The sequence below is a fragment of the Magnolia sinica genome, chromosome 3 (genome assembly GCF_029962835.1).
Source record: "Magnolia sinica isolate HGM2019 chromosome 3, MsV1, whole genome shotgun sequence".
Lineage (NCBI taxonomy): Eukaryota > Viridiplantae > Streptophyta > Magnoliopsida > Magnoliales > Magnoliaceae > Magnolia > Magnolia sinica.
Genome location: NC_080575.1, coordinates 86,686,384 through 86,758,472, shown reverse-complemented (window position 1 = coordinate 86,758,472; position 72,089 = coordinate 86,686,384). Strand labels below are relative to the sequence as shown.

General features: G+C 37.5%; 2 protein-coding genes across 4 annotated transcripts in view; one reads left to right on the top strand and one right to left on the bottom strand.

Moving 5' to 3' along the window:
- The window catches only part of LOC131240134 (uncharacterized), a 9,677-nt gene extending 6,792 nt beyond the window's left edge, over positions 1-2,885 (top strand). For both annotated transcript variants that reach the window (XM_058238200.1, XM_058238199.1), the window contains 3 exons: positions 1-33; positions 1,455-1,544; positions 2,587-2,885. The exon at positions 1-33 is cut by the window's left edge and continues 51 nt beyond it. In XM_058238200.1, the coding sequence (XP_058094183.1) occupies positions 1-33; positions 1,455-1,544; positions 2,587-2,592 (129 nt within the window). In that variant the 3' untranslated portion in view covers positions 2,593-2,885. The remainder of the gene's footprint in view (positions 34-1,454; positions 1,545-2,586) is intronic.
- A 16,044-nt stretch (positions 2,886-18,929) lies between these two features.
- Positions 18,930-52,391, bottom strand: LOC131240133 (cysteine-rich receptor-like protein kinase 10). Of its 2 annotated transcripts, XM_058238198.1 has the most exons (8): positions 51,984-52,114; positions 51,538-51,739; positions 22,569-22,691; positions 21,755-21,948; positions 21,052-21,262; positions 19,722-19,959; positions 19,319-19,469; positions 18,930-19,241 (listed from the first exon to the last, which is right to left on the bottom strand). In XM_058238198.1, the coding sequence occupies exons 1-8, from the start codon at positions 51,984-51,986 to the stop codon at positions 18,930-18,932; spliced, it is 1,434 nt and encodes a 477-aa protein (XP_058094181.1). In that variant the 5' UTR covers positions 51,987-52,114. The 2 variants fall into 2 exon arrangements, with proteins under 2 accessions (XP_058094181.1, XP_058094180.1); XM_058238197.1 differs by having other exon boundaries at positions 51,538-52,391.
- Positions 52,392-72,089: the final 19,698 nt, after the last annotated feature.

Sequence of the window (72,089 nt, the reverse complement as noted above, 5' to 3'; positions counted from 1 at the left end):
GGGCTGGTGCAGGATGTGTCGACGTTCTTCAATGTAAGTTTTCTTTCTCATCTGCATACATTCTTTTTCATCATAAGAAATACGCATAACATACATCACACATACATGCGTAGTTGCATACATGTCTTTGGATATATTTGTCCAGACCACACACATTTGGATTAGACGTGTATATATAGAGCTTTGCTAAGCCACACGTGTGTGCAGTAAAGATCATGTAGATGCCACACATGTGACAGCATGGCACAATAGGTCCGAGATCCAATCCATCCATCAGAATGGCACCACTATATTGATGCCCTAGCCCAAAATCAGATTGATCCGCTGGTCAGGTGTGCCACTGTTGTAAAATGAATGTACAGCTCTGAAAAACTTGGCTGAAGTTTTCTAACCCATCCACCTGTTCCCAGTATCGAGGCCCACATCTGATTGGACTGGATTTTATTTTTGGGAAAATATGTACAAGTTTGGACTGACCTGTCTGATGGATGGATTAGATCTTGCATGTATGTGCCATGTACACCAGCTTTATTGCATATGCATGTGTACTTAGCAAAGCTTTGCACACACACACAAAACATGAGCTACATGCAAGTTCTACTGTAATACGAGGAATTGTATGATATTCGACAGAGGATATGGATAATTTCCCCCCCGAAGAAAAAAAGAAGAAGAAGAAGAAAAAGAAGCCTTCCAAAGAAAATAAAAATATAATTGCACTCCATATACTTTGTTCTAGTCCGAATATTTTTCAATCCTTTAGATTCTAAAGTACCCCTTTTTAAATTTGTGAATCTAGCTTTGTGTTTACTCCCACAATTCATCTTGTAATTGGGAACTCATTTGTCTCTCCACTATTGGTGTGGTCAACACATTTGTTACCCCTTCATACACATTGTGGGATTGAACTTTTGAGCCGTAGTATGAAACTTTGTGAAAGAGTGATGGAGCAAAGGCAAGGCATTGAGATGAATGTATCAAAAAATCAGTTTGGTTTCATGTTAGGGATGTTTACTACTGAAGCTATCTTCTTACTTAGGCAATTGATGGAGAAATAGAAGGAGAGGAGGATCTCCACATGGTCTTTATTGACGTAGAGAAAGCTTACAATAGAGTCCCCAGAGAGTTTAATATGGTGGGTGTTGAGAAAAAAAATGGAATTTCAAGGGGATATGTTGACATGATTAACAAATTGATTTATGATCTATCTAAATTGGGAACCATGATTTGAACTGTCTAATTAATCTGCCTTTCTACCATAACACTGCTAAAGTATCAAAGTTTCTCTTATTTTTGTTGAGGAGCATCTAATTCCTCTTGTAATGTAGTGCTAATGAGCTGCACCGGGTTATTTACTCACATACACAGCTGATTACTCATCCATACCCATCCACAAGCTATTTTAGAAAGGAAGGGCCAAAGTAAAACTTTAACTGAATAAATATTATTTTCAGGTTTCCCTTCTTCAGTTTGCTGGCTTTCTTCTGCCCTGCTATGTGATGGCCCGTGCACTCTATATTTTACAGAGCCGGAGGAGGAGACAGGTATTATTTATTTATTTTTTTGATTTCATGTCCCTGATTTCTTGTCCCTGATTCCCTGATTTCATGAATGGGCAAAACTGTTTAATTTCCAAAAAAGTAAAAAAGAAAATGAAAAAAGAAAATGCAAATGAAACAATGAGGTCAATTAAGGTTGCAAGATCCAACCCAAGATCAGGTCGGGTTGTGAGGAAACTCCAACCTGATCAGGTTGGGCTCGGGCTGAGCATATTCCGGTCGGATTAGGTCTGGTTGCGAATGATCATATCTATCTAGGTTGGGGTGGGTTGTTTTAGGGTCGAGTATAGAGGAATTCGGCTTGGGTTTGGGTCAGATACCTTGTTGGAATTTGAGTTGGTTTGGGTTGCGAATTGAGTTGTCTCAAGGTCTGGTCAGGCTTGGATCCATACTCTTGCTCTGGTGGTAGACTCTCAGGAGTTTCAATACCCGGTCAAGCGTTCGAGTATCCATAGGTGGTGAAATCCCACTAGAGCGTGAGTGTGTGGGGGTAAATTAAAAAAAAAGAAAAAAGAAAAAAAAAGGCTTGGCTAACCAACCAAACCCAACCCAACCCAGCCCAGCCTGCCGAAGTTGCACCCCTACCATCAATGAAGAAAATGCCCCTCTTAAAAATGTACTTCTTTTGAGGATGCAAGGGGCGAACCTGCAGGAACAAGTGTTGACATATTCATTCGTTATACTAATATGTTGCAATGGAAAATATAAGTGTTAGATTCAAGCCACTCTTCAGGTGGGCCCTTCAATGTAAACTCCACTCGCCTGCATAAGTTGCGCAAGTACACCAGAGATGGATGGTGAAAGGACTTTCTCCAATAGTTCATCTGTACATGTTGTCCATGGATCATCTGGACCATGTATTGTCACCTGAGTCCACCTGACAGGCAGCTTGGACCTCTCGCATGCATGTCATGTTGGCACATGCGAGCTTGTCGGCCCTTGACAACCCTTGCGCGTCATTAGCAAAATCCTTCTTTTTTGGAATTGATACTATATTGAATTGTTTTTAATTTTTAATTTTTGACAGGGCTAAAAACCATTGAATCTCTACGGTTCTGCTCTTCCATATCACAGGCGAGCTTTATGCGATTAACAAACGCAGGCTTTGAATATCATGTTTTTCTGTAAGTTGTATTTAAAATCAATGCGCCAAAACCGTCTTGGAGCTTCTCATGTGATTAAATTGGCGTGTAGATTCCTCTCAAGCTTTTTACCCGAAAAGCCAAAAAGAAAGAAAAATGTAAATGTGGGAATAGATGAAATGGTTATTGCTGTAATTTCTCTAAATCGTGGAAGTGGGCCAGGAAAATCTTGCCTTTTAAATTCGCCTTGTGTTTGTGTTGATACTTTCGCCCATTTTCTTAGTTCTGTTACAAAAAATGCCAGCGATCTGTATCTGTTTGGTTGTCACTCAAAAGAGGATTTTATCTCATTTTAGTCAACAGTGATTATGGATTAGAGTTAGAGATGATAATTTATCTAAAGATATTGGGTTATGAAGATAATTTTTAATCAGTGCTGAAATCTCAAATACATAATTACTGTTAACTAAAATGAGATGAACTCATTTTTTAGCGGCACAACTAAAATTTTAAGCTGCAGATTCCACTGTTTTGTTTTCAATTAAATGCTTTTTAATGATGAATAGGTTGCAGTTGATGTGGTTTTCTCGGCTTAGCGGGCTCATTTTTGATGGGGTGGAGCTTTTGGTGCAGGCTCATTGCCTCATCAGACCATCTTAGCTGGACCCTCAGAAATTTTGGCTCTGGAATTCAATCCATTGAAATTTGGGTTGGGTCTAAGTCAACAAAGCTGACCCATTTATTTGATGGGCGGGTTCTTGGTGTGTAGGGTCTTTAGTCAAAAAAGCTGACCCATTTATTTGTTGGGTCGGGTCTGGGCATGGGGAGCGGATTAGGTGAGACTCCCGGTCCACCGAGGTGGATGGTGGGATACCTGTGGGGCCCACTGTAATAGATGTGACTACATCCACTCCATCCATCGGTATTAAAAGCTCATTTTAGAATATGGTCCAAAAAATGCAGTTCCAAATGGACTCATGGTACAGGAAACAGAGGTGATTGACCATTAAAAACTTCTTGTGGACCACAAAAACTTTGGATCAAGATGATATTTGTGTGGTCTCTTCATCTAGGTATTTGTGGCCTTATCAACAGGTTGGATGGCAAATAAACATTCCGGTGGAATCCCTCAAGTTTTTTATGGTGGGGATTTAATCATGACCGTTTGTTTCTTGTAAAATTTGGGTTGGGCTCCAAAAAAGAAAAACTGATCCATTTATCAAATGGGTCATGTCTGAGGGTAGGATGATCTGCTCCAACCCATTTCTCATGTTTCGGGTCTGGGCAAGTGGGTTTTCACTCAAATAATGTCCCCATGGAAAGACTCTAAACACAAAATACCTACTCGAAGTTCAAAATTACTTTTACATCCAATCCGTTAAAATTAAACTTTGATGTGGGATGTGGGTTTGGTCCAAGTCATATTTTTAGTGGGGTGGGGCTGGGTTTAGGACCCTGATCAGACCCATTTTTCTCATGGGTTGGGTCTGGGCAAGTTGGTTCTCACGCAAATAATGTTCCAGTGAAATTATTGTAGACCAAAACACTTAATTAAAGTTCGAATTTTGGTATGTTAAAATTCAAGTTGGACATGGGTCACGTCCAAGTAAAAAAAAAAAGAAGAAGAAGAAGAAGAAAAAAAGCTGTTCCATTTATTAAACGAATTAATGAGGCCTTTGTAGGAAGAGATCCCATAATGTATTTTATCTAAAACTGATATAATTTTGATTGGTAATTCAATGAAAATTATTTGAACTAAAATAGAGAACATGGAGTGCAATTTTAATAACAATAGGAGTAGAAACAAGAAATTAGTAAATATTGTTGACTAAGAAATTTTCTAAAATGGCAATTTTTTTATATCTTTGGTTGACAATTCATGAGAGTGCAGAGATTAAGAAGAATTTTTCCATGAGATTTAAGGTGGGAAGGAGAAAAGGAGATGCCGTGATGGAGTTCTATGTGATTGTTGTGTACCAGTCAAACTAAAATAAAAATTTATATAAAACTAGCCATGCTTTACAGAATGATGGTGGGCAGTTGAAGAATAATGTTCATACCATGGGTACAGCTTAAATGAAGATATTGAGATGGATGGATAGTAAAACAAGTAAGGATAAAGTTATAAATGAATGTATTTGAGGGAATTTATAAGTATCACCGTTAAGTAACAAACCACCATGGGCCCACACACATTGATTTATAAAGATCCTTAAAAACATTCTTGGGTGGATCCAACATTTGTAGAAGAAGATTAAACTCCAATGCGATGTGCGCCCACCTTGATTTTTTCATGACATCCAAACCGACCATTCCCTAATGATTTCATCAGCACCGACACCCAGATGGACCACGCTACATGAAGCAGTTAGGATGGGGACACTAACAATTAAAAACATTCCAGGTTGTGTATATGCCATCTAATCCATTCAGAACATGTGCTCAATCAGGCCAAAAATCAACCCATTCCAAAGCTCAGGTGATAGCCACGTCACATGATTTTATAGGTGTTGGGCATGATTTCACATGATGTGGCCCACCTGAGTTTTGGACCGTTTTGATTGTTGTCGCGGATAGCTTCTTGCATATTCCCATTTCTTATAGTGATTGATGGGGGTCCACCTTACCTGAAGTGGGCCCCATCAATCGATAGAAGGATTTCATAGGAGTTGAGAGGCTAAGTGGGCCATGTTCATTGAACGGGAAATGATCAGAGGCAGGTGCAGCCTTGTAAGTATTCAAGCATCAGATGCATCTGTAATCAATCACTTATCTGAGCCCTTCATCTTCATCTCTTGCACATTTATTCCTTCACATGAGACATTCTTTCGTATTACATTTCCACATAAACCAAAGGCTAAGATGAGTTGGTACACATCACCTGCTTGGGGACGTTTGATCTGGAACGTTGAGGCTGCCTACGAAACCTTTGGGAAGTTAGGATGGAAATCCCGGGTTTCTCTTCTTCTTGGATTCTTGATGGACGGAAATCAGTTAGGCCCCACAAAGATGTTTATGCAAAATCCACTCCAACCACCAAGTGAATCACCCCTTTTTAGGCGCAGAGTCCAAAACTCAGATACATCAATGATTCATGTGGACCACACGTTTGAAAATAGTGTCTACTGACTCTCACACTCCTCACAGTTTTATGGCCCATATGAATCACGAATGGATCTGATTTTTATGCCTTATGACTAAATTTTGTTTTGGAATCTAATGGTTGGAGTGAATTTTATATAATCATCAAGCTGGGCCATGCAAGAATCAAGAGTGCAAGTCTCTCCCAACCGTTTCCTTTGGTGTCACCCGCCTAAATCACAGGTCGGCCTGATTTTTTGACCATCAACCTAATATTGGATTACACGTCTAATGGACGGGGTGGATTTCACATACACATCGTAGGGGCCCGTCAAAAATCAAATGGACATTTTTTGGACGATTAATAATTCAAATAATCCAATGCTTCCAACCCAACCACTCATCCCAACCACACATCCAAGTCCAAATTGGACAGAGTAAGGAGAGGATTTGAGATACTCGAATATCTTCACCAACATTGTTGGGTCTCTCTTTTCCTCTCTTACATCTTGACAGCACACAGTCAACTCACATGGTTCTACTAGGACATCCTTCTTTTTATTTCCAGATACGCCATTTCCCTTCTCATATACTCTCTGCCTATCTTTTCTTTACTTTCATTAGTCTTCCTGATGTATGCTTTGTTACATTAGTTACACTTTGGTGAGTTAGCTTGACATTGAGCATAAAACCCCTACAAGCTGACTTGGATGCTGTCTTTCTAGAGCTTATTTAAATTCCTCTAAAATTTTGTAATTTCTATCTCTTTGAATTGGAGAATGGTACCATCGTAGTTAAAGCAGAAGTCACCGATGTGCCATTGTATCAGGTAGTAGATTAATGATCCATTTGCGTTCCATTCTCTTTTATTGAAATGGAGTAAATATCCGAATTGATTCTTCTAAACATCTCCCTCCTTAGGGCATTTGTTGCGTTCATGCTTTAGAGTAGTTAGAAATTCTACTAAGTATTTGGCAGTGACCTTTACATCTAAGTATCCTAAATAAGGACCAGGCCTTTTTGCATCTAAAGAGGATTTTATAATGCGTGGAACATAATGAATTAGATTTAAGTGTAATTATACCAATTCATCTAGAGAAAGTATCTATAATTTATTAAATGTGATATGAGCTATGGATCGCCAACATGAGCTATGGATCGCCGATATGAATTATAGATTGTAGATAGAAGTTGTGTATTGGCAATCCAAAATTAATATTGACGATCTAATGTTAATATTAAAATGATCCTAATACTTGTTTACGGCTGTCCAATTAAAGTAAACTGATTAGATCGGTTGAAGGATGGCCTTAATACTTGTTCACCGCTTTTCAATTAAAGTAAATTGATCAAATTGTTTGAGGGATGACCCCAATCATTGATTTAGTGAGGCCCACGTTGCCATTTTTAAAAGGCATTCTCGACTTCCACGAAAAGTGGCCGTACAAAGGTGCACTGTTAAATGAGTATTTTTCTCTTCCAAAAATACAAAGAAGCACATAGATGACTAAAAAATAATGAATTCTAGGTACTGGTTGGTGCTCCATTCATCCATTTTTTGAGATCATATCAGGGGATTATCCCATGTGCGTGTGTGTGTGTATATATATATCTCAGGTGGACCACACCATCGGAACAATTGTGCTTGAACTCCCATCATTGAAACTTCCATAAAAGGTTTGGATCAAGCTGATATTTGTGTTTTCCCTTGACCTAGGTCTACATGATCTAATCAAGGGTTGGATGGCAAGCAAACATTTCAGCAGGACTTGGAAACTTTTTAATTGTGAGTCTTCAATCACTACTTTTTTGTGGCGTGGTCCACCCGAGTGTTAGAACTATCTCAATTTTGGGCTCATTTCTAAAATAATGAGTCAAAATGGATAGATGGCGGGGATGAAACACATAAAAAAATAATTTCAAAAAATAGAAATTCATTACTGGAGGGTGACTACCAAATCCGAATCCCTCAATCCTACCGTGAGGCCCATCTCAGTACTGGAGGTTTGAATCAATCTGATATTTGTGTTTTCCCTTCATCCATGTCTTGTGATCTTACGAAGAGGTTGGATGACAAATAAACATTACTGTGGGCCCTAGGAATGTTTCAACGGTGGAAATCATTATTCCCACTGTTTCCAGTGGTGCTGTCCACTTGAGCTTTAGATATACTTCAATTTTGGGATCAATACTAAAATGACATGGAAAAATGGATGGACGGCGTGGATAAACCTCACACATTCACGGTGGGTCTAATAGAGTTTACTCAGAGTGATAAAAGCGTACTGAGTGTGGATCTTTACTCTTGCTCCGGTGGTAGAATCTCAGGATTTTCAACTCCCGGTCAAGGGTTCTAGTATCCATATGTGGTGAAATCCCACCACCGATTTCATCCTACCGACCTACCACACCATACTAATTAGTAGGTGTAACCCTTGACAAGTGGGGCCCATCTTAACAAATAAACTGTATATCCACGCCGTCAATCCTTGTTCACAGCTAATTTTACGGTGTTAACCCAAAAATTAAGAAGTTCCAAATCTCCCATGCAATACACCACTAGAAAAAGTAGTGAATGAGCATTAAAAACTTTTTGTAGGCCACAAAAGCTTTCGATCAAGATGATTTTTGAAAATTTCCCTTAATCCAGGTCTGGTTAACCTAATTATCAATGGGTTGGATGGAAAATAAACAGTATGTATCTACTTACAGTGGGTGTGGGGATGTTTCTAATGGTGGGCTTTCAATCAACACTGTTTTTTGTGGTGTGGTCCATCTGACACTTAGATCTGTTAAATTTTTGAGACCACATCCGAAAATGAGCTCCAAAAATAGATGGACGACATGGATATACAACACGTTATCAAGGTGGGCCCCACATAATGTAATACCCACTAAGGTGTAATCCACTTCAACTACGTGCCCAAGTTACAGACTTACAACCCCAATCCAGAATCGTCGACTTAGGTTTGCACAGCATATGCATGGTTTTCAGTTTTTACAAATAGGCATGAGATATTGAGAACTTTAATCCATTGAATTGAATATTAGATGTGAATGGACCTACTGTGTGTGTAGAGTAATGGTCTCCTGCGCATTGTATGGAGACCTTTTATGCACATTTTATCACCGGTCTCGCAACTTTTCTAAGTGTGTATGAGGTAAGCCTTACTATGACACGTCCTTCAAGTTCACATCCTTCAATAAATTTTGGTAGATTTATGAGTTGGGTAGGCCACGGAAAGGGAAACAATGGGAGAGGAGGGCGCCTACCTTTAAATTTTTACAGGGCTCATCATGATGTTTATGTAAAATCAACTCCAACCATTGGCTGCCTTGTGAAAATTAATTTATGGAGAACAATCATTAGGCGCATGTGTGTTGTAAGTCGGCCACACCAAGTAAAAAAGTTTGGATGGTGGGCATCCGGTCATTGTTTTTGCTCATGTGGCCCACCAGAATTATGGATGTGGCTATGTTGGATTTATATGTCTAAATTATCTTCGTTACATTTATGATCGGAGTAGATTTTACATGCACATCAAGGTGGGGCCACTGTGTGTTGGTTGGGATGTTCTTGTTACATGTTGAGACCTTTGGCAGCCACTTGGTTGTTGGTCGCCCAACAATGATGTATTTATTTAATCTTTACAAATTCTTTGTATAACATGATCCCAACAATGAGACAGATTCAAGTAACAAGTGGACCATGGCACAAGAATAAGTATAGGCAGGCCCCACCATTAAAACTTTCTTTGGGGCCACCAAAGTTTTGAAAGAAATTGATATGGTTGTTTTCCCTTAATCCAGCCCTGTATGACCTAACCAATAGGTAGGATGACAAATAAACATTACCGTGAACCTTAGGAAGTTTTTAATGGTGGGAGTTCAATTCACTATTTTCTTACATTGTTGTCCACCTAAGATTTGGATTAGGCTTATTTTTTAGCTCATGCCATAAATTGAGTTAGAAAAATGGATGAACAACTTAGATTAAATAAATACTTAATTATTGAGTCCGCGAGCACCTAACTAGAAGTAAGGTGGCTATTGAACGTTTCAGCGTGTAATCCGCTAGCAACCCCACCAATACAGGGACGACGGGAGGTGGGACCACCTTGATGTTTTTGTAAAATTCACTCCTACAATGAGGGGCATGATGCTAATTTAGGCATATGAGTTAAACATCAGCCTCATTCAGCCTCATCCGGTTGGCCACATGAGTAAAAATAGTGCAATAGACTCCCACTATCCAAAATGTTTCACTTGGTGGGGTGCACCTAAATCACAAATGTTCATATTTTTTTTTTTCTTTATGCTTAATTATCATCTTGGACTTAATAGACGGAGTGAATTTCATAGACACATTACGGTGAAGCCCATCTCAAATATTGCATATCAGACCCAGTTATTGCCTGGATTTATGAACATGGTACCGTTTAATAGCCCATTTTAATCATATTTGTGTTGCAGGGCGTATTTACGAGCCTGGACTGGGAAAAGGTACTGAGAGCATGGATTTAACATTCAGAATGCACCAAGGCAAGGGACGGACTCCAAGGGACCAAGATCGACGGAATTACACGCCAGGGATCTGCGAAAATCGAGAAATTGAAGCTCAAGTGGCCTGAAAAGTGTCCAGAATGCAAGATCATAGGGTTCCCACCATCCGATCAGTTCGAAACTTTATATATGGCCTGAAGACCTTAAATAAGCCGTACAAATCAAAAATCAGCTATTGGACCGCTGTGAAAATGGCCCAACGGTTAGATCAGCCCCTTAAAACCTTAAGTGGGTCCCACCTGATATCTGGATATTCTCCATTTTTGGTCTCAACTGTTTAAATGAGCTGACAAAACGGATAGACGGAGCGGATCTCTCAAAAACATCATAATGGACCCCACTGGAGTATGCGTGTGCATAGTGCATAAGTGCACTGGCCGTGCACAGGAACGAGAAGTCGGTCAATCCGACTTTTGACCGGCTTCTTCTTCCAATTTCAACCAAAACGCAACAGCGTTTTACGCCGTGCATCACGGTTTCGAGTTGTGGGCCCCACACATCATCCAAATGGATGATCAGTGCCGTCTATTGCGTCCATAGGGGGGCGAAAACCCTCTCCTAGGTGTCCGTTTGTCCTCATGCAAGTTACGGGGAGATTCTAACTATAAATCGCAGGTTGGACGGCAGCGAGCAAAGTTCAGTGGACCACACCAACTACACTCCAAAACCGTCCATCCCAGACGGTTTTTCGTCATGAAAACAATGGACGGAGTGGATTCTACATCGGAATTCTAGCGTGGGCCCACAGTCACCACCGACTCAAACGGCGTCCGCGGCTCTGTTCCTGTCTGCGAAACAGAGGCTGCGGATGATCTTAGTGGGCCATCATCACGGACCAAATCATCAATCCGAGCCATCCATAATGCAGAGGGGTACGATCTGGTCAAACCCATGTTGATTTTTGTGAACTCATGCACACACACGGGCTAGTTTCAGCAGTCATAAACGGATAGCCCTGCGACGATTGCAGCGTGATTATTACGTTTGGCCGCGTCAAAAGCATTCCAAAACCAGTCACCTCCGGTCAAAATTTCGAGGAGCAGCGAGTGAACGGAGTGGATCTCCTGTACGAACTTAAGAACGGGCCCTACCGAAAAATTTGCGTAAGAAGTTTCTGTTGCTGCGCACGCTGCCGTGCGTGAAAGAACTGCTACGCACGCTGCCGTGCGTAAACGGGTCTTTCGCACTCTCCGTCTGCAGGAAGGATAAAAGGAGAGAGGAAGTTCGGAGGGCTGGCATTGAGGTGAGGACTTGAGCTTGATTGGAGGATCGGTTTTGTTTTTCTGGAAGGAAGCTGGACGTGAAAGCAAAAGTTGAGTTTGAGGATTGGCTGTTGCTGCACGTCAGGGAGAGTGAAAGAGAAACGGAGGGGAGTTGAGGAGGCAGCGAGGACTTGAGCCTGGTTTTCTTCTTTCTCCTTTATATCTCTTTTATTTCTTAAGGTTAGCCTAATCATGACGGGCTAAACCTCCTGTAACGAGATGAGAGATTCTACTTTGTACCTTTAAAATTCATAAACTGAATTTGATTTAGTTGATTATTAAAAGAATATTTTTCTTAGTCTTTAATGGTCTGTTGTGACTGAAATTACAATGGGTTTGCTATGGCTTTGAATATTTCTTTCCCCTTTTTACGTTTATGAAGTCAGGAAGCCATGTTGTTCATCATTGTTCCATGGGCATGGTAGGATGACAGTACCCTTCCTGATCTTCATACATTGTTGATTGGTTGGTAATTAGTTTAATCCTGTTGTTTGCTTTGTCTCCTGGGCATGGTTAGATGATGGAATCCATTCTAATTTATATACCCTTCATCTCTTGAAACCCAGATCAAGTAAATTCAGTTTGAATTCCATGATTCCTGATGCAAGCATAAGATCTCCCTGATCTCTACAAGTGGATCCTCTGAATCCCTAGTTTCCCTTCCTCTGAATTCCTTAAAGTTTTAATTATTTCTTAAATTCTATTTGGTTTAGATTACATCTTAGTCTAGTTCTAGTTCTACTTGGTTTCAGATAACGTACAGGTATCAGTCCCTGTGGATTCGACCTCGGTCTTACCGAGTTTATTACTACATCACAACCCTATACTTGGGGAGTGAACATGCCCCTTTCTAGTCTAACGATGTATTGTCGAAGCAAGATGTAACTCGATGTAACATGCTAATAAATGAATATGACCAGTTTCATTTTATTGATTTTTTACTCAGTTTACATGCCTGTTTTTTTTTCCGAGTCTTTTTCATTGCTTTGTTGTGCGGACCACCATCAACACCGTGCATTTTATGGGTCCCCTTTAAATTATGAAATATCCCAAAAATCAGCGTATACGGAACTCAGTGGGCCATATCATCTAAAATCATGTGAAGACATGCGTAAAACATATAAAAGCACTTGGGGGTGACAACTTGAGCTTTGGGGTTTGGACAAGTCGACCCCATGTGGTCCAAAAAATGATTATGAATATTTTAATGGAGGGTAACCCCTCTCAACTTTTGCATATGCTGTGGCCCACAAAAGTCACGGATTGACTTGATTTTTAAGCCCTAGGCCCACCATGGAATGGTGCATCTGATTGATGGAGTAGATGTTCGACATACATCATGATAGCGCCCACACAGCTGGCCCTCATGAGAAGTTTCCATATATATATATATATATATATATATATATATATATATATATATATATATATATATATATATATATAGGCGAATGGTCATCTTCGCACGGAACTCATGCCAACTTTTTGTGGGCCCATAATACACGATGTGAGTCCGAAATCTGAATGGTCCACGTGACGCGGTACCCCATGAAACCTCTAAGGCTCAACTTTTACTTTGATTCAAAACTTTGGCAGGCCATGAAAAAGAAAACTGTTTTATCCCTTGATTTGCATTTCTATTTTCCTTGGCCCACTAGAGTTTACATCAGGGTGAAAAATGGTCCTTGGGGTTTCATGGGATTCCACGTCACATGGACTGTCCGGATTAGACTCCTATGACACGTGTGCAAAGGTGCGCAGTGAGCATGCCACGTATATATATATTATAGACCCAAGCCGTTGTCCATCAGTTTTGACTACTCATTTTATGGCATGAGCCTAAAAATGAAGCAGATGGAAATCTCAAGTGGACCACAATGCATGAAACAGTGGAAATTGAACGAGTGGCCAACAAATTCGTTAGATCCCGGGATCCTCCGAGATGGGTGGATCACTGTGGGGCCCAGCTTGATTTATGTACCTTACATCCATGCCATCCATCCTAAAAACGAATGTACGTATCTGGACAACTTGGCCGAAGTTTTCTATCCCATTCACCTGTTTATTCAATTGGCACCCACATGCTGAGCGGACCATATATATATATATATATATATATATATATATATATATATATATATATATATATATAAAGTAACAACCTAGCACATATATGCCCATCTTGAGTGATGGGTAAAACTAAATGTGGAAAATTCATCCAGAGGCAATCCAAGGAGGCCCCATATGTATTATAGTCTACTTGCGCTCTTTGGATCGCAATTAAACAAACCAAAGATTTACAGACTGTAACTGATGAATGGCCTAGATCATCTTGCATATGTGCGCGGTGAAGAGGAGCGACAAGCGTAACATAAGCAAAGTTGAGAAGAGACAATGAGTGGTGTAGTGAGAAGAGAAACTTGTAAAACTCAATTTTCATTTAGTCGAAGTAAGAATATGTATACACTTTATTTATTTAAATCAAATATAGACACATTACGGAAGCCCTCCATGCAACTTGTCAGTGCATGTTGGATGATAGATCAGAAGTAGAGACATTTAAAAAATAAATATTAATATAGCTATAGAGTGTGTCACACACTTTCACATCTTGACATGGGTGTGGTATTTTCATGTGTCGACAAAAACTTATTAAAATTGGCCTGGACTATTTTGGCAAGAAAAGAAGAAATCAGGAGAAGGGAGAGTATCCGACATATGGCCTTAGAATGCCCTTCATCATTGATCTAACAACTAATTGTGGTCCAATCCTATGATGGGTTCAGTGTCTTAGGAGTAAAGCCTTTGATTCTGATATTAATTTCAACTAATTGATTATTGATTAAAATATAAATTATTAATTAATATTTTTATATGTTTTAGCACTGGATAATTTTTTAAACATCAATTTGGGAGGAAAAGACACATAAAACCCCCCATGTCAATTTTTACTTTGAACCAAAATAAATGGGCATAAAAAGTAAACACTTATTCCCTATTTGAATTTCTTTTGCTAGGCCCACGGATCTTAATGGTAAAATTACCCCCAAGGTTTATGGGATCCGCACTATGACATTTGGTTAGGTCATGTGTGACATGCCCCCTACCTCTTCCTTCAGTTAATATTGATTATAGGGAAAAGTCATGGCTTACCTCACAGTCCGTCCCAAGCACAGGGCCACGTGATGTTTGAATCACACCATCTTACGATCACATTCATTTGGGCCTAGTTCAAATTAAGTCAATCCTGATTGTGGGCAACCACATCAAGTGGGGAGGGCTACATTAAAACATTCAAATATTTTTGGGCCCACCAATGGTTTGAAATCCATCATTAGTTTCCATTGATGGGGTTCAAACAAGTTCTGAATTAAACTAATGGCCCCACCAATGTTTTATATTTTAACGTTCTAATGATTTTAGATGTATGGCCACCATTTAGTATGGATTTTGGATTCCCAATTGTAGGACCCTCAAAGATGTTTAGGTGCAATCGTGGGGCCACACGTGACCTCACGGGCTTTAGGAGGCGAGTATAGACCTTTCTAATAAATGGATATATATATGGGTCGAGCTGTGTGGGCCCCACTGTCATGCATGTCCACCATCAACACCGTGCATTTGATGAGTCCCTTTTAAATTATGGAATATCCTAAAAATCGGTCGTATATGGGACTCAGGTGGGCCATACCATCTAAAATCATGTGAAGACATGCCTAAAATATATAAAAGCACTTGGGGGGGCCCACCTAAAATTTGGATGCATTGGATATGTGGACCACATCTCGTTGGGCCCAAAAAATGACTATGAATGTTTTAATGGAGGGTAACCCCTCTCAACTTTTGTATATGGTGTGGCCCGCCCAAGTTAAGGATTGTCTTTATTTTTAAGCCCCAGCCCGAACATGGAATGGTGCATCTGACTGATGGGGTAGATGTTCGACACGCATCACAGTGGGGCCCACACAGCCCAACCTCATAGAACCTTTTCCCACACACACGTGTGTATATATATATATATATATAGCCGAATACCCACCTGCGCACCAGTTCGCCCGGAACTCATGCCAACTTTTTGTGGGCGCATCATGTATGATGTGAATCCAAAATCCGAATGGTCCACGTGATGCAGAACCGCATGAAACCTCAAAGGATCAACTTTTACTTTGATCGAAAACTTTGGCAGGCCATGAAAAAAGAAAACTGTTTTATCCCTTGATTTGCATTTCTCTTTTCTATGGGCCACTATAGTCTTAGATCAGGGAGAAAATCGGTCCCTAGGGGTTTCATGGGATTCCGCATCACATGGACCGTCCGGATTAGACTCCCATGACACGTGTGCAAAGGTGCGCATGTGCGTAGGTGAGCACGCCTCATATATATATATATATATATATATTAGACCCAAGCCGTCCATCAGTTTTGCCTACTCATTTTATGGAATGAGCCTAAAAATGAAGCAGATGGAAATCTCGAGTGGACCACAGTTCATGAAACAGTGGAAATTGAACGAGTGGCCAACAAATTCGTTAGATCCCGGGATCCTCCGAGATGGGTGGATCACTGTGGGGCCCAGCTTGATTTATGTACCTTACATCCATGCCATCCATCCTAAAAACGAATGTACGTATCTGGACAACTTGGCCGAAGTTTTCTATCCCATTCACCTGTTTATTCAATTGGCACCCACATGCTGAGCGGACCATATATATATATATATATATATATATATATATATATATAAAAGACCAAGCTGATGGATGGATTGGATCTAGCACATATATGCCCATCTTGAGTGATGGGTAAAACTAAATGTGGAAAATTCATCCAGAGGCAATCCAAGGAGGCCCCATATGTATTATAGTCTACTTGCGCTCTTTGGATCGCAATTAAACAAACCAAAGATTTACAGACTGTAACTGATGAATGGCCTAGATCATCTTGCATATGTGCGCGGTGAAGAGGAGCGACAAGCGTAACATAAGCAAAGTTGAGAAGAGACAATGAGTGGTGTAGTGAGAAGAGAAACTTGTAAAACTCAATTTTCATTTAGTCGAAGTAAGAATATGTATACACTTATCGGTAACTGCCGATGCCGTTATGCGATACGGGGCCGTAACGGGCACCCCTCCAATATTGTATACGTAACGGCTGTTACTGCGCTTCCAAAATTACCCCTTTCCAAGTTAATACAATACTTTTTTCTCTTTAAATTGTTTGCGCGATACAAAATCAACTTTTAACCTGTGTAACTTCTTTATGCCTCATCATGATGTATGTGTTTCATCCATTCCATTCATCCATTTTTAAAGATCATTTTAGGGCTTAATACAAAAAATGAGAGGAATATAAATCTCCGGTGGACCATACTACAGGAAAACAATAGTGATTGGATATCCACCATTAAAATTCTCCTAAGGTCCAATGTATTGTTTATTTGACATCTAATCTGTTGATCAGGTCATATAAACCTAGATGAATGGAAAAAACAAAGATTTGCTTGATCCAAAACTTTTATGGCCCCCAAAAAGTTTCTACTGGTTGACATTCATTCAATACTATTTTCCAGTAATGAGGTCCACTTGAGATTGGGAAATACCTCATTTTTGGTCTCATACCATAAAATGATCTAAAAACATAAATGGACGGCATGGATGAAACACATACATCATGGTGGGCTCATAGAGCACCGACCACCAACCGAGTAGCCAATATGTTTCCGCGGACACGGATTGGATACTGACAAGTTGAGTAGCGAGACTCGCTACTGAAGTTACGTCACCAAGTTATGTGGCCCCATCATAATATATGTTTTGTATCCACGTCGTCCATCCATTTGGAAATATAATTTTAGGTAAAGATCCAAAGAATGAGTCAAATCCAAAGCTCCAGTGGACCTCACCACAAAAAATAGTGGGGAGAGTGACGCTCACTATTAAAAACTTAAATAGGCCACAAAAGTTTTTTATCAAGTTGATATTTGCTTTTTTCCTTCTTTCGTGTCTGTGTTTATTTGTGAACAGGTTGGATTTCAAATAAAAATCACGGTGAGCCTTAGGAAGGTTTCAAATAAACATCATGGGTCAACTATATATTTAGATCTGCCTAAAATTAAATCTCCAAATAGGTGGACGGTGTAGACAAAGCACATACATCATAGTAGGCCCATGGAACTTGATGACGTCACTTTGGTAGCTAAATTCAACCTATAAGTAGCTAATCCATCGTGCAAGTAGGATGGAGATTGGTTGGTGTATGTCACACCGGTTATATAGCTACTATATTGACGCCAGCAAGTTCTATGAGTCCCATCATGAGGTATGTGTTATATCCAAACCATTCATCAATTTGGCAAGCTCTTATTAAAGCTTAAAGACGAAAAATAAGTTGCAAAAAGCAACAGAGGATTGAACATCTACCATTGAAACCCTTTTTGGAGTCACCGAAGTTTTAGATCAATATGATTTTATTTTATTTTTCAGTTTGGATAGCATATAAATATAAGATGGGCTTATTTGAAGGTTTTGTTACTACTGGTGTCCGATCCTATAAAATCTTCCCACTAAGAGGAAATGAGGGCCTTATGATAATTTTTAGTTTTTTATTAAGTATTTTAGTTTATTTAAATTAAATATAATGATTTTATTTTCATTTTAAACAAATAAATATTTTTTTAAATGTAAAACATTTCCAAATGAGAGATAGGGTCAAATGTGTCAAATTAACATATTTCAGACATTTACTATGTTTGTTAAAAAATAGCTTGTTTCAAATTCAGTACTTAATTTTTAGACTTCAGCCATGATTATCAAACAAGTTTTTTTTACTTCAGATTTTAGATTCAGGTTTTAGATTTCAAATTCGGTTTTTACACTTCAGATTTAACAAACGGAGCCTTAGAGACAATGAGTGGTGTAGTGAGAAGAGAAACTTGTAAAACTCAATTTTCATTTAGTCGAAGTAAGAATATGTATACACTTTATTTATTTATTTATTATGTCTTAACCCTTACATAAGAGTGTTATCAACAAGGATACAAAGACTCATCTTGCTACTCATGTTCTAACTAAGATATGTAGACTAGCTTGATCAAGTTATATAATTTAGCAAATGTAAACAAACAAGGCTAATTAGACTTCGACAATGATTCTCAACACATGATCTAGAAATCTATAATAATAACGTCGATGAGCATAAGCCCCAAATGTCAAGTCCACCAAGTCACTATTTATCACTACCGGAAGAACTTACATGACGAAAGGTATCTTTATATGTATACATTTTTATATAAGCCAAGGTTGAACAACCATGGCCTTAGCATCGCTTCGATGATCACGTCCCAACGCATCAGAGCATGAGAATGACTGATGGATTGGGTCCACTCATCTAGGTTCGATAGTGGAGATAGTTATCTCATTCATAGAGGGGGTTCTAGTAGTACTGGCTGAAAATTTACCTGGTTCAACAACCATCCTTGAGACAAAAAATCCTGGCTGTGTAGGTTGTGGTAGAGCCATGGATTCGCTTCTAAGCATGAGAACGACTGAAGATATGGTGGGCCTATCTATCGCATCTTCTTGAACACATAACAACCCAATGTGAATCCATCTGAGCATTTCATTGGTTGGACATGACTCCATGAACAAATGATCAATTAACTCCAAAGCTCTTCCACCGCACCATAATTCCCATGCCTGTAATATCAACTTTCACGTAAGAATATGAAATTAAGAAGATGACTTTATTTTGGGTTGCAAAGAGAGAATCCTACATAAGTTAGGAGGCTCTGAGCATGGTCGGGAAGATGGAGATCGTTGTTCCTTTTTCCGCTTACAATCTCTAGCAGTAAAACTCCAAAGCTATAGACATCAGATTTCACAGAGAATCGCCCTCCCATTGCATACTCTGGTGCCATGTAGCCACTGTTGGCAATGATCATGATGCAAGATAGATTAGAAGCACTATGTCTAGAAAAATAAGTACTTAGATGATGCAGGCCTGATAGATGTGGTGTGCAATCAACACTTTTTACACTCTAATTCTATAGTAATCATGGGATGATGGGTCTGATTTTTGCATTGTAGGTCTGACAAATGATCATCTTTGATTTCAAAAGTGTGGGCTCATGGGACTAGATATGTATTTCCAAAGTAGAACATTGAACGAAAACTTACTATGTTCCGACGACTTTATTGGTATTGATCTGACTTTGATTTCCTTCCAAAAATCGTGCCATTCCAAAGTCGGAGATCTTTGGGTTCATCTCATGGTCCAACAAAACATTGCTAGCTTTCAAATCCCTATGAATGATTCGGAGTCGTGAGTCTTCATGGAGATAAACAAGACCCTTTGCAATTCCATCGACAATATTACGGCATCTTTCCCAACCTAATTGGGCACGCTTGATTGGATCTGAAAACAATATACAAATTGAGTTGGACCGAGTTTAGGTCACTTTTCTCATAATGCAGTTGAATTGACTCATTTTTATTTGTGAATTTAAGCATGCAAATTGAATTAAATTATATTTTAGTTATTCATCTTAAAATTCAATTCGAGTTAAATCATTTTTATTTAGTACTGTATCATAAAATTAAAATTGAATTAAATCAGGTTATTCATCAAGCTCAGCCAAAGTCTTGCAATTTCTTTGTTGGGCTTGAAAGCCAGTGTGCATGGGCAGGTTATTTATTAAATATAAAAGTGTACTGCAGAATATGGGACCGTGACGACCATAAATGGCTGTCTTTTCATTACGATGGGCTGACAAATAGTCACAATAAAGGACTCTGTGCCTAAAATCAGGTCTAATATTGGCCCATTTGAGCTAGGTACAGATCCCCAATGGGCCAACTCACCTCACTAGTTTCTAGCTCTAAACACAAAGGCATGTGGTATTGGTTGATCACACATTGGCCAGTATACACTCTAAAATTATTAGAGAGGCCTATATATCGAACTTTCACATGTCTATCTTGAATGATGAGAACCATTCATCTAAGTAGCCAATACCTCTAAAAAAATTGCATCATCCAGTCATTGGTGCTTAAATGAAGCTTATAGAGATTGCACCACATGGCTGTAGTCCATTTATTTTAAAGGTTAATGAAAAAATATTGGGTCCCATCTATTATAGGTCTCGCTTGGATAATTTGTTCTATTCACAATACAATGGTAGAGATTATGACATGCTAACCATTTCAGATGATTTAAGCAATCTACTAATGTTTACCTCACATTATGATCCAATAGTAAGTTTGTTAATTTCATGGTATGCGCACTAACCTTCTAGAGAAAAGATCTTCTAAAGAGTAGCTATATTGGGCCGAAATGTGGACCCCATTTTGCGTGTCGTTAGGCAGGGCGGCGTAGCTTTATTAATAGAGCTTGGATGTGCAGATACAATCGCATATGCATGTGTATGTGTGCGTTACATGCATGTTGGGCATGTTTGTGTGTGTGTGGTGAAATTCAGAAAATGAAGAGAGGGGAGAGGGTCCAAACCAAAGAGGAAGATATCGAGGCTGGTGTTTGGCATGTATTCATAGATGAGCAGTTTCTCTCCTCTGTCGATACAACAATACAAGAGTCTCACAAGGTTCCTATGTTGGAGTTTCGCAATGAATGTAACCTCATTCTTGAATTCCTCTTGACCTTGCACTGAACCTCTTGAAAGCCTTTTTACTGCTATTTCCTTCCCATCAAATAGCATTCCCTGAAATGATTTTTCATGAAATGGTTACTTAATTTTTTTTTTTTTTTTTTAAAAACATGTAGCCTATACAAGTTAGGCTGCATTTAGATACCCATGTAAATTGAATTGTAATAATAATTGAGTTGAATCAAGACGCCTTTAAAAAATTAATGAGTTTTCCTAGCATTCATGATAAGGAAGTAGCCATTAAATTGCAATTACATAGATATTACTGTAATCTGGAGTCCACATCCATGATATGTGTGATCAAGAAATTAAGATTGAGTTTTGTTGCATCAAATATTATGAAATTTCATGATATTTGCCACCAAATTAGACTGGTTAATCATAAATATCATGAAATTTCACTATATTTGGTTCAACCAAACACAACTTAAAGGCCTTGTTCTTTCCATTCTAAGGCTAGTACTCTCTAATAGATTTTATTGTTGGTAGTACTCTCTAAAAGATTCAATTGTGCATACAAATGGTATCATAGAGAAGTGCCATTACCTTATATACAGGGCCAAATCCACCTTCTCCAAGCTTATTTTTATCAGAGAAGTTATCCGTTGCAACTTGAATTGTAGATAAGTCAATCAGTGCCAATTCTTGTGTTTGCTCACCATCCATGCTTGAATCCATGAGTTCTGAACCAACCCGAAGCCCCAAATACTCTAATAATACATGGTGACTTTTCTTTTTCACTGATTTGAAAATGCAAAAATGTAATTTTAGTCCTTGAAATTTTCATGAGCCCTTTGGTTGCATGATTAGATGACCCGGACAATTCATACGACTGTCCCTACATGGAGTGTTGGAGGCGCGTAATTGCTTTGGTGGGAAAGTCATATAAGTCTGATCCATGGCCTTAAATTGGATGGAGAAAACTGATGATCAACTGCTTACTGTCGTGTTCGTATGCACTCATAGTAGGGCCCAATGTATTGATCCTGATCATCCAATCTTTTAGCCAGGTGGGGCTCATCATAGATAAACCAAAGCCCAACCATATAAATTTTTGGCCCGAAATTTAGACCCGGACCTCACCCTCGGCATGAAGTTAGGTCTATTCATGTCATATGGAAGATGTACATCACTTACATTCATGCACAGTCCAGCTTGTAGAAACTAGTATCAAGTTCAAGTCCAGGCATGGTGTATTTTTCGTTTCTATCAGGCTAAAAATCAGTTTAAAACCCGGTCCATGGGCCTAAATATCAAATCCAAGCCACCCAAGAGCCTGACGGGCTGGTGCAATTCAATGAAAGCCCTAGCTATGAGCTTAAGATTATTTAGCTTTTATTATAAGTAGTAGTTTATTAACCTTTTGATGACCTCTTCTTCCTTAGTCGTTGATAGCAGTAGACAAAAGAAGTGAAGAGAGCAAACCCCAGTACTGAAGCTACAGTAACGAAGATTATAACCTTTGATCTCTTCCCTCCATTCCCTGTTGTAAAAGCAAACACTTGTGGTGTCAATTGCAATGAACAACATTGTTTACATTCAGCTTATTCAAGAGAAAAATGACATAAAAAGAAAAAGAAAAAAAAAGGAGGATGATAATGTGATGGTTTCAAGTCCAACTTAAAAATGGTTTTGAGATCTCTATTTTTTGGCAAAACCATGCGATCCTTCAATGGTTAGTCGTCGTACAATTGGAACTTAATAAAAAATCCACTTCTAAATATTAAACACCTCAAAAATGTTAAATGAAGATTTTTTGTTGAGGTTTATAAATTTCTCTGGATGTTCATGCTCCAGGATAGTAAAGCTAACTGCAAAATGGGCTTTTGGATGATCTTCTTGAGAAGTTTACTAAGAAATTTATTGCTGTATTGGGTAAAGAAGGAAAATATTTATCAAGAATGAAGAGTTATTTACCTTTGCTTTTTTAGATTAGTTATTTAATTACTTTCATAGGTCTAGTTTAGTTTTATTAGTGAGTAGTTTTTGTTTGTTCACACCAATTTTGAGTATTCATGAGCCGATCGAAGAAGTGCACTTTCTTATCCATGTTGTCTTTCAGGTACTCTTTCACCCACTCTTCTTTATTTTTTTTTATTGCTCTCATGTTGTTTTATTACATATATTTCATACAATGAGGACAATCTAGAATTTATATTGGAGTGAGGCCTCCTTTGGAAAATACTTCAATTTGTGTTGAAAAATTTCAAAATAGATTCAAGTGAATTTGAAGATAATTTAATGATTAGAATGATAAGACACTATTGTTGAGGATTTTTGAGACCTAAAGTTTAGTTATTTTAGTAGATTTTAAGGTTGAGTTCAAGTTATTAATTCTTAATGGAAAGTTTTAAAGATTGATTAAGTCATGAATTCACAATTCATATCTAGATTATACCACCGAAGTCTACATTTGACATTTTATTATTAACTTGATGATTATTGAGAATGTTAGGAACCAAGCCTGGGGAGTTTATCTATCGTGTTACAAAAAAAAAAAAAAAAAAGAGAAAATTTTCAGCTAAAACAATAGTTGTCATCGAAAAGGGCTACCTGTTGGAAAAATGTTCATGAAAAGACTGTTTGAAAAAAATGAATGGACAACAAAGTGAAAGCCATCGATGGAAAATCAAAATTTGAAAGAAAGAAAGTATTGAACTATAAGACAAGTTTTGGTTTAGGTTTCAGTTGATCTCTATATTCCAATAGATTGTCGTTGTTAACATGAAAGAATGAAACTGAACCTTTGCTTATGTTAAGTCCATATATTACTATGCACTCATGAAACTCAATGTGTAAGATTTCTTTGAACTTAATTTTGATATTCACTGAGTGACAAAGTCTAAGAGGATATCATGCTCAATAATAGAATGTTTTGAGTCTCTATAATTTGGATTATTTTTAAGGATTACTTGGGATTATAAAAATAACTCTTATAAAGATCTTTGGTTGGATTGCGATACCATTCGCATGTTTTGCTCGAGACTAACAAAATGTTGGTTGGGGGTGTGTTAAGACGCAAATATTGCATATTTATCATTTCAATTGCATTGGTTTTCCATACAACTAGGAGCTTAATTGATCTAATTAGTTATGTTTTCTGCATGCGAGGTAATTCCAGAATCAAGAATGAATACATGCACAAAATGGCAGAATTAAGACCCAAGAGAATGCAAGAGAAGAATTGAAGATTTGGATGCAAGAAATGAAGACTTGAAGAGTCAAAGACCTAAAGAAATCAAGTACTAAGATAATTAAAGCGACTGAAATCAAGTTGTAAAAGATCTAAAGGAATCAATAGAGTGTTGATCGATCAAACTCAGGGTAAGGCTCGAGTGATCGAAAATCGTCGAATTTCAACAAAAACTCTCTGAACACTTTTTGTTGTTCTTGATTAATCGAGGATGGAAGTTCGATCGATCGACATGGGTTCGAAATTCAAAAGTTCATTGCTGGATAGTTTTGGGACTTCTCGATCGATGGGTTCGATTGATCGATGATTTGTGCAGCTGCGTAAATTCAAAGTTGGTTTGTGAATTTTCTGAGGCAATACGAAACTTTACTATCCAAAACTATAAACATGAGTTTTTAGAACATTTCTAGGTATATTTTTTGGATTTAAAAGAGAGAAAACGTTCTGTTGGAACACGATAACACCCATCCACTTTGATTTCTTCACGGGTTCTAATAAATCTTTTGTTTTTCTTTTGTTCTAGAGTTAGCTGTGTCTAGCTAATCTCTTAGCTAAGGCTAATGGGTGAAACTTATAGTTAATTGCAATGTTTTATTTTATTGTTTTATACTTTTGAATTTAAATGATGATTGATTAATTGAAATATGTTTGATTTTACTTTAAAGATTTTTTGTTGTTTCATCTTTGATTCATTGTCAACTAAGGTTACATTGGATGCTTAAAAGTGCAATTACAATGCTTGATTAGAGAATGAATCAATATGTAAAATTCTTTGATCTATTGTAAACTCTAGGTAAAATAGATGCTTTGAATTCCATGCGATTGATGTATGAGTGTTTCACGATAAAAATCGTTTAATTAATAACATACCTTGTTTGATATTTGTGATTAGTTTAACTGTTTGATTTTCTAATTAGAATGGATTTGAATCCAATTCTAGCTGAGTTATAAAAGATGAATCGATGAATTATGCATTGTGATTACTAGAAGTGAATCTCTGGATCCTTAGTGTTTATTTATTATTGTTTTTACCCTATCTCAATTCACTGGATTCTTTTAAATCTTAGACATTTAGACTAGTTCTAGTTGTATTTCACATTTCTTATGGATCGACCTCGGTCTCATCTAATTATTATTACATTGCAACCCTACACTTAGGGTTGTTAATCCTTGGGTTCCATCACCAAGCCGCAGGGAGAAGTAAGGGAGTAGGTGGATTAGTCACCTCTTCAGAAAACTCCATCGAGGGATCGTAGGTTACCGACTAGATACAAAGATTACTTAAACATTATATTTGCTCTCATTACAGATGAGAGGGGTTCGTCTACCTTCCAAGAAGAATTAGATGATACAAATGCTAAGAAGTAGATGGCGATGATGTATAATAAAATGGATTCTTTGTACAAGAATGAGATGTGGGAGCTAATGGAGTTCTTCATTGGGTGCAAAGTGATCGAGTGTAAATGGATTTACAAGAAGAAACATGATAGATGCAAGGCAAGGCTAGTAATGAAAGGTTATGCGCAGGAGGGTGTCGACTTCAGTGAGATTTTCATGCCCATGGTTAAGCAGATCATGTCTATAAGATTATGTTGGTGCTGGTTGGCCAATATAATCCGAAACTAGAATAAATGGATATAAATATTGCTTTCCTATATGGGAAACTAAAAGAGCGGATTTACATGAAGCAAATAGAGGGGTTCAAGGTACGGTGGTTAGAGAATAAGGTTTGCAGGTTATTGCATGGCCTGAAACAGTTGCTTAGGCAGTGGTATAAAATGTTTAATTCTTTTATAGTGAGTCAGAGGTTTACTAGGAGTGAATTCGATCGTTTTCTATACTTCAGATCACTGAGTGATGGAGAATTTATTATATTGGTATTGTATGTTGATGATATGCTTATTGCTAGTCATAACATGTATCAGATCAACATATTGAAGATTCAATTATTTAAGACATTAGAAATGAAAGATCTGGGAGGTACAAAGAAGATTCTTGGCATTGATATACACAGGGACAAGGAAATGAGCATGCTATGATTCTCTTAGGAGGAATACATTGAGAAGTTCTTAGTCAAGTATGAGATAGATAAGGCTAAACTGCTTAACACGCCTCATGCTGCTCACTTTCAGCTTTCTTCAGAACAGTGTCCTGCATTAAATGAAGAAAAGTGGAATGTGTCTTGGTTTCCTTACTCGAGCGCGGTTGAAAGTTTGATGTATGTCATGGTCTGTATGAGATCAGATATTTCACATGTAGTTGGGTATCCTGAGCAGATACATGTCAAACCTCGACAAACAGCATTGGGAGGGAGTGAAAGCTACTTTAGTATGAGGTACAAAGGACTATATATTGACATTCGAGAAAACATAGGAGAAATTGGTAGGTGATGTTGATTCGGGTTACGTAGGGAATGTGGATAAGAAAAGGTCGACTTTTAGTTACTTGTTTATGTTAGCGGGTAGTGATCAGTAGGATGTCGAAGCTTCAGTCTGTGGTTTCTCTTTCAACAACTGAAGCTAAGTATATGGCAGTGATGGAGGCATTCAAAGAAAGTTTTTGGTAAAGAGGAATGATGAATGATTTGGGTGAATGATGAATGATTTAAGTTTTCACTAGGAGGTTGTGCTTATGAATTATCACAACGAAAGACTATTTGGCAAAAAAACTTAGTTTATTTTTGTAAAACTAAACATATTGATGTTCGTCATTACTTTATTCGACGGGTACTTGAGGAAGTTGATGTTACTCTTGAGAAGATCCACACGAGCATGAATCTGGTGGATATACTTACAAAGGTGGTTCTTGTAAAAAAGTTCAGATTATGTTTTACTTATCTAAGATTGGCAAAGATTTAATAAAGATAGAGTGTGCATAAAAAGTGAAGATGGTGATACTATGATTGAGACAATTAAAGATGGATGATGGATTTTGGAGCAGTGGAGCATGGAGATTAAAGGCACGATGAAGATTATTGAAACTACTACCTTTAATGTAAGGCTTGTATCCTAGTCCGTACTATTCTTTAGACTTTTGTAATCCTCCCCGTCGAATTCTGGAGACCCACGACCTGTAAACGACATTTGCGCACGACCCTAAGTCACATCCTGATCTAAGTCAAGTCGACTCGAAACCTATACCCTAGCGATCGTGCTGTCGCCGCGGTTCTAATGCCATGTCTTGCGCACCAATGCGATACTCAGACTAAGAGTTGTGGGCCTACGTATATCTTGAGGAAACGCCACGCATTGCAAGTTCTAAGAGAATCTCTACCCAATCTATCACATCAATCAATCAAGTACTAGTCAAGTATACATCCCATCACTAGCCATATTTTCTTTCTCCCCAAGACAAATAACCTACCCCCCAAAGTCAACTCTCATGTCACTCACACCCATCACTTCATCCCATCTCCCTTACACAACAACCACCATTTCTCTTTCATTCTCTACCCATTCCCCAAGCAACCCAAAGAGAGAACGTCCAAGCTCCAAGGAGAGAAGATTAGCCAAGTGTGTGGCCCACTTCCTACCCCAAATCTCTTATCCCAACCCTTCAACTTTTATCATCATTCATCAAAGAGGAAGCCAAGGAGCTTAGCATTCCAAGGAACCAAGAAGAAATGTAATCGGTGGGTGATCTTAGGACTTTTGTTCATGGAACAAGTGGGGCCTACCGGTTGATGGTAGGGACCCCATTTTGAACCCTAGGTGTGGCCAATTTTTTACCATGATTCATATGTTTATCCCATGGTGGGGACATTCTCCATGGACCCCATCATGATATTTATTTGATTTCCATTAAAGAAGGTCATCTAGACCTTGCATTTGTTGTTGAGAAAGGTGTAAGACCCGTATCCTAAACCGTACCATTTCGTATGCTTTCGTGGCCCTTCCAGTCGAATTCCAGCAACCCTCGACCCGTATCTGATGTTTGCGCGCGATCCTAAACTGAGTCCCGCATATTAGAGTCGGCTCGACCCGAAACTTGTATCTTAGCGATCGCGCTGTCGCCGTAGTTCCAACGCCGTAACTCACGCACTGATCCGATACCCAGGCTAGAAGATATGGGCCCGCGTTCATTTCGAGGAAAACGCTGCGTACGAACTCCTAGAGAATCTCTATGACCTATCCCATTAATCAATCAATCAATCCCATCAATCAAGTACACATCACACATCAAGTCAAGTACAAGTAACCCATACCCTACCCTTACCTCTCTCTTACACAAGCTACCCAAAGTCAACTCTTAGATCACTTCATCCATCACTCCACCCATCACCCATCACACCCATCCCATATCAACTCATCAATTCTCTCTCTCTCTCTCTCTCATTTCTCAAACCTCCCAAGCAACCCAAAAAATTTCACACGTCCAAGCCTCCCCAATCTCTCTTCTAAAAACAACAAGTGTGGCCCAACCTCTCATCTCTCATCCCCACCATCAAAACTTCATCAACCACCATCACAAGTGAGGATAAGGAGCATAGGAGTCCAAGGGATCAAGGAGAAGGCTGATACGTGGGTGATCCATCGTTAATTCTTATTTTAGCGCCCACTTGTTGGTGGGACCCATTTTGATGTATGTGATGTATCCATGAGGGGCCCATAGTGACGGGGTCCCTCTATCACCGTCTCTCTCTCTCTCTCTCTCTTTATATGATGATGATGATGAAGGGGTGTGTGGCCCATCTAGTGTGTGTGTGCCCCACCATGGAGCATATATTTTATCCATGCCATTCACCTTCATGTGGGACCCGCTTGATGGATGTGTTGGACCTACACTATCCAGCCCATTAGCGGGCCTGGACGGAAGGAAAAACACAAAGATCAGGTGGTCCAAATTGGTGGGCCACGTCCATGTGGGACCCACCATGATGCTTTGTTTATCTATGCCGTCCAGCGTCTAGGGGTGGCTAATATGGAGTGTGTGTATTGACAAGCTAACAAAAAAAATAAACATAATATAAAATAATATATTTGAGCTTTTAGGGTGGGCCACTCATGTAGGCCCCACCTTGATGTATGGGGCTGATCCACACCATCCATCCTATTCCCCAGCTCATTTTAGGTGTTGAGACGAAAAATGAAGCCAATCCAATTATCTGGCGGGCCATAGTATAGAAAATAGTAGTTCTTACCGTTAAAATGCACTTTGAAGTCCTCTATACGCCAAAATACCTTGGATATTGGGCTCATTTAGCTTGTAATGAGCTGTAGGATCCAATGGATGGAGTGGATCTGCCTGATGAGGGCCCCACCTAGGAAATTCTTCAAAAACAATATTTTTTTTCAAAAAAAAAACCACAGTAGCAGCAGCAGACGCTGCTGCCGCTGACAGCCCAAGGATGCTAGCAACGTCCTGCTGCGTGGACGCTGGAGGCAGGGACCCACGGTCCTAGCTGTGGGCCCCACTGTGATGTGTGTGGAACATCTACACTGTGCATTTTGTAAGCCCTCCTCCTGGCTGTGGGCCACCCTAAAAATCAGCCGTACCTGAAACTCAGGTGGCCCACACTACAAGAACAATGAGGATTGCATGTCTGCCATTGAAACCCTTTTTGGGTCATTATGAAATTTGTTTTTCCTCTTTATCAGGGTACGTGTGACCCTATCAACGGATTGGCTGGCAGATAAACATTATGGTGGGCCCCACATGGGACCCATTGACGTTGTGTTGTATCCATACCGTCCAACCATTCTTAGGGTGGGTCGACTGGTGTACTTCACTTTAGCTGTAGTGGGGTCACCAAGTTCTGTGGGTCCCACCTATTTCATCCACGCCGTTCATCTATGGGACCCACCATGATGCATGTGTCACATCCAAGCCATCCAACCATTTTGAAAGCTCAATTTAAGGTTTGAGACTAAAAACAAGACAGATTTAGGATCAAGTGGACCACATTTCAGGAAACAGTGGGTTTGAATGTCCACCATTAAAACCCTTGGACTACAGGGTTTGGACCAATATGATATTTGTTTTTCCCTCTTAATCCAGGTCCTTAAGACCTTATGATTAGATTGGGTGGGAAATAAACCTTACGATAGGCCCTTATGAATTGTTTAAACAGTGAAAATTATCTCCACTGTTACTTGGGGTATGGTCCAAATGATCTTTCAATATGTCTCATTTTGGGTATTTGATGAGGCCCATCTTGATGTATTTATGGCCTATTGTTGAGGCCCACCTTGATGTGTATGAGGTATGTTGTTGAGGCCCACTTTGATATATATGAGGCCCACGGATGCAGCCCATTTGATGTATTTGACTCGGCCCATTCGACTTGGCCCAGTTGATTTGGCCCATTATTTTGGCCCATTTGATTAGGCCCGATGTGATATATGAGGCCCGATGTCAAGGCCCACCTAGATATATATGAGGCCCATGCTAGGAGGCCCATGGGTCGAGGCCCAATGGGATGTACACAAGTCCATTGCAGTGTGTGATTTCACCGTGGTGTATATAATGATGTTTATAACGGGCTGTGCCCTGGGAGCAATGATGGTTTGAAGTCCACATTGTAAGGATAATGTTGGTTAAATATCCACTTATGACTCTCCCTAGGGCCCATTGATAGGCCCATACTTGTAGTGTGTAGGCTATCTAGGCCCATCTTCGTTATGAACAGAGTTCATCACCATATAACATGTTAAGATAGATCCATGATTCATGCTCATACGCATCATATGTTTGCTTGATATGAGGAGTGACTAATCATAGCATATGTCTTCGGGCAGATTATTTATGGGCTCCTTGATAGGCAGAGTTGCCCTTTATGAGCACGTAGTACGTGCAGGATTGTTGCATGTTTGGTAGAGTGATTCATGCACTTGCATTTGTGTGATTGTGATTATTGTATGCCTTAAGGACATTAGGGCCATAGCCTCCATAGACACATCGTAGATGGGTGGATTGGATACCGAAAATACTGTTTCTAGCATTGGGGCGCCATAGATGTCCCTAGGTAAAAATTTCTAAACCTGATGGTACTAGAGGATGACTCTAACGTCAAGACCGAGTGGATGCATGAGCGCGAGGGCCGTATAGCAATAGGCCGCGTCTCCCACTGTGTCGTGGTCGGTTGGAAAGGGGTGTGACCTTATCCGCCTGAGTGAGGGGGCAATTTCTAGGTTGAGTTTGACCAGCTTGAGGAATGGGTCCCCTATCGATGAGCCGGGCCTGATATTGGCAGGCGAATAGTGAGGTCTTTTTCACTCTCTTAGTTGTGCGTTCGGATAGGGGCGGTAAGCTGACATAGAGTGTACTAAACCCCGGTGATTATCCAGACTGAGAACTGTACTGATATTGATGAGTTGTATGAGGATTGGCATGCTTGAGTTGTATCTCGCATCGCATGGTCTTAATATGGCCAATAACATTCATATCTTATGCTGCATAGCCTTGGTACGGCTGATTGCATTCATGTACCCATCAGCATGATTCCGCATTACTCTGACATTGCATTTTGAGCACGTTCATACTACGCACACACTTACACTACCCTCTAAGCTTTCTATAAGCTTATGCACGATTGATGAGTGCAAGTGACACCAGGACGCAGCCATAGCCTCACCGCAGTTGGAGTGTGCAGCCGAGCTTCTGGAGTTTTTATTACTTTCGTTATATTGTATTTCTCTTTCATATGCATTGTACTTAAAGTTTTTGATCATAGTGGATTTTGTGATGGTGTTCTTGTGGTTATTGTTCGTGGGTTATGCTTGTGGTTATGCTCATTACGAATCAGATTGAGGTTAAAAATTCTCCTTGTAGGATCCCAGGATTGGAACTTGGCGTATGGGTACCGGGAGCCAAGAATGGGGTACTTAGGAGGCTGTCAGTGCCAGATTCGATAATCAGGAATTTTGTGAGCCCGGTTTTTGAGTTTGGGGCGTGACAAAAGGGATTTCCATTATTGATTTATATTTGTGGGCCCACAAGGATTGGGACCCATTTGATGTATGCATTGTATTTCTAAGGGTGGGCTCATGGTGGCGGAGCCCCTCCCTTCACCACTCGATTCTCTCTCCCCCTCTCTCTCTCTCTCTCCCCTGATTGAATGGCCCACCTATGATGTATGCATTTTTAGCCATACCGTCCACCAAGTGGGACGCACCTGCTGTCCAACCGGGGCCCACCTTGTTGTCCACCTGCTACCCATTTTGGGCAGACCCTGTTGAAGGGAAAACTCAAATATCAGCTGTATCCTTCCAATTGGTGGGCCACCACGTGGACCCACCTGACGTATATGTTATATCCAGCCCGTCTGTCCATCACGTGGGACGTGGACCCCACCTTGATTTATATATTATATCTACACCATCCAAGCACCTTAGGACGGTGGGATGCACCTTGATATATGCGTTCTGTCCACACCGTCCAGATGAACGGTGGGACCTACCTTAACGTAGGTTGGTTGGTGGGCCACGTGTACGTGGACCCCACCTTGATGAATGCGTTGCATCCACACCGTCCAACAATATGGACGTGGGGCCCACTAGATATATGTGTTGTATATCCACACGGTGGGACCCATCTTGATGTAAGTGTTATATCCTCACCATTCAGACAGATGGGACGGTGGGATCACCTTGATGAATGGGTTGTATCTCCACCGTCCAGTGCATGGGACGGTGGGACCCACCAGCTGTATCTGTTATCCACTCCATCCATCATCGTCCAGTGTACGGGACGGTGGGATCCACCGTGGTGTATGTGTTGTATATCCGGGCTGTCCGTCTAGTGGGGCCCACCTGCTGTATGCAGGGCCCACTAGTTGTATACAGGGCCCACCAGTTGTATGAGAGGCCCGCCAGTTGTGTGTGAGGCCCATTATATGCGTGAGGCCCATTGTGAGGGATGAGGCCCACCATGATGTATGTGTTATATACACACCGTTTATCCATTTTTAGACCGTGGACCCCACCACCTTATGCAGGCCCACCATGTATGAGGGATGGGCACACGCTGTCCACTCATTTCCTAGATATTTGGAGGGCCGAGGGCCCCGTTGTGATTTCAATTTCCAATCCCAAAAGGGATGCACCTTAGGACAATAGTGGTTAAATGTCCACCGTTGTAAACTTCCCTAAGGACAATTGCTAAGCCTATTTCCACCCTTACCTTAGTAGGCTAACCCAAACCATTGGGTCTCCATTTATGTTAGTGATACCTAAAGGGCTAACCCAAACCGTTAGGCCCCACTTATGTTAGTAATACGTATTGGGATAACCCAAACCGTTGGGCCCCCATTGATGATGGTGTTTTCCCACCATACCTTGTAGAAAATTATCCAAGCCTTGGAGCCCACCTTGTGTACGGATCGGGCCCATAGGAAGGCCCAGTTTATTGCATGATAGAGAGGGTGAGGAAGCCCGCTTGTTGTACATAGTTTCACCCTCTCAACTCACCTTGTCGACTCACTCATGAGGCCCATTCTTGGTATAAGTACGATGCTTAGACTATCAATTGTTTAGTACATCATCATCCCTTGCCATAGATGGAAGAATATGTGGTATAAGATTTGATACATCCATTGTTGAAACTTATCTCGATTCGTGGGTTAGATCCACCGTCCTTACAGAGGACACTGCCTTAGGATATATGATATGCTAGTACCTTGAATAGGTTATGATAGTCTAACATGGACCATTCTATATAGGCTTCTATATGTCTAGTGGGGCATATCGTTCAGCCCCTATTCTTGTAAATGACATACCGGTTAAGGCCGGTCATCGCCGGCTATATCTGATAATCATACTAGTATACTTAGTCTAGTAGGACACACTGAGAACGTGCTTAGTATAACATCATGATACATGCCCATACACATCATTTGTATGTATGCTATGAGGAGTGATTGATCATAGCATATATCATTGGGCTGAGATGTTTATGGGACTCTCTGTGAGATGGAGTTGCCCCATATGATTGCGTAGTACGCGCAAGTTTGATGCATGAGTAGATTGTATAACTCATGCATCTCGCATATTGTGTGACATGATCACTTTACGCCCTAACGACGTTAGGGCTGTGGCCTCCATAGGTATATCGTGGATGACCAGATGGGATACCAAAAATGTTTGGTTCTACCACTTAGGCATGTTCGATGTCCTTGGCTGAAAGTCCCTAAACTCCTTGGTACCAGGGATGCTCCAACGTCTAGACTGAGTGGATACATGAGCGCTCGAGTGCCGAATACCAGTAGACGGCGTCTCCCACTATGTCGTGGTCGGTTGTGAATGGGGTATCGCCTTATCCCCCGAGTGAGGGGGCTGTAAGCTAGGCTGAGTTTGGCCAGCTCGCAAATGGGTTCGCTATCGACGAGCCGGGTAGGTATTGATAGACTACTAGCCAGGCGGGTAGAGAGGTCTTTTCCACTCGCTGGGTTGTGCGGCTAGGGAGGCGGCAACTAGTGTAGAGTGTACTAGACCCCAGTGATATCCCATAGATGTATGATACTGATATTGTAATGCTTCGTCACTATTACACACGTGGGCAGGCACATGTGGGCGGACGTTGATGTGGGCGGGGCCTAACGGCCTGGGCGAGCTACCAGTGGTTGGCAGGCTACTGTGCATATAGTGAGGCAGAACCTTGTCCCACATCTGAAGCGCTATGGCGGTCATATGTGAACTTGCTGAGCAGGAGTTGCGTAATTAGCACTTGACTCATTCATTCATCCATTCACTATCCACTCGGGCTGGTGGTGCACCTTATCCGCCCGAGTGAGGGGGATGTAAGCTATGATGAGTTTGACCAGCTCGTAAATGGGTCCGCTATCGACGAGCCGGGTAGGTATTGATAGACTACTGGTTAGGCAGGTAGCGAGGTCTTTTTCACTCGCTAGGTTGTGCAGTTAGGGAGGCGGTAACCAATGTGGAGTGTATTAGACCCTGGTGATATCCCAAAGATGTACGATACTGATATTATGACGCCCTGTTACTATTGCACATGTGGGGCGGGCACACATGGGTGGATGCTAATGTGGGGCAGGGCCTAAGGGCCTGGGCGAGCTACCAGTGGTTGGTAGGCTACTGTGCTGGCAGGCTACTATGCATATAGTAAGGCGAAACCTTGTCCCACATCGGAAGCGCTGTGGTGGTCATATGCGAACTTGTTGAGCAGGAGTTGCGTACTCAGCATATGACTCATTCATTCATCCATTCACTATCCATTTAGGCTGGTGGTGTGCAACCAAATCATTATGTGTACCTTCACAATGGTTAAGATTTCGATTGGGCGCGCGACCAATCTGAGATCAGGAGTTTACCACAATGAGTTTGGCTATTCAAATTTAGGTATGGGACTGGTTTGGATAGAAGTCCCTTGTGATGGACCCCACAACTTGCGATACCACATACTATCATCCCGATTACACACTCCAGCTTTATTATTTTTTATGCATTGCATCCTTAGCATATGGCATTTGGTTTATTATGTTTCTGCATTACGTGGCCTAGATAAGGCTGTTGGTATTTGTGGACCCATCAGGATTCTCATATTACATTCTCAGCATATGACATCTTGCTTATTATGTCTTTGAATCGCATAGCCTGGATAAGGCTGACGGTATCTATGGACTTGCTAGTATTTTCGCTTACTCTGATATTGTATGCTTGGCACATGCATTGTGTACACACGCACCACCCTCTGAGCTTCTTAGTAAGCTTATGCACGATCGTTGCATGCAAGCGACGTTAGGTTGTAGCAGCATTGAGGCAGAAGCTTGTGACAAATCACTTTGGAGATTTTGTTATTTATTATTTCCCTTTCGGTACTATAATCTAATGTTTATATTAGTGGATATATGGTGATGATGTTGTTCTTGTGATTTGGGTACACTTGTGGTTATGCTTTTTTACAAAAAAAAAAATTTCATACTGAAAATCCTACTTGTAGTATCACAGGATCGGAATCTGGCATATGGGCGCTGGGATCCGAGAATGTGGTACTACGGAGGCTGTCAGCACCGGATTCGGTGATAAAAAATTTTATGAGCCCGGTTCCCGAGTTTGGGGTGTGACAGAAGTTGGTATCAAACATAACTTGAAAATACCTAAGGATAACATCATATATCTGCTGATAGCTACCCTACACTCTATGATTGTTGAGAACTTAGAATGATTAGGTCCACGAGTTCGAATAACTTAGAAACCCTCTGTATAGTTCCCTAATGTGCATGCATTCGAGAGTGCTCAAAGCTAATAGGCCCTTGTTCCTTCATGACATGGTGCCTGAGAGAGCAAGCCAAGCGACTCGCGCGTCCGAGACCAGTACGGCCCCGACCGTATCGGTGAGCGCGTATCAGCTTCAGCAAATACTGCAGGCGATGATCGTGATTCTTCAGGGGCAGGGTAGGCGACCCGTGAATACACCCACTCGGACTGAGCAAGAGCATGCGAGCTCCCTTCTTCAAGACTTCCTACAGCTCGATCTCCCGCGCTTCCATGGAGAGCCAGACCCGACTACAGTAGAGAGATGGCGCTCTAAGGTAGAGAAGATATTCGACACTATGAGATGTACGACCCAACAGCAGGTTTCGTTGGTTGTCTTTTTTACTTCAGGGCTAGGCCGAGCATTGGTGGGCATCAGTCTGCTGAGCGGCAGGGGCCGAGTTTGTATAGATGTGGGAGGACTTTGCAGATTGGTTTAATAGAAAGTTCTTCCCAGGGCACATCTGTCAACAGCGCGCACTTGAGGTCGAGACTCTTATGCAGGGAGACATGTCGGTGTCTCAGTATGATTCACGATTCGTCGCTTTATCAAGATTTGTACCATAGTTGGTAGCGGATGAGGGGCGGAAGGCCCACCATTTCGAGTGCGGCTTGCGTCGTGGCCTTCGGAGTCGTGTTGTTGGACACATGCTCTCGACGTTTGAGCAGGTTGTATAGCGGGCCCTGATATACGAGGTAGAGTAGGTCGATTTGCAGAGGGTCTGCGATCAGAGAGGAGATTGGAAGAGGAAGGCTCCCTCTGGTAGCTCCCAGCAGCAGCGACAGCTGTAGAGGCACAAGAACTGTCCATCCTTTTGAGAACCGACAACACCTCCGGCACCGGCCACCACGGAGACCGTTCTCAGGTAGTTGCTTCAGATGTGGTGAGGCGGGATTGAATTCCTACCGTTAAAAACTTCTTGGCGGCAACAGAAGTTTTAGATCAAGCTGTTATTTGTGTTTCTCTTCATCTAGGACTATGGGACCTTAATAACATGTTGGATATAAAATAAACATTACAATGGACCCTAGGAAGGTTTTAAATGTTGGCGTTTAATTGGAACTGTTCTCTTATGGTGTGGTCTACTTGTGATTTGGATTTGCCTATTTTTTGGGACTATGCTGTAAAAAGAGCTGGGAAAATTGATGGATGGCATGGATATGTAGCACATAAATCGAGGTGGGCCCCATGGTTGGGGCGTCACTGATTAAGTTGTTACCCTACCTCACCTAATCCGCACTCGTTTAATATCATATTTCTTTTTCAGACTACTTATTTTCAGAAGCATATTGCGTACTTTATCATATTGAATAAGGGCCCACCTGAATGTATGTGGCTTATCTATGTTGTTCATCTGTTTTTCAGCTCATTCTAGTGTTTGGGCTTAAAATTGAAACATATCCAAAGCTCAAGTGGACCCCACCACAGTAAATAGTGGGGATAATGATGTTCACCATTAAAACCTTCTTAAGGCCAACAGTGATGTTTCTTTGTCGTCCAACTTGTTTATAAGGTCACATAGACATAGATGAAGGGAAAATGCCAATATTAGCTTGATGCAAAACCTTTATTGCCCAGGTAAGGTTTAAATGACAAGTGTTCAATTCACACACTCCTGTGGTGTAGTCCACTTGAGCTTTGGATATGCTTCAATTTTTGGCTCATACCCAAAAATAAGTTCGTAAACAAATGGACGGGGTGGATAAGATACATAACTCATGGTAGGCCCCACAGAGTTTACTTAGTACGTTTGAGTAACCCAGTACTCAATCCGATTTCCTCATTATGTTTTAGTATTTGTCATCCCATAGGATCCCACATGAAGACATTATTTGTCTGAAGTAGGCATGACTTTGGTGATCCCCGGATCCACCAAGGTTGGTGGATACTTAATTGTAGGGCCTATCGTGATGTATTTACCTCACATCCATGTTGTCCATCCATTTTGAAAGCTCATTTTAGTGCATGATTTTAAAAATAAAACAAATCCAAATCTCAGGCGGACCACACCACTGGAAACAACGAAGATTGACCATTAAAAACTTCTCGTGGGCCACGAATGTTTTGGATCAAGCTAATATTTGTGTGATCCCTTCATTCACATCTTTATAACCATATTAATAGGTAGGATGGTAAATAAATTAATATTTCGATGCTAGGATAATATATAGGATGTATTTCCCATAACCTTTATTTCATACTAAGTCTTTATAAATTCTTATTTTAAAAATTTTATTTAGATCATTACTTAATAATAATATATATATATATGCAGTGATAGAATAACAAAAAAACTTCCACTATCTAATTAACACACACAAAAATTATATATGTTTAAGATAAAACTATATTTAATTATCATATTATGAAATGTCAAAAACCATTGTTTAGTTGATTATTGTAGGCCATATAAAGATTTCTTTAATTGATATACTTTTCCTTATTATCATTTAATTATGTATTATTTAGGTTAAGTCATACGAACACACACACACACACACACACATACACATATATATAGGAATGTTGTTTTAATATTCATTTTGTGCAGTTTTAAGTTTAGACGGGCAGCAATTGTTATTAGTATTCTAAGAGATGCGAATCTAGTTATAGGATAATACATTTCATCATACTCTATTTTTTCTTGTTGAGTATAACTTTATCTACTAATTGTGTTTTATATTTTTCTATAATTTTATAAGGTTTTAATTTTTTCTTAATACCCATTTTCGTACCATAACTTCCTTATCAGATAGTAATTTTACTAATTTTTATACTTTGTTTTTTATAATGGATTTTATATTTTCATCTATTTTTTTTTTCATTTTATTGCATCATTCGATCTCATAGCTTCTTTATAATTAATAAGATCAGGTTTGTTAGGTTCTTCATTAATTATTGCATAATAAATTTTCACAGGTTCATTAGGTTTTTATACAATTGATGTCAGCACCTGAATTAAATTGATTACTTCTTTATAGACATGTGGGGCTTTTATTATAAGGGTAACAAACCATTTTTGATATTTATAACTTGTTATACTTTTTAGAAATTTGTGGACTTCTTCATCAGTGACATTTATTTGTGATTGAAGGAGTTCGCCTTGATTTTTTTTTTTTTTAACTTCTTATTTTAGTTTATTTATTTCCCTTTGAAGATTGACTAAATATGAATGATATTTGTTTAGTCCAAACTTTAATTTTTTATATTAATACATCTTGTAAACTATATTATTTTTGCATTTTAAAAAGATTTTTATTTTGTATATTATTTGAGTGTTGAGCTTGTTCTAATAAATATTTTAAATATTTATTTTATTGTTCTTGATTAGGAATTTGATCAATAATTTCTAGAATTAATTTCTCATCTGCAGTGATTGTCAATAAAGAAAAAGAAGAGAATGATGAATTTTCTTCTTATTCGATCATAAAATCATGACAAGAGCAATCACAAATATTTTGTTCTAATTCGGAAAAGAAAGAAGTTTGTTATTTATCATTCTAAACTTTGATAACTTTTCTTTTTGTATTTTTTGTAAAGCATTGGTTTGCAAAGTGGCTAGGCTTTCCACATTTAAAACAAGTTTTGTCGGTTTTGTTGACTTATGGTGGAGTTTTGATTTTGATACTCTTATATGTTTGTTCGTTTTGAATAGTTTTTCTTGTTTATAATATTTAATTTTATTAGGAAAAGAATGATGATGTTTCTTTAGTTTAACTTGAGAAACATCATGCTCAAATTGGTAAAAAAATATCCTAGCTCATATTTATGTTTTCAATGCTCTTTTCTTAATTGAGCTTTCAATTTCACATATGTGCAAAGATTTAATCCTATATGATTTATTATTTGAATTAATTCACCATAAGTATATCGATTATAATATAAGTTCCCATTATTTTGATATCATATATAATTTTTTACCTTTTCCACAAATAGTGATGGTAGACCATATATGAATTTTTCTTTCCAAAATGTATCGTCACACGAAGTGATCCGATACAACTTGTATAAGAATACATCTTTGTACCATATAAAATTGCTTAGGGTTTTACATTTTAAATTCATTATTTGTTCCTTGTTCTTTTCTGATATATCATCTATTTTTTCCACAAAGTTTTGAAAGATTGTTAAAACCGGGGTTAAAACTTAATTTTCTATTTGGTGTCCTCTTTCATCTAAAACAGGTTCTTCGAGGGTGTTTAATTTTACAACGTTCATGTTTCCTTCCTTTAGAACCAGAAAAAGGAAATCATGCCACCAACCGTGAAGCTGGCCAGTAAATCCGGTAATAATAACACAAGCAATTGCTTAATCATTGTGTATTTACATTGCACATGCAAATTGATATTCTAATATATGATTATATATTTAAATTATTTGATATTAAGAAAGACTATAAAAAATTCATTCATACACTTGATTTCCTTCATAACATAGAGTAAATTAAAAAAATCTAAAAGTAAATCTAAAAGTAAATTATCTGATAAATTTTTTATCTCCTTCTGATGCTCATCATATCTCTGAAATTAATATACCTTATAACATATATACTATTTCAATAAAAAATTAAGAAGAAATAAATTGTAATGATGTTGAACAAACAATTAATGATCAAAATATTTATTTAGATCATTATTTATTAATAATATGTCATTTATATGCAATGATAGAATAACAAAAAAACTACCACTATCTACTAAACACACACAACAATTATATACGTTTGGGATAAACTATATTTAATTATCATATTATAAAGGTTAATAACCATGATTTAGTTGATTGCTTTAGGCTATATAAAGATTTCTTTAATCGATATACTTTTTTCTATTGTCATTTAATTATGCATCCTTTAGGTTAAGTCACACACACACACACACACATCTTTAAATATTTATTTAAGAATGTTGTTTTAATATCCATTTGGTGCAATTTTAAGTTTAGATGGACAACAATTACTATTAGTATTCTGATAGATGTGAATGTATCTATAGGTGAATACATTTAATCATACTCTATTCCTTCCTGTTGGGTATAACTTTATCTATTAATTATGTTTTGTATTTTTCTATAATTTTATTAGGTTTTAATTTTTTCTTAATATCTATTTACATACCATAACTTCTTTATTGGATAGTAATTCAACTAATTTTTATACTTTATTTTTTACGATGGATTCTATATCTTTATCTATCGCATTTTCCGTTCTATTGCATCTTTGGAGTTCATTGCTTTCTTATAATTAATAGGATCAAGTTCAAACAGTTCTTCACTAATTGTATCCTCCCTAGTTTGAGGCGGTATATACATAATTTTATAGTTATCTCATTTTCCTTAGTTTGAGTTGGCATTACAATTGTTTTTTGAATAATAAATTTCTTTTCTTAAGAATTTCAAACAATTTTACCATTTTTTAAGCATTGGGATCTACATTCACATTTATCTATCAAATATGTATCTCTACTTTACATTAATCGTACAAATTCATTTGTATAATATATTACGAATTTGTACCCCTTAGATTGATTACAATAACCTATAAAAGTATAATTAATTATTTTAAGATTCAATTTAGTTATATTTTGATATGAGATATTTGTATGTGTATTTAATCTCCATATCTTAAGATTGCTTAAATCTAATTTTTTATAAGTCCATAATGAGAATATATATATATATATATTCAAGGCTTCACCCCAAAAATTTTGTGAACCATAAAGAGTTTTTAAGAGTCAATCACCACTATTTTTTATGGTATTGTCTACTTAAGATTTATATGTACTTTATTTTTGGATCATGTCCTAAAATGAATAATTAAAATGGATGAGTGACATGGATTTAACATACTTATATCAATGTGGGCCCGACAATCAGTGATCCATCCACCGATGTGGGTGAATCCCTTATTATATTCACTTCATCCACTTGTAATGAAAGCTTATTTTAGTGTACGATTCCGAAAATGAAACAAATCCAAATCTTGAGGGACTACATGACACAAAACAGTGGTGATTAATACTGACCATTAAAAACATCTTTGGGTCACCAGAATGTTTATTTTCCATCCAACTTATTGATAAGGTCTTGAAGACTTGGATGAAAGGATCAAACAAATATCAGCTTGATCCAAAACTTTTATGGCCCAGAATAAGTTTTTAACAGTCTATCACCATTGTTCCTTGCAATATAATCCACTTGAGATATGGATCTGCTTATTTTTAGGATAATGCTTGCAATGAGCTATGAAAATAGATGGACAATGTAATGTAAGTCACATATACTATAGTGGACCTCATAGTCAAGGATCCACACTGAGGATCCACCGAAGCGGTTTTCTAACAAACAACTTAGATTTTGTAGTGATATTGACAGTACCCACATCAATATTAACTGATGCTAAAAAAGATAATGTGGGCCCCACAATGATGTATGTGCTTTATCCACTCTATTAATCCATTTTGTAAGTTCGCATTAGGGGATGATTCTAAAAAATGAGATCTAAATCTCAGGTGAACCACATTATCAGAATAATAGTGATTGCATGCCCATCATTAAAAATTTCTTGAGGGCCATAAATGGTTTTGATCAAGCTGATATTTTTATTTTCCCTTCACCCAAGCATTTATGATCTAATCAAAGGGTTGGATGACAAATAAACATTACAGTTGGATGTAGGAACTTTTTAATGATGTATTCAATCACCATTGTTTTCCTGTGGTGTGGCACACCTGTAATTTAGATCTGCCTAAATTTTGCGTTCTTGTCGTAAAATAACCCATCATGGTGGGGTCCACAACTTTTTCGACACCGACCAGTACCGAGATTTCAGTACTGGAGGGTCACTGTTGAATTCAAATCCCTCAATCTTACTGACTTAGGGAGCGGATAAAGTGTTACCCGGGTAGCACCATAGTGGGTGTTACCATTACTATGGAGGGCCAATTTAATTAATAAGTTATATACCCACACTATCCATTTGTGTGTTTAGCTAATTTTAAGATGTTAACCCAAAACTTAAGAAGATCCAAGTCTCCGGTAGATCATACTACAAAATATAAGTAGTGAATGGTAAAGAAACATTATGTATCTGATTACGGTGGGCCTTGGAAAAATTTTAAGGGTGGGCATTCAGTACCCATCGTTTCCTATGTTATAGTCTACCTGAGATTTGGATATGCTTAATTTTTGGGACCATGTGCTAAAATGGGCAAGAAAAATATATGAATCACATAGATATACAACACATCATCAAGGTGGGCCCCATGTAAGGGTAACACCTTCTAGGAGTAATCTGGTCCCAAGTTACAGACTGATTCTATGATTATTGACTATAGGTTTACATAGCATACTTAGATTTTAATTTTTACGAGTAAGCCCAGCTATTGAACGCTCTAACCAATTGGATTGAATATTGGATGTAAATAGACTATGATTGAATGATATTCTTTAGGGGACAATTCTAACCTCTTAATTTTTTTCTCATAATAGACTGCTAAACAAATGTTCATATTTATTGAAAATATTAGAAGATTGGTAACTATGATCTTCCAATCTTCAAGGCTTTAGACCATGGTCCATCAAGAATGTATTACGTAATACACCGATGGTCTGGGATGGAAACATGGGCCTCCCTTGTTTGCATTGAAACTTAGGATATACTGTGGATGACTTGACACTCATGATTTCTCTTTCCTTTAAAAAATGACAAAAAATTGGGCATGGATACCATGGATCCGGAGAATCATCCAAGTGGGTGGATACGTGATTGTGGGACTAACCTTGATGTGTGTGTCTTATATCCTCTCAATTGTTCTATTTTCCAATTCATTTTATGGCATGAGCCAAAGAATGAAGCATATCAAAATCTCAATGGGATTATATTAAATGAAATAGTGGTGATTGAATGGTAGTTAAATACTTTTCAACTTGCACCCTGATGTTGCATGTTCAAAAAACACACTTGCTGAAAATAATAGAGGCGGTTAATGGAGGAGAACGAGGAATAAATACTACACCCACATAAAAAGGGAACATTTCATATCTTAAAGTACAACTCACCCAGCTGATTATCGCCTCATCCTTGCCATTGCAGCACTCTGAAATATTAGAAATAGTCGCTTGCAAGCATATATTGTAGTCACAAATTGGTAAATTAGGCATGCACTGCACAATCGCATGTAGCCTCTGATCGACCGTAAAATTAGCTTTTCCAATCGCATACATCCAAAGAGAAGGATTGAATGTGACTTCTAAAAAATTTTTTTCTTCAAATCTTTTAGCATCTCATTAAATTATTACAGATCTGATGTATTATAAAAGCTTCGAGTTAAAACTAACGAATGTATGACAAATCATACACGGATTGGAAGTTACGAGCTGAGAAACGCAACATATAGTAATCATACCATATGCTCGCATCTCTCCAGTTAAGGCATAATTGTTTGATTATTGACTTGCTTGGTCGACATAAATCCTGCAAGTATCAAGAGTGACATCACCTCTGCAGAGGAAGATATTATAAATGGTGTCGAAATTTCTACCCATTCCGACATTAAAAAAAGGCGATGAAATGAGAATTAAAATTAAATTAGAAAGAAGTGTGTTGAGATTAATTTTGAATGTAATATTAACATTGTAATTGTCTGATGACCGGTTAGAGTAGTAGAACTTATTGTAGAGTGGTTCAACATGAGATAATATAAATCAAAAAAGAGAAAACTAAATGGCTTATATTGAAAAATATTCATCTTTTCTTGTGTTGGTTTGTATAGAAAGGAAAGAGTATGAATTCTGTCTTAAAGCTTATTTATTATCATATTTCTCATTCTGTCTACTTGTTATATTCCATTACTTGTTATACCATAGAGCCCCACCTGAAAAGCCTATGTGACCAGAGCCATCCATTTTTGGGGTCACCGTGATATTTATTAGAAATTTATTTTGCCTATATGTTTTGTCAAATCATGTTAGGACATGGGCCCAAAAATGAAAAAGATTCAAAAATTAAATGGCTCGCATAACAAGAAAAGTGGGTAGGAAAATACCTGTCATTGAAACCTTCCTTGGGTCCATCATGATGTTTATATACAAGCCATGTGATTCATATGGTCATTTCTACTAGAATATTGTATTTGTGTTACTTTTAGTTTTGTAACCATACTAGACTATGGTAAGAGATGTATAAATATTAGGGAAGAGTTTTCACTGAGTTGTCCACTCTTTCTATTGGTGTACTAAAACACCAACCGGATGATACACTACTAGAAGTTACAAACATGCTTAAGGAACAGTTTGAAGATCTTATGTACTAGATGCCTTACATGAATGTGGCGGAATTCTTAAAGTTTAACCAATGATAGATGATCATTATATCTTAATAAAAAAGCATTGATGTTTAAAGGATTTCATTTTGTATTAAGTTTCCAACCGAATGGATAAATTTATGGAATGATGTGATGTGAAACTATATTTTTGAAAGTTCGGTTTATTTTACTTTTGTGCGATGTATATCATGCGAATGTGATCGAATAAAAAAAATGTGAATACAAAGCATTCATTCATTAGTTAACTAACACCATCGAATTTCAGATCTAAGTCTTTGTGTTCGGGTGTTGGGTTTTGAATGTTGTTTTAACATGCATTTGGTGCAGTTTTAAATTTAGACATTCAATAATTGTCATTAATATTCTAATAGATGTGAATCTAACTATATAAGAATACAATTTATCCTAGTTTATTAATTCTTGTTGGGTATTACCTTATCTGCTAATTGTGTTTTGTATTTTTTTTTAAAATAATTTTACTAGGTTTAATTTCTTCTTAATACCCATTTACACTACATAACTTCCTTATCGAATAATAATTTTACTATTTTTTATATTTTATTTTTTACGATGGATTATATCTCTTTATTTATCGCTTTTTATTATTTTATTGTAATCTTGATAGGATCATATTTATTAGGTTCTTCACTAATTATGGCAGAATAATTTTTTAGATGTATTGATAGATTCTTTACACAAAATATTATAGTTGTCGTATTTTCCTGAGGTTGAGATGACATTATAACTACCTCTTGAATACTAATTTTCTTTTCTTCATAAATTTTAAACAATTCTACCATTTTGTTTTGAGCATTGAGGTGTAGGTTCATTTTTATATTTTGAATATGTATTTATACTTTCTATCAACCCTATAAATCCATTTAAATAGTATATCACGAATCTATACCTCTTAGATTGAACAAAATAACCTATAAAAGTATAATTAATTATTTTAAAATTTAATTTAATTATATTTTCATATAAGATCTTTATATGTTTATTAAATATTAAGATCCTAAGATTGCTTCAATATGATTTTATAAAAGTACATAATTCATACGGTATTACTTTTATTAGTTCATAGAGAATTCTATTATATATATAGCAATTCCAAGGCTTCACCTTAAAGGTGGGTTTCTAAATTCGAATGACTTATTATATGTCTCACCATATTTAGTAGATTTTTATTTTTACGTTTGACTACAACATTTTGTTATGGTTTATATAACATCGTATATGATTAATTATTCCATTATTTTTATAATATTCACTGAACATCTTTGAGTTATATTTTCATCCTTCATTAATTCTAAGTATTTTAATTTCTCTTCTTAATTATTTTTTAACTTTTAATTTATATTCCTTGAATATATTTGATACATCTGATTTCTTATATATATATATATATATATTAGAATAATCATCAACAAATGTTATAAAATAGGTTATTTCTCTATGTGTTTTTATGTTTATAGAGCCACATATATTTGAGCATATGATATGTAATAGTTCAATAGATCTATTAGCCTTTCCCTGATAAATTTTCCTGAATAGTTTATATGTTGTGAAATATATGTTTAATTTTAGTATTAAATCATAGTTGGGCATGCATTTCATTTTATCTTTATTTATATCGCTTAATTGTATATGTCAAATAAATGATTTTATAACATTAATATTTTATAATAGAAACAATTATAAAATAAATAATCAATATAAATAGAAGAAATTTTTTTTTTCTTTTTCAATACCTTTAATCAATTGATATAAACTATAAACTTTAGTATTAGTATATGAAATATTAGTAATGGGTAAATTCATTTCACTTGGCAGCGAAATTTTTACAATTCATGTGCCTACTACATTACTATATGTATTATTTTCTATGTAAATTATGTGATCGTCAGTTCTTAACTTCTTAATCTTAATGAAGTAATTCATAAACTTTACGACATGCTTGGATAAAACATAATCAATCCACAAAGCTTTAGCATCATAATCAGAAGGGACTCCGAGACAACACATATTATATCTCGTAAAATTACTTTAAACATATTTTTTTTTTTTATAAAAAGAACAATTGCGTATAATTCGTAAATTATTTTTAAGTTCGGATTCATAAAATTTAGTATGGCGGACTTGCCTAGTTTATGATCTTTAAGGAAACGATCATATGTGCATTTGACTACACTCATCATAATTGATGGTGGCTCAACTGGCATGTTAGTATCTAGGACATACTCGATCTTGTATTAAAAGATGATGTGTCTAATTCTCCTTTTTCATCTGGTATACGTTATGTTACTAACTCATTTAGTTTTATTCAACTCAGTGCTTGCAGCTCTGATGTCATTTTACTAAATGGAGAGAACATTAACTTGTTAAAAATTAAAGAATAAAAATTAAAAATAATCATTTTTCGTAAATGCATTTATGTGGGCCTTGTACTTTTAATTTTACTTTTTAATATTATTTTAAATGGGTCAAAAGTTAGGCCTTAATTGAATATAGCTTTGAGCCATTATATTGAGCTTTATTTAAATATTAACTCTGAACCTATTATTAACCTTTTTTTAATATTAAAATGGCCCAAAGAATCTTTCAATTTTGGTATCTTATTAGGCTTTTAGTTGAGCTCTTAATCGTATACTTAAATAGAATTTAATATAGATTTTAATTGAGTATGTAAGTGTGCCTCTAATTGATTTTAATTGAATATTAAGTGATTCTCCATTTAAATAGGTTAAATAATTTATAAAACAAATGTATTAAAATCGAATCGAAAAGTAAATGGAGAAGGGTTTGTGAATTTTTTTTATCAATATGAAAATTGAACCGAAAAGTGAGGGCTTTGTACTCTGGTTTTGATTGATTCAAGATTTAATTTTAAAAATTACATGTCTGATAGATATGATTAAGTCATTAATTATTTTTTTTATTGAATTGAATTATTTATTTATTTATTTTAATGATTCCAATCAAATCAAAATTTTGATTTATTCAATTTTTAGGTCCAATCAAATAAGATATAATTTGGGTTTTAATTTTAGTAATTTTCAAAAATATAATTTTTGATATTTAGTTTTTATTGACTTAGAAATTCTCCTTCTTTTTTATTAAAAAAATTATTTAAATAAAAAGGATAATACTCAACTGGTAACAAGTCAGTGAGTTAACTCATTTTTTATTTAATATTTTTTTTTACTACTAGCATATAGGAACGAACAAAAGCCTTCAACATATATAGAATAAAAGGAGAAATGTTGACCCATTTAGAAATAAAGTCTTTGACATGGATTGCCTACAACTTTGACACCACCATTGATCGGCGAAGAAAGATAATTGAAGACATTTAGTGTAAAAATCAAAGGTCGAAGGAAGGTTTTTATGAAATTGATTGTCAATTTTTACCCTCATGCTAAACTTTTTCTTAAACATTCTCTTTTGTTATTGATAGCCTTATATTACCTTGTCTTAGTATTTATATCCAAAATGAATATTTTACTGTTGAGGTTTTATGCCCTTTGACACAGAGAAACAGCCTTCCTTCCATTAGATATCTTGCATGACCAGTTATATGGGAGACTCATTTAACTATTTTTTAATGGATGATAAAATGGGACATGTGACTAAACTCACATGCATATACATATGTGCCAAAAAACTCAACATGTGAGTGAAGAAAGGACAAAATGAGTAAGAGAACTTCAGCCTAAGTTTTTAAGAGCCACGTGTTAATTTTGTTAACTGTAGCCCACATGACCAGTGTATCAACATGATTCTCAGGCCATGGCATCGATGTAGCCTTCTAATGGCTGGATTAGATCTTAGACATATGGTTCCATGCTGTGGCACATGTGGCGTGGGTGTATGAGCTTTATTGCATGCGCGTGAGCCTTAGGAGTCAACTCCAGTGAGTTGGGTTGGGTTGGGTTGGGTTGGGCCACCCATGCATTCTTTGTGAAATCTATCAGTGGATGATATAAAAAATGAGATATATCCAAATCTGAGGTGGACCACACCACGAGGACATTGGTGGTTGAACGTCCACCATCAAAAACTTCTCAAGCGCCACAAAAGGTTTGGGTCAAAGGATTGGATGGCAAATAAACATACAGTGGGACCTAGGAACTTTTTAACGGTGAGTATTAAATCACCACTGTTGTCCTGTGCATGGTGTGGTACACTTGAGATTTAGATCTGCCTCAATTTTGAACCATAGTCCTAAAATAATGAGCCAAAATGGATGAACAGTGTGGATTAATTACATATGTCATGGTGGGGTCCACAGATTTTTTCCAGCACCGACTACCACCTAGATTTCAGCATTGGAGGAGTCACTACCGAATCCGAATCCGAATCCCTCAATCTTCCGGACGTCCGAGGGAATTAGGGGTAACACCACAGTGGGTGTTACCGTTATCATGTGGGGCCCACTTTGATGAATATCCATGCCGTCCAATCATGTTTTTAGCTAATTTCAGGACGTTAATCTAAAACTTAAGCCGATCCAAATCTCTAATGGACCACACCACCAAATTAAGTGGTGAATGAGCATTATAAACTTCTTGTATGCCACAAAAGGTTTGAAGCAAGCTGATGTTTCTATTTTCACTCCATCCAGATCTGGTTGACCTTATCAAGTGGTTGGATGGCTAATAAACATCATGGATCTTTTTACGTTGGGCCTTAGGAAGTTTTTAATGGTGGGTATTCAATCACCACTTTTTCTTGTGGTGTGGTCCACCTGAGATATGGATCGACTTAATTTTTTAGGACCAAAGCTTAAAATGGGTTAGAAAATGAACAGACAGCGTGGATATACAACACATCATCAAGGTGGACCCATGTAATGGTAAAACCCACTGAGGTGTAATCCACTCCCACTGATGGGCCCAAGTTGCAGCCCTAATCAAGGATCGTCTACCCTTGGTTTGTATAGCATGCTTGGATTTTAGTTTTTATAAGTAGGCTCAGCTGTTGAGAGCTCTAGCTCGTTAGATTGAATAATGGACGTGAATAGATTATCACCGGAGGATCTACTTTACTCCTAACCTTTTGATTTTTGGTCTACAATAGACTCCTAAACAGATAAATAAAACAATTGACCATATTTAGCTGAAAAATAGCAGAAGATTGGTAGATATGATCTTTCAATCTTCAAGGCATTATAGCATGGTTCATCAAAAATGAAACACATAATATGCTAATGGTTTGGAACCAAAACATGGGCATCTCTTGTCAGAATTGAAACTTAAAATATATCATGGATAAATTAGCATTCATTATATTTCTTAGAAAAAAAAAAAGGAAAAAAAGAAAAAAAAGGAAAGAAAAATAGAAATGGGACATGAATACGGTGGTTTCAAGGAACCATCTAAGTGGATGGATACGTTACTGTAGGACCTGACTTGATGTGCATGCTTTATATCCATGCTATTCATTTGTCTTGCCAACTCATTTTATGGCATGAGCCTAAGATTGAAGCATATCAAAATCTCAAGTGGACCACAGTGCACGAAACAGTGGTAATTGAATGAGTAGCCTAATACTTTCTGACTTACACTCTAGTGTGTTGCATGTTAAAAAAGCACACTTACTAGAAGTAGCAGCCGTAGTTGATGGAGGAGGAGGACGAGAAACGGATGCTGCACCCACATAAAAGGGGAACACTTCATACCTCAAAGCACAACTTGCCCCGCTAATTACCGCCCCATCCTTGTCAGTGCAGCACACTGGAATCTCAGAAATAGCTGCTTGAAGGCATGTGTTGCAGTCGCTTCTTGATAAATCAGGCGTGCACTGCACCATTGCATATATCTTCTGATTGACCATAAAATTAGCTTCTCCAATCGCATGCATCCGAACAGAAGGATTGAACGCGGCTACTAAAGAAAGATTTTTCATTAAACTCATCAGTGTCTCTTTAAACTGTCGTGGATCTGATGTATTATACAAGCTCCGGGTTAACACTAACGAATTGTATGACGGATCATATACGGATTGGAAGTTATGACCCGAGTAACGCAACATACAGTGATCATACCATATGAACGCATCTCTCTGGTTGGGGCACAACTGTTTGATTTCTTGACTTGCATGGCTGACACAAGTCTTGCAAGTATCAACAGTGACATCACCTCTGCAGAGGAAGAGGCCGTAAATGGTGTTGGGATTTATACCACTCTCTGCGTTAAAAAAGGCAACATATTGAGAATTAAAAGCTAGAACAGGAAGAAGGGTGTTGAGATTAGTTTCGAAGGTAGTATCAGCAGTGTTATTGTCTAACGAACAGTTGAAGTAGTAGAATTTATTATAAAGAGGTTCAGCACGAGATAGTGTATGGAAGAGCAGAAGAAGGAAAGAAAATTGGAAAATGAAGAGAAAACCAGATAACTTTGATTGAAAAATATTCATTTCTTCTTATGTTGGTTTGCATAGAAATGGAAGAGTATACATTAGGCCTTTAAACTTCTTTAATAGCATATTTCTACTTCTGTCCGCTAGTTATATTTCAGTGCCTATAGAGACAACGATCTTAAACACCAAAGTTCCTATGATCTGATGCTAGGTGGGGCCATAATGATATTTGTTAGAAATCCATTCCGTCCATCTATTTTTCAAAATTAAGTTAAGTTATGAACTCAAAAATGAGGCATATCCAAAACTTCAGTCGCCCACATGACAAGAAAAAGTGGGTAAGGTAATTCCTGCGGCTAAAACCTCCTTGAGGTCCACCGTGATGTTTATATACAAACCATAACATTCATATGGTCACTCCTATCGGGATGAACTGAAAATACAAAATACTAACCTGATCTATAACTTTTGTGGCCACCTGAATGTTTCAACGGTGAATGCTCAATTCTCACTATTTCCTGCGGTGAGGCCCGCTCGAGTTTTGGATATGCTTCATTTTTGTGCCCATTTCCTACCATGATCTGCCAAGATGGCCGGACAGAGTGGATTTCTCACAAGCATAATGGTGGGCCCCACCTATCTTCTGAATGGATGCGGATTGCCTAGTGTGCCTGTGGTCTGAACCTAGTGGAGCCCACCAGTGTGCCGGATCATTTCTGAACTAAGCGGTGCATGGAGACGCGGATTTTGTAGTGAGGAGCACGCCACGCTTGGATACTCTGTGGGGCCCACTGTGATGTATGTGTTTTAATCATGCCGTCCATCTGTTTTTTCAGATCATCTTAGGCCATGATTCTAAAATTGAATCATATTCAAAGCTCAAGTGGACCACACCAAAAGGAAGAGTGAGAATTGAACACCTACGGTTGAAAACTTCTTAAATGGCACAGAAGTTTTGGATCAAGCTTCTATTTGTGTTTTCCCTGAATCCAGGTTTGTGTGACTTTATGAACGGGTTGGATGACAAATAAACATCACTGTGGCATTAAGAAGGTTTCAACGGTAAATGTCAATTTCCGTGGTATGGCCCACTTGAGCTTTGGATATATTTCAAATTTGGGCTCACGCCTTAAACTGAGCTGGAAAAACGAATGGACGGTGTAGATAAAACACGTACACCACGGTGGGCCCCACAGACATATAGAGCGTAGTGAGGTTCTCGTCACACAATCATGCATGGTTATTTGTCGTTTGTATTTTCCAACGGCATGCCACAGCAACGCAGGTGGCTTTACTCTCCCGAGGAGCTAAGATTGAAAAAAAAAAACATTTTTAAGAGATCTTTTTAAAATATTACCTAACTGATATGAAATTTACGTAATTATCATTCTCATACTTTTTATTAGATTTTCATAATAGTATTTAAATAAATAAATTATTTTTTTAAAGAATAAAAATACCCTTAAATTATATATCAAACCATGGGGCTTTACATCTGCAGAATACAGAGTGCAACGAACGTACGGTGGATGATACGCCGGCACTTAGAAATTATTTTTAAAAAAAAATTATATTTGGACAAATAATTCAAATTAAACCGTCCAAATTATACTACCATTATTTCAGATGTATCATGACCAAAAAATTAAGCTTATTAATTCACGTGACTATTAGATTGATACACAATATTGGATGGTCAAAAATGGATAATACGTGTGTGCCATCTAGCCCATCCATCAGCTGAGCCAGTCTTTATTTGGGCCTGGTGTGGATATGATATCCTGTCCATTGAGACGATCCTTAAGAAGTTGGATATGGGCCATAGAACGTGCATTTATAGTCTTATTTTTATTTTACACCATTTCCTTTGGTGTGGGCCGTGTGGCCACTCGAGTATTGTATATTTGTAAGTTGTTCATCTAATTGACAGAGCAGATCTACATTTCTAGATCCATAATGAAAAATGAGGTTGGGCACCTGATTGACGGGTCAAATCTGATGTAAAATTCCAACAACATGGCTCTTGTTACTGCATGTTACGCCCCTATATCCAGGGCTGTACACGAACCGAGCTTGCTCGGTTAGCTAGTTCGACTTGACTTGAGAAAGCTCATTCAACTCGGTTTGAAGCTGAGTTCCAGCTAAGTTGAGCTGATTTTTTGAGCTCGAAAATGAGTTCAAGCTGGCCCCCAGCTCGACTCGATTCGGATTGAACCCAGCTCGAATTGAACTCAGATCGAACTAGTTTGGTGACTTTTGGTTACTTTGATATTGATGTTGCTTACTAAGTGTTTGATGAAATGATTCAAAGAAGTGTGGCTAGTGTCAATGAAGGTATGTATATTAAACCAACACCCTTTTTTCTCTTGATTTTTATGTTGCTTAGAAGGTGTTTGAGAAAATACCTGTAAAACCATTGTTGCTGTCTCAAATACTGTGAGATTTTGAAGGTGCAGTCCAGATGTTTGTGAAAATGCTGCAATGGTGAACTTGGCTCGATCTTCTCTTGAAATCGGCTTGAACTGGCCCGAGCTGTTGACCGAACCGAGCCGAGCTGGCTAGTCAGGCTCGAGGACCGAGCTGGCCCCAGCTTGACTCGATTCGACTCGATGTACACCGCTTCCTATATTTATCTCATTGGAAGTACGGAAGGAGAGTCGTTGTTAAACCAGAATCCTCCGAAGCATAACCTCGAACGCGGATTTTGTCCTACCCCCACCTGTCCATAGCCTTGATCAGACAGTTCTTTAGGCGGGCCCACTGTAATGTATCTGTTTATCCACGTCATCCATCCCTTCTCTCAAATTGTTTTAACGTATGTGCTAAAAAATGAGGCAGGTCCTACACTCAAGTGAACCACACCAAATAATAAGCTTGGATTGCTTTAAATGCATGAAACATTAAATGGCAGCTGTATTAAATTCATATATGGTGTGGTACACTTTTGCGTTGGAGCTACCTCATTTTTGTTATCATACCTTAAAATGATACGAGAAAAGAAACGAACAGCATGGATAAAAGGTGGACTTGCCCAAAGATCTGCCCATTTGTGGCCAGAGACGGGCAAGGGTAGGATGCAATTTGCTTCCCACTTCGCTACAAACTCTTTACATTGAGACCGTGAAAAATTAAAATAATAAATATATAAATAAAAGCTTTTAAAAAACGAACAACATGGATAAAAAGTGGACCTGCCCAAAGATCTGCCCGTTTGTGGCCAGAGATGGGCAGGGGTAGGATGCAATCTACTTCCTACTTCACTACAAACTCTTTGCATTGAGACCGTGGAAAATTAAAATAATAAATAAATAAATAAAAGTTAAAAAAAAAACAAAAGAAAATCTGTAGCCCTAGTGTTGGCACTTTGGTTTGTTCTATCATATGCAGTATCATTAATTTAACCATTTGTAATTTTTTTTATAATGACCAAGCAATAATTGAAGGGCGGGGCTCTTCTTTAAAGATGGGTTACTTTATGTCTTTTATAAAAAAATATTTTCATAATATAAGTGTAATCAGATAAAAGGAAAAACTCACAACCAGCTACTAAGAGCAAGTATAAGAATGCGTCTCTTTAAAGAACTTAAAGATATTGGATAAAGAACAAATCCAATATATGAGCATAGATTTTTATTACAACTAAAGATTATAGCTAAGAATTACTACTATTTGTAGGATAAGTTAAGATAAAGTAAATTGATGAATTTGTCTAATTTGATTGGTTGTTATTTGTTTGTAATGTCCTGCTTTGTTAAATTTCTCTGTTATTTATAAAGTTTTTTTGCAACTTGTTATTCTAAATGCTTCTTCCATTACTCCAGCGGTCATAGTAGTCGAAAAGCCTTTCTCTGTATACTTTTTTTGTTAAGTTTCTTCTTTTTAATGATTCCTTCTCTCTTAGCCAAGCCTTGTACCATTTCCTGGTCGCTCGTTCCGCTTCCATATGCCTCTCAGCCGCTCGTTCTATTTTTTGACACCTATTGGTCGCTCGGTCTGCTTTTGGACACCTCTCGGTCACGCCTCCTAGATGTCTCTCAGCCACCTAATTTTCTTTTGAATACCTCTCAGCTGCTCCCTGCCTTATCATCTTACCAGTTGTGATTTTGTAAAAAGCACTCCAAATATCTTTAAAGATCTTTAGCATGCTATATATTTTCTTTGCTATAACACGTCTCCTTTCCAATTGGATTTCCCAAGAATGTCAAGACTTAGTCTATTGTACCTTGTAGATACCAAAGTGGCCATTTTACAGCCTCCTAATGCTACTTGTCGGAGTTTAACATATATCTATTCACAACATCAATTACATGTGAAATATACGATCTTGTAAAGACCATGTCATACATCAAAGTTCCAACTATGCTTGAATAGGGCACACGAGACATAACATGCTTTTCTTCATTTGTAAAAGGATATTGTTCTAAAGAAAGCCTAAAGTGAGTAATATAAGTGTGCTAATTGGCTTAGTATTGTCTATCCCAAACTTCACCAATAACTTCTCAAGGTACTCTGCCTGATATGATTGTAATATAATCATCTCTATCTCTCTGTATGTCTATACCAAGATTTTTTTTTGTAGCCTCCAAATCTTTCATTTCGAATGTCCCTGATAACTGAATCTTCAATACATCAATCTCATACATATTATGACTGACGATAAGCATGTAATCAATGTACAATACTAACAGAATGAAACCTCCATCACTCAATATCTAAAAGTAGACACAATGATAATATTCAGTCCTAATAAACCGTTGACTCACCATGAAAGTATTAAACTTTCTTGTACCACTGCGTAGACGACTGTTTAAGGTCGTACAATAACCTCATCAACATGTAAACCCTATTCTCTACCCCTGGTATTTCGAACATCTTTAGTTGCTTCATGCAGATCCGCTCTTCCAACTCCCAATATAGGAAAACGGTCTTCACATCCATCTATTCTAGCTCAAGGTTGTATTGGGCAACTGGTGCCAACAAAAATCTGATAGATACCTGCTTGAGAACCAGTGTGAATATCTCACTGAAGACTATACCTTCTTTCTGTGCATATCCTTTCGCTACCAATCTTGTCTTGTATTTGTCCTGATTCTTCTTATAAATTCACTTGCACCCGATCATTTTACGCCCAATGGAAAGCTTCATCAGCTCCTACTTCTCATTTTTGTACAGAGAATCCATCTCATCTTGCATCGCCGTCATCCACTTCTCAGCATCTGTATCATTCAGTGCTTCTTGGAAGCTAGGCGGATCACCCTCATCTGTAATAAGGGAGAATATAATATTCGAGTCATCTTTGTATCTCACTGGTATCTCAGAGGTGGCTACTCCAGCTGCTCTTATATTTGTTGTTGCTACTCAATTTCAACTTGTATTTCACCCTTGTCAATTTCAACATCCATCACCGCTGATTTTTCTGATTCATTTTGTTCTTCCTTACGGAACAAAGAATCCTTATCAAACTCGACGTCACGACTAATCCCGATCTTCTATGCAACCCGGTCATACAACCTATATCCTGTCACACTATTACTATAGCTAATAAAGATACACATCTTAGCCCTTTAGTCTAGCTTATATCTCTCAGCCGACGGTACATGAAAGTAAGTGTCACAACCAAAAACTTGCAACCTTGAGTAGTCAACATCATGACCACTCAACACTTCTTGAATTTTACACCCAATCGGTGTAGACGGGGTCCTATTCACTAAGTAACAAGCCTAGTTAACGACCTCACTCCATAACTCCTTACCTAACCCATCATTGCTCAACATACTTTGGGCTTTCTCTAAGAGAATTCGATTCATTTGTTCCATCACACGATTCTTCTGGTGTATGCCTGACTATATTATGTCGTACAATCATTTCTTCTTTACAAAATTGGTTAAATTCATTCGAAGTGAATTCATCACAAATATCCGTATTTAGAATTTTCAACTTACACCTTGACTGTTTCTCTACCATCGCATTCAAAATTTTGAAGGTGGCAAAAACATCTGACTTGTACTTCATAAAGTACACCTAAACCTTTCTTGAATAGTCATTTATGAATGCTACAAAGAATAATGACCCATTCCATAAACTACGGGCGACGACCCCTATACATAAAAAATCATGTAATCTAAAGTACCCTTATTAACATGATTTTCAGATTTAACAGATAACTGTGATTGTTTACCATCTATACAATACTTACATATATCAAAGTCAACACTTTAAAATGCAGGAATCAATGAATGATCAAAAAGTACATTTATGCCGTGCTCGCTCACGTGTATTAGACGTGCATGCCACAAACGTGACGACGTGGACTCTGTTACATATGTTGTAGCTCCACCCGATACAGTATTCCCGATCAACTTGTAAATGCTATCGCTCCACTTCACCTTCATCACTATGAGTGCCCCATTTGAAGCCTTCATGACATGATCAAAACTGATGAATTTACACTCAATAGTCTCGAGAACTCCAGAGAGATCAGATTCTTCTGTAAGTCAGGAATGTGTCTCACATCTGTCAGAATACGTTTCATCTCATCAAACATCCTGATGCTTACTGATCCGATTCTAACAACATTACAGTCAACATCATTGCCTTAAACACTTGGCGACCATCACATTTGTTGTATATGGTGAACCAATCTCGATGCGAGGTCATGTGATATGACGCCCCTATCCAAAATCCATTCATCACTGAGATAGTTGGATTTGGATGCGATTAGAACATCACTAGTGTCCACATCATCACTCGATTCTACTGTGCAAACTTCCTTCGGTGCTTCATTTGCCTTATCTCCCTTTTGGGCTTTTGGATTCTTGCAATCCTTCTTCAAATACCACTGTCTTCCATAGTTCTAACACTTTATCTTTCCATTGCCTTTAGACTTAGACCATGAATGCAATGAATTTTTCTTCTCCTGTTTTGAATTCATTCCCCTAGCTATCAACGCATCTATAAAAGAACTTGCGTCACTATCATTCTTTTTCAACACTCTTAACTAAAGGGCTGAGGTGACAATCTCAATATCAATGATCTCTCTATCGTGACACATAATGTTTACAAAACTATCGTAGAACTTTGGAATAGAGTTTAATAGAATTATGGCTTGATTTTCCTCGCCTATGCTCATCAATTTGCAAATTGTTTGATTAAACACGCTGATGTGTTCATTAAGATCCGACCCTTCCATCATCTTCAGAATATATAATTGCTTCTTTACGTACAGACAATTCGACAACGATTTCGTCATGTACAAGATATCTAACTTCTTTCAAAGTCCTGCGGTGGTCTTTTGATCAAGGACATTGTAAATGACATCATCCATAAAACATAGTTGGACAGAGGTTTTCACTCTTTCATCCAACTCTTTCCCACTCTTCTTCGCTCATAGATGCTGGACTCTTCTCAACACCACGAAGTTCATGTTGCAACCCTTTCTGAACTAGAAGGCATCTCATCTTCACATTTCATGGTTCAAAGTTATTTTTTCCCCGTGAACTTTTTTGTTTCACACTTCATGTTTAATCCCTTAATCGTCATCACGCTAATCCAAACTCAAAACACAACAATCGCTCTGATACCACTTGTTGGGAATTTGAGGAAACAAACCTCGAATTCAGATCACATGGGATTAAGCAAACGTAAAGAAAGCAATCACCAACACACATGAATTTTACATGGAAAAAGTCTTACAGAAAAAAACCACAGCACAAAGCTACAACGAATCCACTATGAAATTGAAATTATAAGAGGTGGATGGATTTACCGGTCTGAAAATTCTCATCTCTCCTCCATAAACCCTGGATATGTTTAACCCTCAATTGGAATACAACATAATCCTGTTTACACCCATATATGTAATGTCGCATCCGGAATAGGAAACAAATCATGCACTTACATAGAACCACACGCATCGTCGATATGACCTTCGATATGATTGATAACCGTTGATGCCTTGTGGATGGGATTGAATAATACTTAAAAAATTGTCCAATGAGCAAAATGGAAAAATCAAGATTTTCTCGATGGGATCGAGCGGTTTGTCGATGGCATCGATAGACACTCGATGGGATCGAGTCGTTTATTGATGACATCGATAGACCCCTATTTCATGTACAAATTGAAGACATCAGACAACCGTCTGAGCCAGAGTTTTTAGCCCCATGCATAAATTCTGGTGTGGCATCTATGGGATGGAGTGGATTTCATATAATCATTATGATGGGCCTCATAGAAATCAAGTATATAGATCTCTCTCCTAACTATTTTCTTTGGTGTAGCCTACTTGAATCATGTGTCAACTTGATTTTTGGATTTGAGCCTAAATGGAGTTTACACATCATGGTGGCTCTCGTAAAAAATTAAGTGGGTGGCGTCTGTTTATGTAGACATACATATGAAGACGATGAAAAAAAATCCAGGTGACACTTCTATTGATTTTGATAGGGCCCACCGTGATGTTTATATAAGATCTATTCTGACTATTAATATTTAATCCCATATTAGGCCTGGATACAAAAAAATTAAATTAGGTTGACCTATGATTATGGTGGGCTAAGGAAACAGTTGGGAGAGAGATGTTTATTGTTGATTTTTTCTAGGGCCTACTATGATGGTTATATGAAATCTACTCCCATCATTAGATTCTATGCAAAAAATTATTTAAAAAAGAAGAAGAAAAAGTTATACTCATATTCAAGTGGGCCACACTATTGGAAAAGGTTTGGAGGGTGAGAACTATCATTTACATTGTTTCCAATTATGTAATCCACTTGAATCAGAGATGGAGATGATTTTTGAGATCTTGGCATAACATGGAGATGATTTTTAGGGTAGATTTTACATGAATATTCCGGTGGAGCTCAACCATTTGCTTGCGTTAGTGGCTGTGAGAGTGATAATTATATTTGCTTAATGAGGTAGTTTTTAAAAAAGTTTTGAAATATAAATTTTAAATTAAGTAAGTAACTTTTTAAAAATTCTCTAAACATACTTTTCAAAAAAGTCTCAATACACATACTCTAGCAAATTTATCACAAAATTAAGGTGATTTTGACCGAAAATTATATAGAAGTTAAAATAAATCAAATTATACCTTTATATTTAGAAGTTAAAATAAATCCATTTAGAAATATCTTCCTAATAATATTTCTGGAAAACAATCAAAATCTGAAGAGGAATCCCTGACTGAGAAATTGCAGAATGGGATTTGTTACTATAATTCAATGTCACCGATATAACCAAGATTACTAAAATCTCAAAAATAAATTACGAAAAATACAACAAAAACTATATTATTGCAATATCACGGCCATACTTTAAAAAAAAAAAAAAAAAACTTCAAAAAAATCACATTTTATCGTGAAAATGGTTAAAAAACCCTTGAATATATATATATATATATATATATATATATATATATATATAACTTTAAAATTAGAATAAATATTTTTATATTATTTTATTTTAGCGAGAGATCCCAGAAAAACCCCAAAATACGAAAATCTCCTGCAATTTTCCGGGCCGAGAAACTGCGAAGAACTGAGATTTGTCTTGATGCTGTATTCGTCTTTCAAGGCAGAAGGAGTTGTACATTCCTCTCCTCGGGAAGGTACGGTCCCACGAGGAAAGTTTGTCTTTTATCGGGTCTGGTGTGAGGAACCCGATCCACATGTCAACCTGATCCAGCTGTCAGACCCGTTTACAGGACCCCTTAAGAGCCAAGCCCAAAGCATTTCTTCTCTCGAGGGGTAAGGACGTAAGGTAATACACGGGCTGTAATTTTCTACAACACCTGTTTACTCACCGCCTTCAAAAAACATATAAACTTCTGGTAAACATCATGTTGTGCATGAAAAATCCACACCGTCCATCAGGTTCTATCCATGATTCTATGATAAAAAATCAGTGAGATCTACGTTACAGGTGGGCCACACTACTGGGAACAAAATGGGATGAGATTCAACCGTAGGTTTATATGTAGGGCCAAAAAAGTGTATATCCTTCATCAAACCCGTTCTTCAGTTGTAACATATCAGGATGGGGCGAAAATATAAAAACAACCTGATCAGAAATATCACGCCGCCCACACTAAGAACCTAGAGATTTTAGGTTGTTCCCATTGGTGTGGTCCACCTAAGCATGTTATCACAGCTTTTTTTTTAATGTAAAGTTCAAATAGTGGTTCTGACCTGATGGACGGAGTGGATTTAGGTATGAAGCATGGTGGGCTCAGAAAAATTTTGGTGTTTTACGGAGCTGCCAAAAGCGGGTTTTTTAGACTATTCCGGATACTTCCACGTAACTCCAGCGCACGTGATCCTCTGGTTTGATTTAAGTATGAAGCATGGTGGGCTCAGAGAATTGTATGATTATTGTACAGGTGGGCACTAAAAAATTGCATGATAATTGTACACGTGGGCACTCAAATTTTGTACACGTGGGATTTTTTTTTTTTTGAACGCTACTCACAGCCGATGTCCCTGGGGTCGCTTAGTTGAGTGGGCCCACCGTAAAGCATGCGTTGTGTCCACAACGTCTATCCACTTGGAGAGATCCTTCTAAGGCACGAGCCAAAGAACGAGGCAAACCCAAAACTCAGGTTAGCCCACCACAGAAAACAGCCGGGATTGAACGCTTACCATTAAAAACTCCGTTGGTGCACGGAAGTTTTCGAACAAGCTGATATTTGTGTTTCCCATCCATGTCCGTTTTAACTTATACGAAGAAGCTTAATCTTTTAGGAAAATAAAATAAAATAATCATGGTGGGGCCTAGGAAGTTTTCAATGGTGGGCACAATAATCCCTACTATTTTCTACGGTGGGGTCCACTCGAGCTTTGGATCTGCCTTATTCTTTGGCTCATGCCTTCAAATGATCCCTCCAAATGGATGGACAATGCAGATACATCACATATTATGGTCGGTCACACAGAACTTGGTGACGTTACTTCAATAATACCTTCATGTGGTACAGCTATGTGTCTTAGTAATTTCATTCTCCCTTTTTGAAAATTGGAATAGTCGTAATTCTAGCATTTCTAATTCTATTTTCACACTTGACCTTGAATTTCCTTGACTCAAGATTGTTGGAATACATGTTGAATTAAATAAACTATATAAGAAATCGAGAACCAAAAAAGAAAATAAAATCTTAGAAAGAAGACTTATTGAACTGAGTGAGTCACTCGGCTTGAAATCGAATTTGCTCTCATTGGACAGCGTTCCAAGTGCAACAGGTTTCTAGAGCAATCGACCTCTAGGATACAAAGACTATGACTTGGTCTCACCAGTGCATTCACTGTATGCGGGCTCGAACCACTCGCAGTTTAACCTGAAAGTGCTGAGTTGACTTAGCAATGAACTCAGCAACAACAAAAACTTATAAACCAGTAAATCAGAACAGAGAGTGCTTTATAAGAGGAGAAAGGATTTTTCGTATATTTAAAACTGGAACGGAAATCCTTATATAGACTCCGAAGTGGTACATTAAGCACCCTTTTGAAAGGGTTAGGTCCACCGTGATTTTTATTTGAGATTTAACCTCTTCATAAGTTAACACAAATATTAAAGAAGGGAAAACACAAATATTAGCTTGATCGAAAACTTTTGTGGCCCTTAGAAGTTTTTAATGGTGGGCGTGACTCTCTCCACTATTTTTTGTGGTGGGGTCCACTCGAGTTTTGGATTTGATTCATTCTTTGGCTCATGCCCTAAAATGATCTCTCCAAATGGATGGACGGTGTGGATACAAAACATACATTATAGTGGGACCACATAAATAGGTGACATCACTTTAGTAGCGAGTCTTACTATTCAACGTGTACGCTGAATCCCAAATGGAAATGGAAGCGGATTGACTACTCCTTGTACCACTAGCCTGGTGGTGGTGGTCGGTGCTCTATGGGCCTCAATGTATGTGTTTCATCTGTTCCGTTAATCTATTTTTACATATAATTTTAGGGCTTGATCCCAAAAATGAGAGGGATATAAATCTCTTATGGACCACAGCACGGGAAAACAATGGTAATTAGATATCCATCATTAAAGTCCTCTAAGGCCCACTGTACTGTTTATTTGACATCCAATCTATTGATTTGGTCTTAAAGACCCAGATGAAGGGAAAAAAACAAAGATCAGCTTGATCCAAAACTTTTATGGCCCCCAAAAAGTTTTTAATGGTCGACGTTCATTCAACACTGTTTCATGTAATGTGGTCCACTTAAGATTGGGTTATACCTCATTTTCGGTGTCATACCATAAAATGATCTAGAAAAATAGATGGACGGCATGGATGAAACACATATATCATGGTGGGTCTACATAGCACCGAGTGGTAGGGGAGTAGTCAATCCATTTCCAATGGAACGGACGCGGATTCACTGGGGAAAGCCTTTTGCAGGAAGTTCCAACGCTAGGGTCCACCGTGATGTATATAAGAAATCCAATCCATTCATCCATTTTTAGAGCTCATTTTAGGACATGTAACTAAAAATTAGGATGATCGAAAACTCAACTAGGCCATACAAGATAAAACAGTGGAGAAAGAAATTCCTATCATTGAAACCTTCCTAAGCATGTTGATGTTTATATGCCATCCAAACCGTTTATAAGGTCATTTTTTCCGGGATGAAGTGAAAACACTAAAAAATTAGACCAATACAAAACTTTTGTGGCCACATAAATATTTCAATGGTGTTCACTAAATCCCCACTGTTTGCTCTCGTGTGGCCCATTTAAGTTTTGTATATACCTTATTTTTGGTATAATGTCCTAAAATGATATTTAAAAACAGATGAACGAATTGGATTTATCACAAACGTCATAGTGGGCCCATCCAGAATCCTTGCCCAAGAGCTTACTGCAAGAGGCTTTGGCAAGGAATCCGCGTCCCCGTGTCTAACGTCTCGGTTATACTTCTTATTAAATGTAATTTTTTTAATATATTAAAAAAAAACTGGTCACTTACAGTGACGTGGACGAATGAAAACGCTGGAGCCAGGGAGTTCCTGACTCCAGGAAACACCGGATCCGCACTCTAGTTTTTAAGAGGGTTCTAAAGAGGGGGTTATGATCAGTGGTGGGGTTATATAGAGAAAGCTTCATGGAAGTTTTCTCTAGTCTAGACGCACATGTAGTGCATACATGTAGTGTACACACACATGTGGTGTTCACACATATATGTGGCATGTACACATGTGGGGCGTGTGTGTTTGGAGCATTCATAACGTGTAGTGTAGTGTGTGTGTAAAAAAAAATGTGAATAGTATAAGTGTGTTGTGTAAATAACATGTGTATAAATGTGTGGTGATGTGTGCATTTCTCGTGGCAAGGAGCATGTGGCCATAGTTTTAAGATGAATGGTTGATCATAATCAAAATTACTTGTCTATGTAGATGTGCGGCTGAAATTTATAGTTATCGTTCGGATTGTGAGATAAACGGGTAATTAGGTAATCTACATATGAATGTTTGATTTTAACGGATAAAAGAATATATAGGTGAATAGGTGAATGCGTAGATCGGTAAGTGAGTGCCTGGATGATTTAACACTTTGATGAATAACTAAATGAACGGTTGGGATGAGTAGATGTACATGTATACATATACAATGCAACTGGTCAATCTAATCGATGTAAAAATGTACTTTTCGAAATTTACCAGATGGATGGATGGATGCAAAGATGAACGGTCCCGATTGCTTTGAAAAAATTATAACCCTAAAATTTACTAAGGTTATTATAATTGTAATTCGTAATGATTATAGATTTACAATATAATACAATCATAATTCACAATCTAACGGGCTATAAAAGGTTCGAGAATTAAAACAAGGAGAATGAGAAAGCCTTAAGTGTTTTTTTTTTTTTTTTTAATGAAAAATAGTTAAAAATGACATACATAGTATAAAAATAATAGATAATAGAGCTTTTCAAGAATTTTAAATGGCAGAAACTCATCTATATAAATGTAACACTCCTATTTCCATAACCTGAATATAATGCTCTATTTACGAAAACCCGAGTATTAACATGGGGAAATGTAATGTACATATGATATGTGTCAGTTGGCAACGGGCAAAGTACGAGAGAGAAAACTATCAATCGAATAACATCAAGTATCAAAATACTAGTCCACTTAGCTGGGGATCGACTTGGTAAAAACCCAAAGCATCAAATGTCTTAACAACTACTGAAATGAAAATTATTGATAACTGCTGGTTGAGCTCATAGAAATCAGCCACATCTTGATGGGGCTCCTCCTAAAAAATCTCTTGTCCCTCTATAGTGAGATCGACATCAGGGTTTGCATCATAAACTCAACCATCTAATGCTATTCTTCAATCATCTGTATGGTTGTATATTCAAAACATGAGTAGTCAGTTCAATGAGAATTCCCCTTAAGATAACACACCATTGCATTAGTCAAGTATAGTTTTAAGCAATGAAAACATACAAAATAATTCATAATAAAATCTTATTTAATGCATGGATGCGTGAATGCACATTATTTTATGAATGCTTATCCAGCTGACTTTTGGCCAAAACTCACGAGTGGAGTGAAATCCACATACAAGTGGCTAGTCACTAATGAAAATACATCGAGTACGTGCTAAAATGACTAGCTTACACAAATTGGATCAATTGTCAGTGGTTTAGGAGTAAGTGAAACATACCACAACAAATGATACGTGCTACAACATCTAGAATTAGCCACCCGTTATCGCCTGTATGCCATGAATATATGATTAGCCTAGTTGTTATTATTTCAATTGCAAACGACTATTTTAAAAAAGTTCAAAGGTCATTGTGTGTAATATACTGGCAATTTTAGGGAGATATATATTTTTTTCTAATTAGTTAATCACAATCGATCCTCAAGTGGGTCATTTTAATCATTTAAAACAAGATTTGTGATAATTCGTCCGTTGGATCACCAATCCAAACCATGAATCATCGATCCAAACCATCCAAATTGAATTTTGGAATAGTACTTAATTAATTTTCAAATCTACCGTTAAAATTATCACCTAATAAATGTACCATCAAGATATTGAGAATTGCCCGTTGAACCATATGATCTTTCTATAGACAACCGTTTAATATATTCCTAGATACAATATCAACAATACCATATAAAAATCTTGACTTAAACAAAGATAAAAAGTTGAGATATAGGGCCAAGAATTCTTGAACCATTAATTTTAGCATATTTTGTGGACCATAGTAGAGTATACTAGCTTCTTATTTCATAACTTTAGTAGATCTTCAATACCATGATTTTAAATTATTTTAACATATATAAAATTATAAGAATTATCCAGATGTATTATAACCAGACATTTGATCATGACCCATAGTATTATACACTTATTTTTTCTATCTTAAAATTATTTTTTCTATGATCTTTGTTATAAAAACTCCATTTTGATATAATGGTTAGATATAGAAACTTTTGGTATGGCCCACACGATCATGTCATGTACACACTAGATTAATATACCCCACTTCACATGAACGCATATATACAATCTTTGGTGCACTGTTGTCTCTATGAGCACTTGTGATTTTCTTAAAATTAATCATGGTCATTTTGATCAAGAAAGTATTTTTACAAGAGGACATAAAATATAAATAATCTAATCATGCGCTTAGATCAAGAAGATTGTACTTGTGGGGACCCACATCTCCATGATACGCACACACATATTGTTTGCACCCTCATCCACCATAAAACCTCTCACTCTTAATATGAGAGTTACATGCACTTAACATGTGTTTATCACATGTTACATGTGCATGTGCATTAATGTAAGAGGGCTTTGACTCTTCTATATAAGGCATGCCAAACCACTTCTTGTAAGCACCCACAGAGAGAGGGAGAGAGAAAGAGATTAAAAGAGAAATTATGAGAGTTTACCTCTTGATCCAAACTGTTTATCGAATAAATGCTCTAATGCTGTATTTCTTAGATGTTTTAGATCAAATCTAAGTGAGACCAACCACAAGATCATGTCTAACATATTAAATTATTTATGTTTCTCATATCTTATATAGTGTTATAATCATCTAAGTGAAAAATCCATTATAGAAATTTAGTGTGAAGTGGGCCTCATATAAAATTAACCATACCTTTAAAAATCTTATTCATTAAGTGTAAATATGGATCAAAGATCTTATAAATCTATATGAAGATTGTTAAAATTAGGGAAAATATCATAATAATGATTTGGACCATTAAATCAATGATCGGGTCTAATTCAACTATTGATCAAAGGTTTAATAAACTAATTAAGGATTAGATTTAAGAAAATTAAAAATCTACCTAATATAATGTTAGATCTTGTGCTACAAAAAATGTTGGATTGGATGGATCTAAATATCCAATTGTTTTGAAGATAGATCTTGATCATAAGTCAAACTTAAGAAAGATTATGCATTTGATCTATGGTTAGAAACATGGTAAATTGACTATCTATGGCTCAAATCTAAGAAATTATGGACTTGATTGACCGATCTAATGGATTAATGTAACAATGTTAGAATCTGACTCATTTTTACAAGTGTTTTAAGAAAATGGACACTAAGTAAAGAAGAAAATAACTAGACACTTATATTCTAGTCATAACTACAAAAATGAAACTTTTTATGAATCGTAGACCCGAGTACAGTTATCAGCTCAATGAAGAAATGATCAAATGGTCAAAATATTCGAATAAGGAATGAACGTTTTGGACAAGTAGTCACTATCACAGATGGATTTTTCCACATGCATTGCGTAACATAACATGCTTACTTTTGCTTAACTTTTATAATATTTTAATATATATTCAAGTATGCAACTGCCTTGTATTTGATATGTTATTCTGAGAACAACAAACAACTCGGGGATTGAGTTATCCTTAAAATTCTCAGGCAGACTTCCTAATCGAATCTGAGTTGGTATCAATAATAGAGCCTCCTCCTTAGACTACGGTCAAGGTTGGGGAAGGAGTTTGACCATCTTCAAAGTGGGTCACTCATTGTCAGGCTATACAGTTACACACGATACGTGAGATACCTTAAGACAGTGTTCGCGTGGGATGTAAGTGAACTCATACACGTGTTGGGCTAGTATGGATCTCAGTCGGATGGGTGTTGGCAGGCCGGACGCTGTGTGCAGTTATGACCATAGTTGTTTACTAAAGGAAATGTTTGTGTGTTAATGTATCATACTAAGATTCTTGTATATGTACTTGTATCATGCTTATGTTGTGAATCATGCGTACGACTACTTGCTACGCTATTAATTCATTCTGTTAATTAGAAAACCATCCAAGATAGGGAAATGAACTAGAGTATCCGCATGTGGAGTGATAACTTTGAAAGGCATGCTCTTTGAGATTTGCTCCTATAATAAAGAATTTTTCATTTTATATTTATTGTTTTAAATAATGATGTATGAACTTGTGTTGGGTATCAAGCAGTAGATGATTAATACTTTTGACTAGATACAAGAGGATTAATTAAGTTTACTATTTGTGATGATTATTATGATTATGTGTATAATATTATCACATCCACATTAAATCACACCCTCAACTCGGCGACTGAGTTAAGCGAACTCGAGTTTCTAGAGCCGGGGTCTGATACTATGGGGGGTTCATCACCTAGGATAGGCTGACAGTTCATTTATAGTGTCCTATACCATCATCTCCAGCTCATGAGACTCCAACAACTAGGATGCTTAATGGTAACCTTTTCAACTAGTGGCTAATTATAACTCAACAAGTGAAACTTACCATCGCAAAGTTATATGTAAATAGTCCATCAAAGTCACATGGGGCAATATTCCATCAAAGCCAAATAAGGCAATTACTCCATCAAAGCCACATAGGGAAAATAGTCCATCCAAGGATGCAATAAAAATGAATTATACCCAACACCCACATAGGCACAAATGATTCACAAGATGATAAGTCCATAAAAAAATTCAATTAACCCATTAGACAAAAGTGGTCACTAGTTCAAGGGACCAATGTAATCACAATCAATCAAATTTATATCCCAATTCTTAATATACATATACAAGTGGAGTTTTCCATTAAAGGTATGGTAATTCAAGCTTCATAACCAATCCACAAGTATGAGAAGATATTCATGTACAACATGTAAGTATTTATAATAGATAAATGTTGAGCACATGATTTGAGTATCCATTCCAGTAACTAACAAAAGTAATCATGAAATAAAACTATTAGTTATTAACCAAAATTAAAAAGAAAACTATCACTTAAACTAACATAAAAACGAAAAGCCTAAGGGGAAAGTTCATCATTTTACTAGGCGAATCGCCTACTAGTGTTGCTAAGGCATGCGTGCGCCCTTAGATTTGGCTAGAATACAATTTTGTGTCTTAAGTGAATACTACGCTAAACCACCACAATGCACATTTAAGATAGACATTAATATCTAAATTATGCAATCTAATGAACTCTGATATAAAATATAACTTAGGGTTAGTGTTTCGGAATATCTGAGTTTTATAATTATATATAACATCTAACCACATTATCAAATTTAAATTTCCATATAAGAGGTCATAAAGATTACTCACCCTCAAAATGAGATTGCACATGATGACCCGGATCAACTTGGATTAGATGTATTCAATTGAGTGCCTATTAAATGAGAAAAGTTAATAACCTAAATGAACATTAACTAGCATTTTAACACGTGATTAAGAGTTCAACTTACCTAAATTGTTGACCTAATTCAACTAGGATCCGCATAAAAATAGATAGATTTAATTAACGAACATGAATTTGAGGATTTTCAATTCCTACTTAAAATAAAAAAATCAAACTCATTAATCTAAGTTAAGCTCTTATCTGAATCCCATAAGAGAATAACATACCTCAATAAACCGAGTCAATCCGACCCGAACCTCAAACCTAATCTTGACTCGAACTCCATACTCTAGTGCCACATGACTGTACTAGATTATCCCTAAAATTAGAACTTTGCCAATTCCAAACTTAGTGGCTGAATTGAGTCAAATCGGCACCAAGCAACACAACCCACTAAAACTCATGTCAAACCCAAACTCAACAACATATCAACTTGAACTTAGACCAGATCTTCGGTTGGCTAAACATCTACCATTCAGCAAAACTTTTTGGGAGATTTAGAATAACATTGGCCCGAAAATCGGGCCCAAACTAGGTTGAACTTGCCAAGTCAACTCAACAGACCTACCACTGCCATTTCTTCTTTTTCCCTCACCTCTTCTCTTCCCTGCTTCCCTTCTTCCTCTGGAAGTGTTCCTACAGATTGCGCCCAAACCGAGTCAACTCAAGGGTGAGTTGTTGATTTAGAGCAGGTCGCAGACAATTTCATAGCCAAGATGGATCAGAAAAGGCCCGGTCAACGACAAAAGCGATCCAGACCGTCAGACCTTAAATCGGGCATATCTCACAATCCGGAATGAGTTATCGGACGTAAAATATATGATTTTGGGGTAAGACGGGCTACTTTAGCCACCCAACCTGCTAATCAGGTTGCATAAGCCAAATTTGCAAAATACCATCTGATCTATAGCCGTTTCCCTATTTTAATTTCGTTTTTAATATAAATAGTAAGTTTTAGTTTGATTATAACTCTTCATCCGTTGAGCTTTAGGAGTTGCGCCCAATGTGAAAAGTGCTTAGAATAATTAGGAGAAAAGTATGGTGAAGCCAAATAGGACACTTACTATTTTTGGCCGAAAACCTTGCACAATAGTAGAAATCACGACCTAGTAAGTTGTGAATTATG

What these genes read in the sequence shown, in the direction of transcription:
- LOC131240133 (XM_058238197.1), bottom strand. Translation starts at nt 52,354, where the DNA reads ATGAATATTTTTCAATCAAAGTTATCTGGTTTTCTCTTCATTTTCCAA. An exon ending in GAAGAAGAGGTCATCAAAAG is followed by an intron (nt 21,949 to 22,568) that starts GTTAATAAACTA and finishes TTTTCAAATCAG; the next exon opens with TGAAAAAGAAAAGTCACCAT. An exon ending in GATTTGGCCCTGTATATAAG is followed by an intron (nt 21,263 to 21,754) that starts GTAATGGCACTT and finishes AAATCATTTCAG; the next exon opens with GGAATGCTATTTGATGGGAA.